The sequence below is a fragment of the Podarcis liolepis genome (genome assembly GCF_965112155.1).
Source record: "Podarcis liolepis genome assembly, chromosome: 13".
NCBI lineage: Eukaryota > Metazoa > Chordata > Lepidosauria > Squamata > Lacertidae > Podarcis > Podarcis liolepis.
In genome coordinates this window covers 16,453,255-16,523,504 of record NC_139573.1, presented here as the reverse complement: position 1 = coordinate 16,523,504, position 70,250 = coordinate 16,453,255, and the positions used below count along the sequence as shown (strand labels likewise).

The 70,250-nt window shown below is 45.7% G+C and overlaps 3 protein-coding genes across 14 annotated transcripts in view; all 3 read left to right on the top strand.

Annotated features, from left to right (window-relative positions):
- LOC310691143 (caspase recruitment domain-containing protein 8-like) overlaps positions 1-6,189 on the top strand; it is an 11,048-nt gene extending 4,859 nt beyond the window's left edge. For 2 of the 5 annotated variants that reach the window (XM_083470754.1, XM_083470751.1), the window contains 6 exons: positions 817-1,040; positions 1,662-1,915; positions 2,424-2,552; positions 2,720-2,861; positions 2,955-2,984; positions 3,366-4,067. In XM_083470754.1, the coding sequence (XP_083326880.1) occupies positions 817-1,040; positions 1,662-1,915; positions 2,424-2,552; positions 2,720-2,861; positions 2,955-2,984; positions 3,366-3,658 (1,072 nt within the window). In that variant the 3' untranslated portion in view covers positions 3,659-4,067. Of the gene's footprint in view, positions 1-816; positions 1,041-1,661; positions 1,916-2,423; positions 2,553-2,719; positions 2,862-2,954; positions 2,985-3,365; positions 4,068-5,971 lie in introns of those variants that run through there. The other 3 variants (XM_083470755.1, XM_083470752.1, XM_083470753.1) reach the window with 3 other exon arrangements.
- Positions 6,190-11,758: 5,569 nt separating this feature from the next.
- LOC310691149 (caspase recruitment domain-containing protein 8-like) lies at positions 11,759-59,155 on the top strand. Of its 4 annotated transcripts, none has more exons than XM_083470772.1 (13): positions 11,759-12,265; positions 12,781-13,010; positions 13,116-13,262; positions 14,385-14,449; positions 14,823-15,046; positions 16,143-16,396; positions 16,794-16,922; positions 17,400-17,538; positions 17,649-17,684; positions 18,202-18,237; positions 18,350-20,248; positions 21,190-21,512; positions 22,065-23,064. In XM_083470772.1, exons 1-11 carry the CDS (start codon positions 11,971-11,973, stop codon positions 18,628-18,630), a joined length of 1,836 nt encoding a protein of 611 aa, XP_083326898.1. In that variant the 5' UTR covers positions 11,759-11,970; the 3' UTR covers positions 18,631-20,248; positions 21,190-21,512; positions 22,065-23,064. The 4 variants fall into 4 exon arrangements, with proteins under 4 accessions (XP_083326898.1, XP_083326895.1, XP_083326896.1 ...); XM_083470769.1 differs by having other exon boundaries at positions 17,355-17,538; XM_083470770.1 differs by lacking the exons at positions 21,190-21,512; positions 22,065-23,064 and adding an exon at positions 59,078-59,155 and having other exon boundaries at positions 17,355-17,538.
- LOC310691138 (apoptosis-associated speck-like protein containing a CARD) lies at positions 49,217-66,997 on the top strand. 5 transcript variants are annotated; one of them, XM_083470742.1, is made up of 3 exons: positions 49,217-49,501; positions 50,067-51,320; positions 51,888-52,282. In XM_083470742.1, the coding sequence occupies exons 1-3, from the start codon at positions 49,225-49,227 to the stop codon at positions 52,169-52,171; spliced, it is 1,815 nt and encodes a 604-aa protein (XP_083326868.1). In that variant the 5' UTR covers positions 49,217-49,224; the 3' UTR covers positions 52,172-52,282. The 5 variants fall into 5 exon arrangements, 4 of the variants coding, with proteins under 4 accessions (XP_083326868.1, XP_083326867.1, XP_083326869.1 ...); XM_083470741.1 differs by having other exon boundaries at positions 50,067-51,848; XR_014518354.1 differs by lacking the exons at positions 49,217-49,501; positions 50,067-51,320; positions 51,888-52,282 and adding exons at positions 59,888-60,210; positions 60,463-60,529; positions 62,797-62,931.
- Positions 66,998-70,250: the final 3,253 nt, after the last annotated feature.

Below are 70,250 nucleotides of genomic sequence, written 5' to 3'. Positions count from 1 at the left end.
TTAGCTTAGAAAAGTAACATGCACCTGGAAACTATCCCATAAACAGACAGTCCCTTTGTCCTCTCTTGGCTGGAGGCCAAAAGAGCATCTTTGGCTAAGCAGATGTTGCTTCTTCGACAAAAGTAGACACACAGAGAGAGATGACTGCCCTGCCCTGTGCTTTTGTCGTTACCTGCACAGGTGAGGCCACACCCACCTCTAGTCACATGCAGAGGAAGTCTGTCCCAGCCCAGGAGGAAACAGGAAGTTTACCTGCTGGCTGGACAATCATTCCTCTCCATGTGTAAACATGTTCACTCTAGGAATGTTGTACTTGACTGCTCTTGTGTTTCACATCCCACAACAGCTGCATCAGATGCAGATGAGCCAAGAGCAAAGAAGCAGAACATGCAGGCGGTATTGAACTTTTACTACATTGTCATTAGTATGAGAAGAACATGCAGGCCGTACATATTAATAGTTGTGAGACGAGCTACAGATACATCTAATACAAGCATGTATCAGGATCTACCAGTAGATCACTGGATGTCTATGGTAGATCACCAGCTCCCCCAAAAAACCCTTAACAACTTTGGCTCCTCTAAGAAAAAGCTCAACATTTTCCCCTGCACCCCCCCAAAATGGGGCTTTCCTCCTCCCTGAAAAAAGCTCAGCTACTTTGGCCTGAACCCCCAAAAAGTGGGTAGATCACTGCCAGTTTTTAACTCTGTGAGTAGATCACAGTCTCTTGGGAGCTGGCCACCCCTGATCTAATAGAACAGCAGGGGAAACTGCACTGATCACTGTTCCTTTCATCTTTCTCTTTGTTGCATTCAGGTTGTGCTCCCTTGAGGCTGGCTCCTTTCAGTGCTACTACACTGATCTCATATTTGAGGTGGGAGCGGGTGTCACCATAACATACCACTTTGATTCATGGCACAAGCACCTGAATGGAAGGGATGCACAGAGGTTGTCTGTCGCTGGTCCTTTGCTCAACATCCAAGCGGATCCACTCGAGGCTGTGGCAGCCGTTCACTTCCCTCACTTCCTGTGCCTTGCAGGTACGGTAGGGGGTGGGGAACCTTCCAATGGTATAACTGTAACTGGAGGAATGAATACTTAAAAAGAATACGATATAACATGTGTGGGATGTAATCCACTGGGAGCAGTCAAGTACAGCATTACCTGTTTTGACTCAGAGATTTGAAGCTTCAGAGTTCTCTGCACCAGGAGGGCTGGTGCAGAAAAGAGAAGGGCTAGTGTGCAGGAGGAGATATCTGGCTTTAAAGAAGAATGGGAACATTTTACAAATTAGTTAAAACAACAACAAAATGAACTGGACTCCTTGGCAGGTTTTGAATAAACATACACAAATTTATTATTGCTAACATAATAGACAGATAAATTAAGGATCTTTACAAGTTTATATTATGCAGAGAATAATATGTGTTGAAAAATCAGAGAGAGGAGCTGAGGGAAGTCTTGGGGGAGGGAGGGAGGGTTTTTCTTGGGGAGGGGGAAAATGGGGGAAATGAAGATGATATGTTTTTGATAATTTGTTATGATGAAATTCTTAATAAAAATTATTTCTTGAAAAATGTTTAGATAACCTCCAGAGCCACTGCCCTAAGCAAGCTACTTATTATTGACCCATATTCCATTTGTGTTCCTTTTTTTTACAGATGGGGACAGCTCCCAAGTCTACATTGGACATTTTGTGGAAGAGGGGATGAGTCTAGAAAAGCCAAGCAGAGTGGGGTCACGTCATGCTGTGTTGAGAAACCCCAAGTTCTCTTCCCGTGGAGTAGTTTTCAAAAAGCCTTGGTTTAAACGGAAGATGAAGGTCCACTGCATCACACTGCTCTATCATGTGCTTGAAGTTCCAGCTCAAAAATTCCACCTATACCTCCTCCCAAACGACTCTTCTCTAAGAAAGGTAATTGGGAATCTTTCACTCTGCTAAGTGGCATGAGACTTGCAATATAATTAGATGCAAGAACTGTGGGCAAACTCATTCATCAAGGTGTGCTTGGATTGATTGATTGATATTGATATTGATATTGATATTGATATTGATATTGATATTGATATTGATATTGATATTGATATTGATATTGATATTGATATTGATATTGATATTGATATTGATTGATTGATTGATTGATTGATTGATTGACTGAAGTTCTACAAAACATGAACCCACATTAGCAGTTGCCCCCCACCAGCATAAAAATAAACCCCTTTCCTTTGCTGGGCAGAAGCCAAATGACTGTCTTCTTCTCTAGACACAGTGTTGTCATCGAATTGTGTAAAGAAAATACCTTTATGCCAGGTTATGCAGCATGTTGACTTGGAAGTCTTCCCTGAGGTGAGGCTTGGAATTGGCTTAGCAGCTTGGCATCTCCCTTGCATGTCTCAAAAATCACTCTGTTTGTGCTTCCCAGACAGTCCATGAGAAAGAAGAGAAATGCCCTTCGTGGAGATTGGATAAACCCTCTGTCATCCTCAAGCCTCTGAGGATTGGCTCTCGCTTCTTTGTGCAGAAGTTAGATGATGTCGAAATCTGCCCCAAGGTAAGATGCAAAAATGATGGAAAGTGTTACCTGGAGGGAGTCTGTGTGGTATGAGAAGGGGACAGCTAAACCAGGATCCCTTCAACCTCTTATTTACTCCCCTTAAAATTGGCAGGCCATGGGCTAAGCCATAGTCACACTCACACAGCTTTCCCTCTTTCCCACAGGAACTGGAGCTTCAATATTTGCATGCAGACATGGAGCAGCAGTACCTTGAACTCTATGCTGAACACAGGCAAGATAAGTTCCACTTCAGCCTGATAGAGAAGAAAAGGGATGAACTCATCTGGGAGGCCTTTGTGAGACAAGGTGAGCTTTGCTCAAGGGAAGACCGCAAGATTAGACCATAGCTTGAAAAGGCCACATGCACTCTCTGACTGCATCTTCCCTGTTCTCTTTCAGAAGAGCTGAAATCTTCTAACCCAACAGAAGGTCAGTAGGAATGCAGTAATAGCCTACCCAGGGTTGCACATCTGGAATGGTGCATATTCACTATGGGAAATTTTAGAGTGAGATTTGGAAGTCATCCTTGTAGTCTCTGCTTGCTTCATGCATCTACTCATTCCCTCTCTCTCTCTCTTTTCCAGCTGCTAGTGGCTACATAGAGACTACTGCACTGTTCCTCAGCAGTGCCTCTGGAACATGCCATGGGTTATTTCTCATATTCTCAGCCATAAATGTCTGGGAGGCAGGACAGCTTGAAGACAAACTAGGCCTTCTACTTTGATCACCTCTCTCTAGAGCTCACTGTCTTGAAACATCCTCTGAAGCCATATTTTAAAAAGAGCATTTTCTTTTATTTTTGTCTGACAGAGGCAAGCCCACCTTATCCAATGTCAGTCTCATCAAAACAACATTTCATTGAGCAACACCGGGAAGAGCTGATCCAGCGGACCAGCAACGTTGAAGCGGTGCTGGATATGCTCCTTGGCACCATTCTGAATAATGAGCAGTATGAAATGATCTCTTCAAAGGGAACCAACCAAGAGAAAATGAGGGCGCTCTACATGCTGGTGCCAAGTTGGAACCGCTATTGCAAGGATCTGCTTTACAAAGTACTGAAGAACAGAAATCCATATCTTTTTGATGAACTGGAAGGGAAATGAGACCACAATGAAGTCAAAGAGAGACAACAGGAACTCCAACTGCATGTACTATGTGACTTCAGTTCTTCCTTTTGGGTTCAAATATTGTTGGCAGAAAGCAAGTGATATGTGCATCTACTCAAAGCTGTGGGATTTCCAGGCAAAATCACAAATGCATGAGTGCCAGACAGGCACATGAGGGGCTGACACTCATATAGTTCCTTAATCAATAAAGAAGGGACCGTATGAGGTCACTTCCTTAATGCTTTGGGGGGGGATTTCCAACAAAGGAAATAATATTATGTACTTGCCCTTGCATGAGCTCTCTTTTGTTTATCTTACTAAAACATGTGGTTCATTCTTAGCAATGAGGACAAAGAAGGGCAGGTCAGCTGACCACAAATAAACAGGTGCAATTGCCTAATTCCTAGCTTGCAGTGAGCTGCATTACGGGGTTTTTTATTCGGCTAAAAGGGCTTCACAGCCTGTTTCTCAAACACGTGTGGGACAGGAGGTTTAAATTTTAATTTACAAAATTAATCCTCAATCCATTGCCATCAAAATCAGCAATTGCTGCTGGCTGAGCCTTGTCCTTTTCCACTTTGTCCATCACCAGAGAAGAGTGGGAGAAAGAAACTTGCTTATTGCAAGCACCAGCAGCATGAGGGAGATGTCTCTCCCTAAGCAGGTGTCTTAAAAATAAGGGGACTGCTTGCTTTGGCTGCACCAGCAGGGAACAGGCACGCCCACTGCCAAATCGAGCAGCATTTAAACACACACACCCCAGTCATCAGCAGTGAGCTATCAGAAAACGTACAAGGATTTTAGGCTGACAAGTTTTTCAACCTAAATCAGATAAGTTTTGGTTTTAGATTAATAGAAAAAGTGTCATAGTTATTTCTGAAACCCAGAGTTATGGGAGCACAACAGAATGGCAGGAAATTGCCCAAATCTCACAGTTGTTTCCCATATATATATATATCACAAGCCTGATCCTCTGTCACTTAACTGTGTCCCCTCAGCTTTTCTTTCAGCTTCTTCCCACCCTAACTTTTCTCTCAACAGTCCAGCAAAAACGAAGCACTGCAAAACCAGCAAGCACTAAGCATAGGTTTGTGCAAGGCAGAAAAGAAGTCCTCAAAGAGCTTCACAGGCTGAAGAGATCTCCAGAAGAGTTCCTTCTGCAGTGTAGCGAAGAAGTGGGGAGAAACAATTGCAACAGGGGCTGCTCCAGGCTGGACTCTGGACCTCAGGCTGAGCTCCCTGCCTCCCTCGCACTAACTAGAGGGACTGGAAATGGCAACAGAATGAGACACTCCTTCCGGCTTACCTCTGCAGTGTGGGATGTAATCTATTGGAGCAGTCAAATACAACATTTCTTGTTTCCCTAGAGTGGACACAGGAAGTGTTACTCCAGCCAAGGTAGAATTTCCTGTTACACCTGGTCTGGAGCTTTCTCCCCCTGCATGTGACCAAGTAGATGAGCATGACCCTTGCAGACCTAACAAAAGGCCCAGTCATGCAACCATCTCTCTCTCCTATTTTGGCCACTGCTCCTGGTGCATTTGATGCTGTCTGCTGGCTCTTTGCCAGCAGCACATAGGCCCATCCTTACAAGGATGTAAGCCACACTAGTCCTGAGAGGCATGTATTGGCTTCCAGTATGTTTCCGAGCACAATTCAAAGTGTTGATGCTGACCTTTAAAGCCCCAAATGGCCTCAGTTCTGTATAACTGAAGGAATGTCTCCACCTCCATTGTTCAGCCTAGACACTGAGTAAAACAGCTACTTTGAGATTCCTACTACAAAGGAATTTCAGAGATAGACTGGAAAGAGAAGCTGCTGAATTGCAACTCATTACCAAACTTAAAACCATGGAGAGACCTGGTCTGAACAGAGACATTGGATTCTTATCTCATTATACATGACTAAGCCATTTTTTACCTTCTCACCCCTTGCCTTTTCCTGTAAGACCTATTGCAGTCATTAAGAGTCGTCAACAGGCTCATCTCAGCTATCTGCCAATCTCCCATTCCCACCACCCTTCTGAGTAATACCCCTCCCCACCTTCTCACTATATAGAAGGGTCTGGCAACTTCTGTTTCAGTGTATCTGAAGAAGTGTGCATGCACACGAAAGCTCATACCAAGAACTAACTTAGTTGGTCTTTAAGGTGCTACTGGAAGGAATTTTTTTATTTTGACTATGGCAGACCAACACGGCTACCTATCTGTCACTAGCTTGAGTTAGGAAGGATAATATTTAATCAATATATCCTCTCCTACTATCCACAATTCCCACATGCAGCCTCTCCTGTTTTGTGCTTTTTTACAGGGCTCAGCTGGTGCTGACTTTGAATGGGTGTGATGGTGAAGATCATCCACAGCCATCTTTTGGACATCTTGAAGGACTTGGGGAGGAGGAATTCAAGAAGTCCAAGGGCAAATTCATTCAGTTCCTTTAGTGAACAGGTTTAGGTATTTGTGCTCCTTTCGTTTCTATACTTCAGGGTCTACAGAACTCCCTGCCACAATAAATTTAATCAAACCTTATTTTGCCTTTTTCTGCTGCTATCCATTCCCCTAGAAGGCCTTCAAAGTATGAATGGCACAGGCCTGAGTTTGACGCTGGAGACGGAATGATATAGTAACTAGGATGGCTAATTAAAGGTATATTTTGTACATTAATGGAATACTGATATTAACTTGGGGTCTTACATGAGTTTGTTGACAGTTTTGAAGGACTCTGTTGTCTTGATGAGAGATGTGAAGGAGAAGACCTGTGGTCTTGCAAACAATTTCCCAGAGAAGAAGTTACTCTGCAGTTTGCCATTAATCCTGGCGCTTACCCACTGCACACCTGAGGCTGCCTGGTTTCCTAACTGTGGTTAGATCAGGAGAAACCTGTGGGCTTGTCTTCTCCTTCCTGCTGTCTCCTCTCCTGGCGGGTTGGTCATGTTGCATGTCTTACTTACCTAAAAGTTAATGGAAGGAAATGAAGGTCAGCAGAAGGCCATACATCCCTCATAATATATACACCAGTTGAGAAATACTTTCCAATTATTGGCCTTTAAAATGAGGAACAGAAGTTTAAAATGAGGAACAGGAAGAAACTTTGAAAATAAGGGCACGCTTAGGGATCTGAAACTTCAAGCCCGCACGCCTTGCCAAGCCTAGTCCCTATCTATGCAGGCCAGGTTGGATTGCTGGACTTATCTGAGAGCACAGGAATACAGGAAGCTGCCTCAGGTCAGTTGGTCCACCTGGCTCAGTATTAATGACACTGACAGTGACTCTTCGGGGTCCGGGACAGGGGTCTTCCCAGCGCTACCTGGAGACCACAAGGGATTGAACCTTGGGTCTTTTTGCATAACAGCAAGCACACTGCCATTGAGTCATGGACCTTCCCCAATCAGCCTAGTCTGAAGTTTTACGCACTGAATGTGCTCCAACTGCCGGCGTTAGGAAGGGAAGGGCAATTGTCACACCATATACAGCTAAATGCAGGCATGCTGGAATATTCTGTTACTGATTTGCTACTAATGCAAATAATGGTGTATCACTCCACCTTTCAGCCTGTGGAGTTGTAACTGAGTTAACCAGATGATTCTGATGTCATTTTAACATATCACCCGGCTCAGCTGCCTTTAATTTGTTTTTTCCTCCAGCTTCATCCCACCAGAACGTCTCTCTCTCTCCAGTCCTGCAGAAACCACATGCTGCAAAAATCAGCATTTTTCTTTTTCTTTTTTTTAAAGAATTTTTTTATTTTCAATGCAGAATCATAACAAAAATTACAAACATTGAATCCAAAATAATGCTATACAAACAAAAATCCCCGGAACATATAAAAAAAAAACAGAAAAAGAAAAGGGGGGAAACAAAGGAGACAAAACTAAACTAAACAAAAACGAAAAAGCACACATCTACAGAAAAAAACCATATCATTACGTACATAAACACAAATTGACTTCCTTCCTTTGTTCTGAGACCTCAAAAAATTTACTCTTACTGTATTGTTGTGTCTAATTAGATTACTTCCACCTTGGTACTTTTTATTTTTTTTACACCATTTTTCTTTTTCTTTAACCCTGTAAAGCATCATTCATTACATACCAATATACTAACTCCAGAACAATGTTTTTTCATATACATAAATCTGGCAAGACTCACAGCTTACATAAGGGGACAATCGGACCAGAAATTATTAAAAGAATGGGGTTGTGCTAAAAATCAGCATTTTTAAGTGCACGGTTGTGCCAAGAGAAGGGATATTCCCAAAGAGCATCATAGGACACTCCAAGACGGCCGCTATTTTTGAATGGGGATTCCAACCACACGCAAGCAAATTCAATTTGCGCAATTAAAGCAGATTTGAAGCTGTTGTGCAACATTCTTGCTTTCCCAAAAGGAAAGTGACAGAAAAATGTGGTGGGAAATGTCAGACAGCACTTGCTTTGAAGCAACATCTAGCCTTCCTGCAAATGAATCAGAGCAAATGCTGCCATTGTTCCCTTCAAACAAATTGGGATAAATGCCCACACACACAAAAAATGATCATGTGGAAGTGACCATAGACAGCACCAATCACCCAGTGGTAGAGCTAGCTGCTCCGGCACCCAGAGTGGCGTGCACCTGGGGGGTGGGGCTAGCTGCCCACAGGGGTGGGGCTAGCATCCCAGGGGAGCGGGGTGAGTGTCCTGGGGTGCACCCCCCATACCGAGCATCTGGGGGGGCGGTGATGTCACCCCCCTCAGGGATGACATCCGGGGCGAACCGCACCCACCTTGCTCCACCTCTGCAATCACCCAATAAATGATGAGGGGGAGAAGTGCAGGCAGGATGGATTCAGGCTGAACCTCCTCATTCAGGCCAAAGTTCTGCTCTCCATTAGCACTGACTGGGGTTGCTGGAAACTGGCAGCAAAAGCAGACCCTCCCACTAGCCTTTGCAGCCTCTTCTTTGTGCCTTTTTCTGGGATTGGCTCAACTAGTGCTGAAGGGGCATGATGGCAAATCCTGCCCTTGAACCACCTCTCCAGGACTTGTGGGGTGGGGAGGGAGAGATGAACTCAAGAAGTTCAAGGGCAAACCCAACAGGTCAACCCATCAAGAAGGCCTATGACAACATGCGCAAACTGAATTCATGAATCCTGACATGAAGAAGCAGCATTTTGAAGTGCACGTTGCACACAGGTAAGAAAGCTGACAACCTGGGAGAGAAGAATGGGGGGGGGCTCCATCTGGCAGACCCACATGACATAAGGTGGTCTTTGACTAAGGGGAACCTCTGGGTGGGATGCAGCTGGGAGTACCACAAGGTGGAAGAGGTAACAGCATCTTGGTCATATTCCCTGCCTTTTTTTTTTTTTTTTTTTTTGCCTTTTTAACTTTCACACAATACAGCATCTGTACTGAGATGAAGACTGCAATACAGTGGTACCTCTGGTTACGTGCTTAATTCGTTCCAGAGGTCCGTTCTTAACCTGAAACTGTTCTTAACCTGAAGCACCACTTTAGCTAATGGGGCCTCCTGCTGCTGCCACACCGCCGGAGCACGATTTCTGTTCTTATCCTGAAGCAAAGTTCTTAACCCGAGGTACTATTTCTGGGTTAGCGGAGTCTGTAACCTGAAGCGTATGTAACCTGAAGCGTATGCAACCTGAGGTACCACTGTATATAGCTCCCAAGGGATTATATTCAGGTCTTAGAAACTAACATTTTGTTGCTTTCCTTCTGAATCTGTGGCTTTTGAGACTTCCGAGAATCATTTGAGGAAGTGAAAAATTAGGCAGGAGAAAAAACCTTTTGTAACAAATCTGGTTTTTCTGAGGCAGTGAGAGACATGAGAAAGAGGTATTGTGGTCTTACAGAAAGTGCATCAAAGAAGTTACTCTGCAGATTCTCTATTAATGAATACAGGCGTGCTTTCACTAATGGGGCCTCTTGCTGATGCTGCGCCGCCGGCACACAATTTCTGTTCTCATCCTGGGGGCAAAGTTCTTAACTCGAGGTAATTCTTCCAGGTTAGCGGAGTTTGTAACCTGAAGCATTTGTAACCTGAGGCATTTGTAACTCAAAGTACCATTGTACTGATAATTTACCTGGTGCAGAGAATAGGTTGCCCCAACTCCTAACCATCCTTCCTCCTCTCTCCTCCATGGAGGATGACTTCCCATCACATGTCTTGTTTAACTAAATGTTAATGGGAGGAAATGAGGATCAGCAACCTCCCAAAATAGCCAGGAAGTCAAATGCAAAGAGAGCACATAGGGCATCCTGACTACTTCAATACAGTTCTGGAATTAGGGAGAGGGGTGAGGAGCTCCTGGTTCTTTTTTGTGCACAACTCAGCTCTTATTGGTGGGACTTTGTTGTTGTTTAGTCGTTTAGTCGTGTCCAACTCTTCGTGACCCCATGGACCAGAGCACGCCAGGCACTTCTGTCTTCCACTGCCTCCCACAGTTTGGTCAAACTCAGGTTGGTAGCTTCAAGAACACTGTCCAACCATCTCGTCCTCTGCCGTCCCCTTCTCCTTGTGCCCTCCATCTTTCCCAACATCAGGGTCTTTTCCAGGGAGTCTTCTCTTCTCATGAGGTGGCCAAAGTATTGGAGCCTCAGCTTCAGGATCTGTCCTTCCAGTGAGCACTCAGGGCTGATTTCCTTAAGAATGGATAGGTTTGATCTTCTTGCAGTCCATGGGACTCTCAAGAGTCTCCTCCAGCACCATAATTCAAAGGCATCAATTCTTTGGTGGGACTTATGCATATCCTAAAAGGCAACACCAAATCACACACACCTGATTCACCCACAAGAGAGCAAAGCAGATTCATGCATTTATTGATAAAAGTATTTGTATACTGCCATGCCATTAATACCATGGGTAGGCAAACTAAGGCCCGGGGGCTGGATCCAGCCCAATCGCCTTCTAAATCTGGCCCGCAGACGGTCCGGGAATCAGTGTGTTGTTACATGAGTAAAATGTGTCCTTTTATTTAAAATGCATCTCTGGGTTATTTGTGGAGCATAAGAATTCGTTCATTCCCCCACAAAAAAAGTCCGGCCCCCCACAAGGTCTGAGGGACAGTGGACCGGCCCCCTGCTGAAAGTTTGCTGACCCCTGATTAGTACACAATATAGCAAAGTGGTTTACAGCAACAAAACTATGCAAAAAAAACAAAAAAAATAGTTAAAACCAGACATCACTTAACCATTATGGAAGGAACATTAATTTCCTGCATAGGCCAGGCAGAATAGAACAGTTTTCAGCAGGGCTTTAAAAGCTGGCACAGAAGGTGCCTGAATCTCTGGGCGGATGACACTAAAGGTTCTACAGTACAGTGGTACCTCGGGTTAAGTACTTAACTCGTTCCGGAGGTCCGTTCTTAACCTGAAACTGTTCTTAACCTGAAGCACCACTTTAGCTAATGGGGCCTCCTGCTGCCGCCGTGCCGCCGGAGCACGATTTCTGTTCTCATCCTGAAGCAAAGTTCTTAACCCGAATCACTATTTCTGGGTTAGCGGAGTCTGTAAACTGAAGCGTCTTTAACCTGAAGCGTCTGTAACCCGAAGTACCACTGTATGTCTTATTTTCAAATGAACCTCTATGAGGCTGAAAATTCATTTATCAGTTGCTCAACCACCTGCTGCGTCCTGTTCCTTCCTCCCGTTTTTCCCCGGCCTCCTCCCAGGTTTGGATCCCGGGGACAAGAAACCCCTTCCCTTCTACCACAATGTAGGAAAAACCTCTCTCAGAAAAGCTTGAGCAGACTTCAGAGTCCTTCCCCTCGGAGCCCTTCCGAAGCCGCGCAACTTGCGCGCCTGCCGAAGCGCACGGCTGGGCGGGGCGGAAAAGAGAGAGCAGCGGGAAGAAAAAGCCCTTCAGGCCATCTCGTCCCCGCCGTCGAGTCTGCTGGTGTCTGAAGCGGAAATGCTCCTCTGGTTCCCCAGGCGATTGGGGGCGGTAGGCGGAGAAGGCGAGAGTCTCAAGATCCCAGGGATGAGGAAGTCGCGTGCGAAGGAGAGAAACCGAAACGTCGCAGAAAGCCTCCAGCAGGCTTCGGCGTCCTGGCAGAGACTGCGCACCTGCTTAAGAGCGGGGGTCGGGCAGGAGCAGCCGCGGCAATCGCGGTCTCCGTCACCGCCGTCGAGTTCCCTGGTGTCTGAAGCGGGGCTCTGCCTCTCGGGACTTCGACGGGGCGAGCGACTGAAGCGGGCAGGGAAGGCGGCTGGGAGAGGCCAGAAACCCGCGCAGAGCTTCTCCGCCCTAGGGATGTGGAAGTAGCCCGTTAAGGAGAAGGAAGCCGCTCTTGCAGGGCCTTTGGGTGGGGGGGAAATGCTGTCGGTGAAATGTTTTCTGAGCTGCGCTGGGGACGGGTGCTTCTCTGAAGAGGATTCTTTCCGCTGCGGCAGAGCATCCCGGCTGCCAAGTCTCCGCTTGTTCCGTGGCGCCAGCCGTGGCCCCCTGAGTCTCACCCCGGCGCGCTCCGAGGAGGGCGAGCTGGAGAAGTTCCCGGTCGAGCTGCTCCGCCACAACCGCGAGAGCAGCGCCGTGGAGGTGGCGGCCGAGGCGCGGAGGACCATCGACGGCCGGCGCCAGGCGGAGAAGCGCCTCCTCCGCAGCAGGCAAGGTAAGGACCTCGGGAAGGGGAGCCGTTGCTTCGCCCAGATCTCCTATGGAAACGTTGGCCGGGAGAGGGGAGGTTTGCTTCCCGGGGTCCAGCTGTACAAGCGCGTGGCGACAAAATTGGAGGGACGCCTTGGGAATCCCCTGCCTCCCTTCCCATATCCCCGCTTTGCTCTCCTTCTCCCTCTCATTATTCCATTGCATCACCTCAACATGGACATTAAACGGCAGGGACGAAATTTCGAATATATTGTATCTCTTTTCTGTGCGTTATTCTGAAGAACACTTTCTTACTCAACCTTCTTTTGCAACAGTTATTTTTGAAAAATGGCAAGCCGGGCTAGGAAAGACTTGCCTCTATCTGCGGCCTTGGAGAATCACTTGACCTTGAAAGTTGGCCCTGGGAAATTAGGCAGGCAAGCGGTAGGATCCCGTATAGGGAAGCTTTTCATACCCTGTTGAGGTTCTCGTTCTTTTTCTGCTGATGTCAAAACAAGCAAACAAACGTTTCTACAACAGGTAATTTGCAACAAGTCACAATGTCTAGTGATGAGATGATCCACACGGGAAGGAAACACCTATGGAAAATTCCTGAAAAGGACCCAGAACACATTTTCGAAGAATGTGAGAAAGGTCACAAATTGCCGATTAGAACTCGGGAAAGGGGGATGAAAACTTGTCACCAATTTGTGGAATGCGTAGAAATGGACAATTGGAAACAGAGGCGGTCGTACAAAACGCAGCACAAGGTGAGTTTGGTTTCGGGTTCTTCCTAATCCTCAAGGACAATGAAATTTCTCCTTCGATCACAGCACAGCTATGTGGGATTATAAATAACTGTCCTTATTTTACAGAGTGGAATCAAATTTCAATCCAGATTCCTGCCCACTCAGTGCTGCGGTGAGAAAAAAACCCAGTTTGTAGAAGAAGAAAGCAGCAGTCAGACAGATGAGACTGCAGATTTTGGGGGAAGTGTCCCGTGTAGCAGGTGTCCCAGTAAGGTAAGGGACTGGACTCAATCTGATTTGCATTACCATCCACAGGAATGAGGAATACATGGATACTTTCAAGGTGAATCTACCAAACTTGAAATTCAAGTTTACTGTGGAAAGTAATCTGTTTGTGGGAATGTTAAGGAAGGTAGGAAAGGATATATAGTTTTGATATTATCCCTCCTCACGCTAGTGAGAAATCGGGGGGGGGGGGAATCCCTTTGCACCTTATTGGAAGCAAGTTGATGATTCGTTATAATCATTTAATTAAGCAATCCAGTATGCCTTGTCCAGTCTGGATTGTTGTTGGTAAGTTTCCACTTTATTTCCCACTTAAAATAATAACACAACATAGTCTTCTTTAAAAGTAAGAATAAAGTTTTGCTCACATTCAGTTCACAGCAGTAATCTGAAGGCAGGCTTTATCTTGTGGTTACAGTGGGCTTTTGGGCTCCATCCTATGTGAAGGTTGAGCCATGTGCTGGCTGAGAGCCAGGAGAGCAGGAGTCCAAGAGAGAGATGGTTGCGTGGCCAGCCCTTTTATCTGGTCAGCTAGGGTCATGCCCATCTACCTGGTCACACACAAGGGCAGGAAGCTCCAGAGCAGGTATGACAGGAAGTCCTCTCTGTCTGGGAGCCACATTCCTCTGTGTGTCCACTCTAGGCAACAGGAAAATGTTGTACTTGGCTGCTCTAGTAATAATACATCCCACACCTTTTAGAACCGTTGGTGTTGGTTTGTGTGTGTGTCAATAGATAGTGGTAAAGCAGTTTCCATACAGTTGGCAATGGAAGTAAATAGAATTGCAATTGACTTTCTGGACTATCACACTGTGATTCTAGTTTAGGGGGTAGAATCATCAGTCCTATTCACATTTTACAGACGGTCCACTGAATGTTATCAATTTGAAATCCACACTTTTTTCTGGTGCTTTAACATGTTTTAATCAATGTACATTCAGCTTGTAGTGGAATTTTTCAAATTCAGCCCACCTTCATGGAATGTCTCCTACACTAAACTGCCTGTTGAGGATTTTGGGGAAGAAGGACATTCTTATTTTCAGATGAGATTGGGTGTGGGTGTGTGGGTGTGCATTGGCATCAATATTAATCATTACTGCTTTGTTAAAGGCTCTTCCAGGAAAAATCAACCCGGAGGTTGTTCTGGATTTACAAGGGAATCATGCATCCTACAAGTGAGTAATTTATCTCATTTTCAGCCTACCTTCTGGGGAATGTTCTGTAGACTCGCCTCATGTGGGTCTCGCAATCATTATAAATGTTGGTGTTCTCTAAAGCACACCCAGGTTACATATGTAGCTGCACATTTATGTGGCAGATCAGTAGCAGTGACCAAGATCTACTGTATTTCAAGGAAGCTGTGGGTCAGCTACTATATCAGATGCAGGAAAACCAAGGATGAATAACCACAAATTTCAGGCAGTGTTAAACTTTTACTACATATGTTTTACCAAGCAAGCACATAGGACAAGAGTTATGATTTCTCTTAACAGCAAAGGAATGTGTTCCACCCCCTTCCCCATCTGACTTTTTCTTGCTTGCTTTCAGGGTATGCTTTACTGAGGCTGGCTCTTTCCGTTGCTGTTATACTGATCTCATATTTGAGGTGAGGGGAGCTGTGACCATCACATACCAATTTGACTCATGGCCTAAACACCTGAACAGGAGGGATGCATGGAAGTTGATGGTTGCCGGCCCTTTGCTCAACATCCAAGCAGATCCAGTCGAGTCTGTGTCAGCTATTCAACTCCCTCACTTCTTGTGTCTTGCAGGTACGGTAAGAGAAAGCTTCCATAACCATTGTAACAAGAATCCTAAATGGGATTGACTATCATGGGTTGGGAGGGAGAAGTAGGGAGACTTGGCTTCCTAACCTAAGCTCTTGTTTTTCCCCACTTGTAACATGCTTGTCCCTCTTAAACCATTTTGATTGTGAGAACAGTAGGGCAATAAATCAGCATCAAGCGTTGGGTTTGACTAACGTTTACTCAGAGTAAACCCACTGAAAGGAATGACTAAATGGGTCAATTCATTTCAATGGGTAAAGATTAGTCATTTGGGAGGTAGGACAGGATATACATCTAATAAATAATAAATGTTAGTTGAATAGTTCATGTGAACTTGAGTATACACCTCTTCAGTGTTTACACACTCTTCCAAGGACAAAATACCTCTGCTGTCTATAGCCCATGTTTTCTGGTTTCCACCTTGGTAAATCACTGCTCTTGATTTGCATTATGGGAAGACGTGCAGATGCTCCTTGAACTTTAGCTTCCATTCCTTACTACCAATTCAGATAATAAATGCTGCTGTGTGATTTGAATTGCAGCTATTTTATTCCAAGGACCACCAGATCCATTGTGGGTGCAGAAAGTGAATCTCAATCCAGACAAAACTATTCATTAGTGGAAGGAGAGTTCTAAGGGGTTGGCAGAGAAGTCTAGAGGACCATCTCTGGCCCCCAAGACTGAGGATACCCACTTTTGCTGCAGTACCTCAGCTAAGGAACTCCTTGTTGCAGTAGAGCCAGTTCATGTCTTACAGTATTGGAATCTGGGCAACAGAGAGCAGATGCTCATTTGAGACAATCTGTGCTAGACATAAAGCAGCATCTATTATCACAGGCTATCAAAAAAAGCAAGCCAGTTATGCAAAAAAAAAAAAAAAAAAAAAGGCTAGATAAATTGATGGTCAGCCATCACTTGAAACAGCATAACAGCATTCCAGTGTTGAGTATTTTGAACCTTCTGGAGTCTTCGGGAATGGGTGAACAAAAGGTCGTAAGAACTAGGTGCCTACCTTAGGGCAGTGGGTCTACAGGCTAACTACTATTAAACTGTGTTTCATTTGCATTCCTTCCTCTGATAGGTAAAAAGGGTTCCCAAGTCCTCATAGCACATTTTGTCGGTAGGATGATGAGTCTGCAGAAGCCAGCCAGAGTGGGACCACTTCATGCTGTGTTGGAAAACCCCAAGTTATCTCCCTGTGGAGCAGTTTTCAAAAAGTTTTGGTTTAAGCAAAAGATAAAGGTACACGCTGTGGCCCTGCTCTATGAAAAGCTGGAAAACTCTGCTCCAAAATTCCACCTGTACCTCCTCCCCAATGACTCTTCCTTTAAAAAGGTAACCAGGAATCTCCAGTTCTACTAGGTTCCAAAAATTTACAAGATGATTCGCTTGATCCTGTTGATCAGAGCAAGGATCTCGTCTGAAGGCATATGAAGCCATCATCTTGCTGAGGCCAAGCAGGTCAGGGTTTGGTCAGTGCCTGGGTGGGGGGTTAATTAGGAACTGCATGTGTGGTTCCTTAGATTCCATGGTGGAAAAAAGACAGGGAACCATTGGCCAAGATTCAGTATTGAGTGTCAAAGTGACCTAGTTTTCCTTATATGTTGTTAGTCTCGGAAGTGTTTACCCAGAGAATATCTGAACCTCTGCCAGTTCAGTTTGTTGGAAAGTCCTCCAGCAGTTTGTCATCTTCTTTGAATGTCTGAAAAGTGACTTTGTTTGCTCGTTCCAGGCTGTCCATGAGTATGAAGTGAAGTGCCATTCACGAAAAATGCAAAAAAATCCTGTGACCATGAAACCTCTTAAGATTGGCTCTCGCTTCTTTGTGCAGAAGTTAAATGATGTCACAATCTATCCGAAGGTACAGCGCGAAGAGGGTGAAAGGTTTTGCTGGGAGGGTACCTAGCCTGTGAGGTATGAGAATAGGAGAAACTCAGCTCAGAGCTCTTCAGCCTTTTGCTTACCCTCTTGAATGGAGGGCTGGGTGGAAAGCTGTGGGTTAAGCAACATTTGCACATAGAATCATAGAGTCAGAAGGAACTTTGGGGTCATCTTTTTCACCTGCCTCTACAGTCCACCTCCCTGCCCAGTGCAAGCTCTCCAAAGAAGGATGCAAATACCTCTTAAATCCCTTTGGAGATGACTGTGCAGCCTCTTCTTAAATAATGCCAGTGAAGTTGGGGCCACCACCTCCCAAGGCACTGTCCCAATGGTAACAACTGTTACCATTAGGAAGTTTTCCAAAAAGTTTTGCCAAAATCCACTTCCTTGCAATTTCCTCCCATTTTTTTAGTCCTGCTCAACAGAAAAGAAGTCCATCTTTCACTCATTCTCACAGGAACTGAAGTTAAACTACCTGAATGCAGACATGAAACAGCAGTACATTGAACTGTGTGCTCAGCACATGCAGGATGAACTGGAGCTCAACCTGATAAATAAGAAGGATGAACTTGTGTGGAGGGCCTGTGTGAGACACGGTGAGCTTTGAGAGAGGACCAAAGGTTGGACCATCCATTGGGAAGTAGGCTAACGGAGGACATTCCAGCCACATTCCCCCTCTGATTTCCCTTTTTCTGTTATCTTTCAGATGAGTTGACTTCTTCTGTTCTGCCCCCAGCACAAGGTAAGTTTTATTTATTTATTTATTTAAATTGTTTATTCACTTCCCCTGTGTTTGTGCTTGTATCCCATCCTTCTTCCCAATAGGTACAAAGAGTAAGCATTTAATAAAGTATTAGATACTAAGGCAATGCAACACCCCCCGCCCAACTGAAATACGATTCAGGATCAACTCCAGATCTGGTTCAGTTCACATTCATATGGATCTGGCCCAACCCAATCTGGAGTTCTGATCTGAATTGCAATCCAGAAAAAAACAAATCTTCAAAAATCTCATTTGCTACATTTGGAAACCAAAAGAGCTATAGCCTTTTGTTTGTTATTTCACATAGGTGGTGAAACTTGGGAGACATGAGGTGATGAACATTGCCAAATTTCAGACAGGGTAACTCTGGGTTAGCCACCTTTAAACATTTGAACAAGGAAGGACTCCATGATTTGACCAAAGCTTGAGATGAAGGATTGATAAGGACATCCCAATCATAGTTTGTCTAACTTCCCTCTTTTCTGTCCCCTTTCAGAAGACTTGACGCCTTCTGTTTTCCACTCAGTACAAGGTCAGTAGGAATCTATAATATGGTCTCATGTAACCAGAGGTCAGTCTCTTGCAGCATCTTCTAAACCTCCCCCACCCCTTTAAATGTGAATTGTTCTTCTTTTGTCTGACAGATGCTCCTCCATCCAGCTCCTCTGACTGCCATTTCATTGAACAGTATCGGGAACAGCTGATCCAGCGGACCACCAATGTTGCAGCAGTCCTGGATATGCTATACGGCCAAATCCTGGATGAAGAACAGTACCAAAAAATCTCTTCAAGGGAAACTAACCAAGAAAAAATGAGGGAACTTTACACGCTGGTGCCTGGCTGGAACCACTATTGCAAGGATCAGCTCTACAAGGCATTGAAGGCCAAAAACAGGTTCCTTATTGCTGACCTTGAATGGAGCTGAGGCTGCAGAAATGGAGAGATCTATCCCAGGTGATCCAGTTGCATGCACTGAATGATCTCATGCCTTCCCTTTGTACTGAATTAAGGAAATCAGCCCTGAGTGCTCACTGGAAAGACAGTTCCTGAAGCTGAGGCTCCAATACCTTGGCCACCTCATGAGAAGAGAAGACTCCCTGGAAAAGACCCTGATGTTGGGAAAGATTGAGGGCACAAGGAGAAGGGGACGACAGAAGACGAGATGGTTGGACAATGTTCTTGAAATTACCAACATGAATTTGACGAAACTGCAGGAGGCAGTGGAAGACAGGAGTGCCTGGCGTGCTCTGGTCCATGGAGTCACAAAGAGTGGGTCCCGACTAAACGACTAAACAGCAACAACTACTGAATCCATTAAGTTGTTCAAAGCAGAATTTCCTACTGCCTGAGCCTCCATCCTCTTCCTATCTTACTCTTGGTCCACACACACCCGCAGCTAGGGCTCTGCTTTGAATCTGTTCTTCTGTGCAAAGACCGTGGGAAGGACAATTTGAATACTGCCTCCAGAGCCTACCCGCTCTATGAAGAATTCAGCGATATCCTTCCCACCCGACCCTTCCCTCAAGGCCCTCAACCGGGCTGTCCTAAACGCCATCGGGCGCCTTCGGCGGGCTCTGGAGTCCCAGTTCCCCGGGCAGCACTTCGGCAGAGGCCGGGAAGAAGAGCCCCGAGGAGCCCTTCCGCGCGCCGAAGGCAGAGGCGGGAGAGGAGAAGGAAATTCTCGAGAGGAAGGAGCCCCAGTCGCAGCAAGGCTGGCGCGCCCGACGCAAGGAGCCTCCACCAAGCCCCGCCTCCTCCCTTCCGGAGGACAGAAAGCGAAAGCGGAAGCTGTTAGAGCAGAGGAGCTTCCTCAGACGGGAGGAAAGCGAAAGCAAGATGAGAATTGGAGCCCGGAGCTCCGCACCCGCCCCCTTCCGCCCGCGCGGCCAATCGGAGCCGACGCGAACGGCCAGGGAAGCCTTGGAATCAGAGCGTGTTCCTTTCGCGCCACCTGCTGGGCTCCGCCGCGCTGTCGGGGAAGGACGAGACCCGAGGGCCTCCTTCTCCCCTGCTGCTTGGAGCATCTGGGGAAGTTCAAAGGCGGATTCCATGCGCTCGTTTGGGTTCCCAGAATGGGCGCAGCCAAGGGGGGCAGGTGTCCCCCCAGTCAACCCAGCCAGATGGGCGGGGTATAAATAATAAATAAATGTGTTTGTGTATATGTGCATAAAGCTTTCATCTGTTGAATGTCTGCCTGTCGTGCGTCAAAAGCCTCTAACGTGGGAGAAAAAGAGATTAAGCGGCGGGCCCGAGGTTCGCTCTGTCAGTCTATCAGAAAACTCGAGCGGAATATATGAAAGTCTCGCGCCTCAGGTTTATAGAAAAGGGACGAGGGGTTGCCTGCGTGTGTGATTTCTGTGATGTTTACGAGAACAGACCGGCGCCTGGCTGTTCGCATGGCTTTCCTCTTTATTTCTTACAAACCTGCTCCGTCCCCCCAAGTCCCCCCACCCCTATCTCTCCAGAATTTCGCTCCTGCAAGAGCCGTGTGCTGCAAACCCGCCAAGTATCCCTATTTTCAAAGGACAGTCCCGGATTTACAGGTTACTGATTTGATCCTGGAATGTCCCGCTTTTCTATTTTCATCGGAGAAATATTGGCGGGTATGGAGTTTTGCTACACCCAAGCCAAGGAGATATAAGTAACTAGGGAACCTTTAGAAGAAACCTAAAGGCAGCCCTCCATAGGGAAGTCTTTCTTAAAGTTTAATGTTTTATTATGTTTTTATATACGTTGGAAGCCACTCAGAGTGGCTGGGGCAACCTGGTCTGATGGCCGGGGTATAAATAATAACGTTGTTGTTATTGTTGTTGTTCCCCTATTTTCATCAGAGAAATGTTGGAGGGTTTGCCTGCACAACTTGGCACCAGGAAGAAACAGGAGCAGCAAGGTCAGGTGGTATCTGGTGCGGAAAATTTCTTGCACCCCCCCATTGATTTATTTATTTATTATTATTATTTTTGCCTGCAAAAATGGTTTGACTTTATTTCATATTTTCTTACAAAGGAATGTGGATTCTGGGGCTCTGATAACAAGCAGGCGACTGTGGACAGATACTGTGGACTTAAATCTACAGGATGGATTGTGTTTTGGCTTGTGTTATTTTATTTATAGCAGGCACGTCCAACTCTCAAGAGACAGTGGCAACTGGCAGTGACAAAAGTTGCTGAACTCTTTTTTTCGGGGGGGGGGAGATCGCGGGGCCTCCGAGGAGGCTACCTGCTGCCCTACAGCTACACCTGCCTTGCTCCGCCCCTGCCAGAGCGCCTTTTGTAAGCAAATGTTTATAATGGGAGAAACCGTCTCTGCCCAGCGTGCTAAGAAAACAGACAGAGAAAAGCGCGAGAGCCTCGGGGGAGCGTTTCCGCCACCTTTTGGAGCTTTCACTCAGGCCACGCCTCTCTCCTCCCGCTGCACCAATCCGAGTCCTACATCCCCATCTCCCACCCCACCCCAGGCACCATGCTTGCTTTCAATTTTGCAGCTTCCGCGAAGCAAGTTTCGTTTCTTGCTGGCACTGAAGGAGCGCCATGGCGAGGAGCGCGGAGGACCGCCTGCTGGACTGCCTGGAGAACTTGAACGAGGACGAGCTGAGGAGGTTCAAGGCCAAGCTGAACAGGTTCCCCATCTCCAAGGGCTACGCCAACATCCCACGAGGGCGGCTGCAGAAGGCGGATGCGCTGGACCTCAAAGATCTGCTCATCAGCTTCTACGCCGAGGAGTACGCCGTGAAGCTGACCGCCAAGGTGCTGAAAGCCATCAACTGCAAGGACCGCGCCGAGGAGCTCCTGCCCGCCACTGGGAAAAGTAAGGAGCGGCTGGGGAGGGAGCGCAGCGGCCAGGCTGATCTTGCGCCCCTGGCAGAAGCGTTCAGATTGCGCCCCCTAGCCACGGAGAAATTAGCGCTCTCCTCCAACCCTCCCCCTTCCACCCATTCAATTCCTCACGCATTTCACCTTGCAAGGAATTCTTTCACAGACAATCCATTATTTAATTTATTATTTCTTAGTAAAATGTTTCCGGGGGCTGCGAAGGACCCTCCAGCGCAGCCAGCAGGTAGAGCCCCTTCTTGCCTGGGGTCCACCCCTTTTCGACTTCCCTGAGCCCAGGAGAGCCCCCCTCCGCGCCCCAACCCCCCGGGTGTTTCCTTTCCTGATTTAGCAGAGGAAGATTTTCCTGCGCTTTTGAAAGGGAGTTGCCGGCAGCTTCCCGGCCCCGCTTGATTCCTCTGAGTGGCCAATGCCCCCCCCCCGTTCGGGGCAGCCGTCGGCGGATCTTCCTCCACTCCCCTGAGGGCCCTGTGTCAGTCGGTTCCGCGGGACAGCTGCTCCAGCTCCCTTCTTGTCCTTCATCCTCCAGGGCTCAGGATGCCTTGCAAGGGCCAGGGGAAGAAGGTGCCGCCGGCGCAGGCAGCCGGGACAGGACGCGCACCCCAGAGAGGACGCACAGCCCAGAGAGGAGGCGCAGCCCACCGAGGATCGGGCGCAGCCCAGAAAGGAGGCGCAGCCCCCCGAAGATCGGGCGCAGCCCAGAGAGGAGGCGCAGCCCCCCGAGGATCGGGCGCAGCCCAGAGAGGAAGCACAGCTCCCCGAGGATCGGGGGCAGCCCAGAGAGGACGCGCAGCCCCCCAAGGATCGGGCGCAGCCCAGAGTGGAGGCGCAGCCCCCGTAGGATCGCTAGCAGCCCAGAGTGGAGGCGTAGCCCTGGTAGGACCGCTCACAGCCCAGAGTGCTTTCTGGCGACCCATTTAGCTTTGGCCCTGGCAGCGGTGGATACTAAGGATCGCGAGGGGGGGGTCTGGAGGGGAGCGAAACTTTTGCCTCGTCCCGAGTTCGGCGAGTTGCCGCCAAATGAGATACTCCGGTGGTTTAAAGCGGCAGTAGAGTAAAGGTGGTTGAGGTTCATTAGCGCTTTTGCTACATTTTGGGGAAGGGGGACGACTTACTTAGCAAAACTGGGGAGTGGGCTCTTCCACTGAAAGCCTCGTCTTGCCGCATAACTGCCCTTTTCGCTTCTCTCTCGATCTCATTTTGTAACTGAACCAGGAAAACCACAACACAATGGCAGGAAATTGCCTACGTCACACAGTTTCCTATGTAATTTTCTTAACCTGTCACCAAGCAATTACTGGCTAAACTGGCCTACTGCGCAATTGTTGTCGTCATTGTTTTTTTATTATTGCAATAACAACATAAGGGCTCAGGGTCCCTTCCAACTCTACAGTTCTAGGATTCTAGGATTTTTTTATTTTTTTTTAAATTCATCTTTATTGGTTTGTCATAAATTCTCAAAAATCTTTCTCATACATGTCAACATCCACAATAAGCAAATAAAATCTCAAAACATTCAACATTCAAAATGTGTACTTAAATAAAAAAAGGGAGGGGATCCTCTACATGCGGCTGTAGGGGCTACGGAGGGATCCCACCACCGTCCGAATTATGTATAGCGCATGTGCGGCGGCGCTATATACAGTGCATGCTGCACATGCGCGCTGTGTAGCAATGCCCCACCCAAGGTGTCATGACGCCATCGTTCACCCCTGACTTTAGCACCTCCTGCTGGGTGCACCGTTGGGCAAGGACAAGACCCAAGAGCCGCCTTCTCCCCTGCTGCTCAGCGCCCTGGGGGGCTTGCAGAAGTCGGATCTGGGGAAGTTCAAAGGTGGATTCCACGTGCTCCCGCTGCGGGGGGGGGTGGGCGGGTTTGTCTGGATTCCCAGCATGGGCGCAGCCAAGAGGGGCCAGGGGAGCAGTGTAGGATGTGAAACACAAGAGCAGTCAAGTACAACATTCCTAGAGTGAACATGTTTACACATGGGGAGGAATGTTTGTCCAGCCAGCAGGTAAACTTCCTGTATCCTTCTGGGCTGGGACAGACTTCCTCTGCATGTGACTAGAGGTGGGTGTGGCCTCACCTGTGCAGGTAATGACAAAAGCCCAGGGCAGGGCAGCCATCTCTCTCTCTTTCACCGCATCGAAGAAACAACATCTACTAAGCCAAAGATGCCCTCTTGGCTTCCAACCAAGAGAGGACAAAGGGACTGTCTTCTTATGAGATAGATTCCAAGTGTATGTTACTTCATTAAGCTAAGTCTGCCTTCTGGGATCCGATTGTGAACAGAATGTGAGTAAACTCTTTTTATACTTTTGTAGAAGACTGTGTCGTGTCTTATCTTTTATGAGGGAATAAAGGGGGAAATGCCAGAACAGTTATTATAGAGGCTTTAGCGAGCCTGAGCAAACACATCCCGCTGCAAAGTTTAAAAATAAGGGGAATGTTACTCTGCTGAATTGTGGAACTTGTTAACACAAGTTGGATAAGGATATAATCAGACAATATATCCTCTCCTGCATCCCTGAACATTCCCACAAGCAGGTGCCCCCCCAATCAATACAAATCAATACAAATCTGAAGTTCTCTCCCCCCCCCCCCGTGGGAATGTTCTGGGATGCAGGAGAGGATATATTGTCTGATTATAGCCTTTCAAACTTGTGTTAACAAGTTCCACAATTTTAGCAGAGTAACATTCCCCATTTTAAACTCACAGCAGATGTGTTTGTTCAGGCTCGCTAAAGCCTCTATAATAACTGTTCTGGTATTTTCCCCTTATTCCCTCATAAAAGATAAGACACAACACAGTCTTCTATAAAAGTGTAAAAAGAGTTTACTCACATTCTGATCCCAGAAGGCAGACTTAGCTTAGAAAAGTAACATACAGCCGGAAACTATCTCTCTCCTTATGAGATAGTCCTCCGTCCTCTCTTGGCTGGAGGCACAAGCACAAGACACACACTTTTCTAATAAACAAAAAGCCTGTCTCTTTGTATGCGATTTCTGTATGTAAAGTATAAAACTGATCAATGAACTCTGTATTTGCATGCTACCGGCAACCGACCAATCAGAAGCTCAGGATTTTGCCAGCTAGCCAATTGCAGTTACTGAACAGCGCCCCCTATCGGGCAGAATTCAGAGCCCGCAGAGCAGCTCTTGATACATTGTATCTAAGACTGTGCCAAAATGTTTCCTTTTAACCAAACAGCTCAGAAAAAGATACCTAGTTTAGAAATTAATATAAAATCAGTACTTTGACCGATTCTTTCAATTCCAACGTCATTTTAACCCTCAAGGAAAGGACTCTTTTTGCCTTTATCTCCCACCATGACCGCAGAAGCAGGAACTCATGAAAGCACCAGGAGTTGGGCGTCCCGTCATCAGGGCCCGCGTCTCCCAAGCCTTCCTGGGGCCCTCAGGGGAAAGGGGAGGCCGCCGGCAAAACAGCATGGCTCCCCCACCCCCAGAGAGCAGCCCGGGAGTACGGGGCAATGGCGCAAAGACTCACTCGGTCTGAAACTTCTCTGGACACGGTCCACCCCAAGGCAACCACTTTCAAATCTCAACCATTTCATGGTGGCAGAAGCGGTGGCTGGCAATATAGGTTTCCTTGTGAATAAGCCTTCGGTTGAACCCGGTTGTTGTTGTTTCCTCCCCCCTCCCCCCTTGAAGGCTCTCCTCCTGCCGCCTCCTCCTCCTGCACCTGCACCTACCCCTGAACCCACCTACACTTTAGCTACAATTCCCAGATATCAATCCCTCTTGCAAGGGTGAGCTGCACTGGGGGGGGGCGCAATCTGCTGCACACTGTGGTGTTCGCTGCGGGGACAGCTGCGAAGGGAGCCCAATCCGCCTCATGCTGCGGTGTTGGCGGCAGGGTGGGTGATCCCCACGCACTGCATTGGTGACAGCTGGGCAATCCCCCGTGCCCTGTATCATCATCAGGGTGGGCGGGCGATCCGCCATGCATTGCAGCAGTGGGCCGAGCCCCCTGCAGTGTGCCTTTTTGTCACCCCTCTCAGGGATGGCACCCGGGGCTGCCTGCACCCCCACCCCTTCATACGCCCCTGCCCTGAGGGCAAGGAAATGTAAAGACTGTTATTGTTCTTTTGGTGGTGGGTACTTAGGAGTTGTTGGGAAAGGTGTCTGGAAAAGTCAGCAAATGTTGAACTTGTGGGTCATGTGGCCAGCATGACTAAGCCGCTTTTGGCGAACCAGAGCAGCGCACGGAAACGCCGTTTACCTTCCTGACAGAGCGGTACCTATTTATTTACTTACACTTTGACGTGCTTTCGAGCCACTAGGTTGGCAGGAGCAGGGACCAAGCAGCGGGAGCTCACCCCGTTGTGGGGATTCAAACTGCCAGCCTTCTGATCGGCAAGCCCTAGGCTCTGTGGTTTAACCCACAGTAGTAATGATGTATAAGTGATGCTGGGTGAAATGTATTCTGGGGATTTGGGAAAAGTTTTAAAAGTCAATGTTGCCCCATGCTCGGGGTTCTTACTCTCGTGGGGACCTGTTGTGCAACAATAAATATCTTGGTCTACTAACAGCTGTTTTGCTCTGGTTTTTGGCTGGAACTTCCTTACTTTCTGACCACACATACCCACGGCCTCAGTCCCGATGAGCTGGGCAGTTGAATAGCCTCTCAACCCAGAATTTTCCTTATCAGAAGGAAATCAGTGTGATTATTGGATAGATTTCTACCCAAAACTTTGCCTTCTCTCTCTTTTTTTATGGGGATAAAGCTGGCTTTACCTTAAAGCGCCTAATTGTTTTCCTCCCCTTGGTTGCTAGTTTGCTTATCATTGATAGTTGGAAAGAGGCCATGACTATAACATTGGAAAGTCCACCCAAGGGCAGGGCAGGGGAGCTAACTTGAATAAAATATTGGCAGGGGCAGGGAAAAGGTAAGCCCCGCCCTGCATAATTGATCACATGATGTGGTGCATGTCAGAATCTGTGTTCGACCGAGCTGATAAAGCTCATCTTCCTCCGGCCGAGTCCTTCGGAATCGCCCTCTGACATGATTAACGACCTGAGCCTTTGATGAGGCTCAGGCACATTCCCATTCAGCAGAGAATCAAAGCAGCACATGGAAGTGATGAAATTTATGGCTACATCGCTATGCTTTATTTCTTACTACGCAGACAGAAAACACATTCTCTCTCTGTGAGAGCAGAGAGCAACTGAAACAAAACAAAGGAACAGGAAACCAGTAACGTCACATCCGTCTCCCGTGAGACTTCCAACACCCTGGACTGTCTCTGGAATGTAAATAGAGTCTTGTGACTCTAAGCAGCTGCACAGTGGGACAAACAGAAACTAACAGCGCATGCACACCATTTGAATGACACAGCCCATCAACTGTGGGCGGTGGGGTGGGGTAAGGCTCATATATTTTATTGGGGGCTGCCGAAGGGACCTGGGCACCCAGAACTTCGCTTCTATAAGGCAGGGTGAAGTGTCTGCCTTAGGCAGCATGATCCACAGATACAGCAGATCCTGATGTAGATCTTTATTCTTGGTTCTTGATGTCAAAATTCACTCTTCCCTGATCAGGAGGGGTGGCATTTTGTAGTTCACCTCAGGCAGTGCCATAGCTGGGGGAGACTGGCTAGCTAGCCAGGTCTTTTGCCCCAGAGGAAACCTCCAAAGGGACACCATTGAAGCTCCCAACCTGTGTGTGTGTGTATGCAAATGCACATGGGAGTGTGCCAAACTGGGTCTTTGATCTGAGTGAAAGAAAGCCTAGTTTCTTCAACCTCAGGTGCCAAAATGTCTTGAGAAAGATGATACAGAAAGACTCTGTATATTGCAGGGTCTGAAAAGCTCACCATCGCTTGAGAGTACTCAATGTGAGGGCTAATTTGATGGACTTTGCTGCCACCTCGTGGACTTTTGATATGCATATAAGAAACAACACTTTGGATTTCCTGGATCCCATCTGCACTGTATGTTTACAATGGCATCTTACCACTTTAAACTGTCATTGGTCCCCACAAAGAATCATGGGAAGTGTCATTTGTTATGAGTGCTGAAAGTTGTTAGGAGACCTCACAGAACTATAATTCCCAAAGTTACCTGGGAAGTGGGATTTATTGGGTTTTTTTATAAAAAAAAATTATTAGTTTACATCCAAAAAAAAGAAAAAAAACAAGCAAATAACATATTAGTTTCACATCAAAATATTACAACATAATCACTTTCAAGACTTCCTCCAGCTTATCCGTAAATCATCCGTAGTTATAATTAAAGTTAGGCATTTCTTGATTTTATATTGAACTTATTTATATCTTTCTTTCTGTTCCCTTTAGACAATATTTCTTAGCCTTTCACAGTGCTTCTTTAAATCCCATTAGCGTTACCTGTCCCTCACTTATATATTCCAGATATTCCACAAATTTCCCCCAGTCCTCGATGAACTTTTGGTCTCTTAAGTATCTAATCTTTCCTGTCAATTTATCCAGCTCCGCATAATCTAACAACTTCATTCTCCACTCATCCACAGTCGGTATTTCCTGCTGTTTCCATTTCTGGGCTAGTAACACTCTTGCCGCTGTTACTGCATATTGAAAAAAATTGCAATCTTTTCTTTTTATCTCGTTCCCTAATATCCCTAACAGAAAGACTTCTGGTTTCTTTGTAAACGTATATTTTGAATCTTCTTTAATTCATTATATATTTTTTCCCAGAAGTCTTTCACTTTCTTGCATTCCCACCACATATGGTAGAAGGAACCCTCTTTATCTTTGCACTTCCAGCACTTGTTACATATCTTATACATTTTTGCTAGTTTTACAGGTGTCATATACCACCTATAAAACATCTTCATGACATTTTCCTTTAACGTCATACATGCAGTAAATTTAAGACCCTCCTTCCATAGTTTTTCCCAATCCTCAAATTGTATGTTGTGGCCCACATCTCTAGCCCAGTGAATCATTACTGACTTGACTTCTTCATCCTTTAAATTCCATTCTAGCAACAACTTGTACATTTTGGATAGTGTTTTCCCATCATTATCTATGATTTCCATCTGAAATTTAGAGTCTTTGTCCGCATATCCATGTTCCTTACTGTCTTTCCTAAACATTTCATTTATTTGAAAATAATGTAACCAATCATATACATAGTCTTTAACCTGCTCATATGGTTTCATTTTCCATTTTCCTCCTTCTTTAACTAACAGTTGACTATATGTTATCCATTTACTTCTCATATTAGTTTTCTTTACACTCAAAACTTCTAGAGGAGATAACCAGTGTGGCACTCTAAATTCTAATAAGTTTTTATACCTATCCCATATTTCAATTAGAGGACCTCGGAAGATGTGGTTTTCGAAACCTTTATGGACTTTCCTTTTCTCGTACCATAGGTACGCATGCCAACCAAATCTGTTGTCGAACCCCTCTAAATCAAGCAGTTCGTTGTTTTCTAGTTTAACCCAATCTTTCAACCAGCAAAGGCATGATGCCTCATAATACAATTTCAAATCAGGCAGGGCAAAGCCTCCCCTTTCCCTTATATCTGTTAACAGTTTAAATTGAATTCTTGACTTTTTGCCCTGCCAAATATATCTTGAAATCGCTCTTTGCCACTCTTTGAAGACTCTATTCCCCTTAATTATGGGGATAGTCTGAAATAAGAACAACAATTTTGGTAGCACATTCATCTTAATTGTAGAGATCCTTCCCCAAAATGACAATTTCATTCTTCCCCACACCTCCAGGTCCTTTCTTATTTCATTCCACACTGGTTCATAATTATTCTTGTATAAATCTATATTTTTAGGAGTTACCCATATTCCAAGATATTTAACCTTTTTAACCACCTCTATCTGTGATTGTTGTTGCATTATTTCTATTGCACTTTGGTCCATATTCTTCACAATCATTTTCGTTTTCCTCTTATTTAATTTAAAACCTGCCACTTCTCCAAACTGTTCCATTTCCTCCAATACTTCTTTTACTGTAGTTGTTGGCTCTTCGATCATTATTACCAAGTCATCTGCAAACGCTTTAATCTTATATTCATTTTGTCCAATTGTCACTCCTTTTATTTTATTATTTTGTCTAATTGAATTCAAGAGGACTTCTAACACCGTTGTAAATAATGGTGGTGAGAGTCTTGTTCCTTTCTGTATCTTTATTTCTTCTGTAACTACATTATTTATGATCAATTTAGCTTTTTGTTCTGTATAAATTGCCTTTATCCCATTAAAAAAATCTTTACCAACTTCCATATGTTCCAGATTTTTCAACATAAAGTCCCATACTACATTGTCGAATGCCTTCTCTGCATCCACAAACATCATTATGGCTTGTTTATCGTTCCTGGCAGACAGATATTCCATCATGTTAATTATATTTCTTATATTGTCTTTCATCTGCCTGCCTGGAAGAAAACCTGCCTGGTCCTTATGAATAATTTCTAATAGTATGTTCTTCATCCTCTTTGCAAGAATTCCTGCAAATATTTTATAGTCTGTGTTCAGCAGTGAAATCGGTCTATAATTTTTGACTTGGGTTAGATCTGAATCCTGTTTTGGAATAATTGTAATGTATGCCTCTTTCCATGTTTCCGGGATTTCTCCTTCTCTTAGAATGTTATTCATCACTTCCTTCAATGGCATCATCAAAATAGATTTCATCTCTTTGTAATAGCACGCGGTGAATCCATCTGGCCCTGGAGCCTTCCCCCTTTTTAAATTTTTTATTACTTCTTTTATCTCTTCTATTTCAATTGGGGTATTCAGTTGATCTTTTTTATCTGTCGGGATCTTCTGCACCTTTTTATCTTTCAAAAATCTCTCTATTTTCCTCAGATTATTCCTTTCCTTATTTTTGTATAGCCTTCTATAATAGTCCAAGAACCCATTTCTGATTTCTTTCGGGTTGGTTAGCTCTTCTCCCTCTAATGTAATTTTATTTATTGTACTCTGTTCCTTTCTTTTTTTAATTTGCCATGCAAGCCATTTTCCTGATTTGTTTGAGAATTCAAAATTTCTTTGTCTCAGTTTTTTGATATTCCATTCCACTTCTCTATTTATTATAGTAGCGAACTGAGCTTGTAGGACTTTAATATTTTCTTTTATTTTCGAGCTGTTTGGTTTCTTAATTAGTTTTTGTTCGTTGTCCATTATCTGCTTCAAGATTTCTTCTTTTCCCTTTTCTCTATTCTTATTTTTAATTGTGTTCTGCTGTATGAAGAATCCTCTCATTACTGCCTTGCTTGCATCCCAAACCACTTTGGTCTTTGTACCTTTATTACAATTGTCAACAAAGTATTCTGTTAGCTTCTTTTGTGCTTTTTCCACAATTTCCTGGTCGTTCAGAAGATAGTCTTTCAATCTCCATCTGAAAGTTCTTTCCTCAAAACTTTTCAATTCAAATTCTATTGGACTATGATCGGAAATTACTTTCGGTTTAATTTCTATTTGTTGGGTTCTTGGACTCAGTTCGCTCGAAATCCAAATCTGATCTATCCTTGACATCGACTGATTCGGTTCGGAGTAGTAAGTAAATTGTTTATCCAACGGATGTCTAAGACGCCAAATATCTATCAAATTACAATTTTTTATCAATGAAAAAAAAGATTTTGGTAACTTCCCTTCTTTGCTTGTTCCTTCTCTAAGTCTATCCATTTCCAGCAAAACCACTCCGTTCATATCACCCATTGATATAATTTTCTGATCCATATATTCAAATAATTTTTCTTCTAGGGTTTTGTAGAATTCAGTCTTATTACCATTTAGTGTGTAAATCCCGACTACAATCAAGTTTTCTCCTTGCCACTTGATTCGAACCGCGATTATCCTTCCCTCTTCATCTTTGAAAATTTGTTGAGCTTCAATTTTGTTTTTAATATACAAAACCACTCCTCTTTTCTTCTCCTTATCTGAAGATGCAAATTCATTTCCCAATCTTTTATTGATTAATATTTTTTGTGTCTTCTTGCCACGTGCATTTCTTGTAAACAAATAATATCCAAATTTTTCTTTTTAAAAAATTGTTCAATTTTATTCCTCTTCTTTTTTTCATTCATCCCATTAATGTTCCAATTCCAGATTTTTAACGTCATGATGTCCAGATTTTAAATAATTTTTATTTTTATTTTTATAATTTAGCTGATTCTTCTTCTTCCTCCTCTTCTTCTTCATCTGTATGCTTTCCGTTCTCTCCCTCTTCTTCCTCTGGTTTTGATTCTCCTGGTGATCTTCCCTCTGCTCCTTTGGTTCCGTCCACATCTGATCTTAATTCCTTATATTTTCTCAAAAATTTACCAGTTTCTTCTGGGTTTGTCAGTCTGTGTCTCTTGCTTCTATACATAAATGATATTCCTTCCGGGAACTCCCATCTAAATTCGATGTTATTTTTCTTCAATGTCTGTACCAATGATTTATAGGGATCTCTTCGTTTAAGTAGTCTAATTGGTATGTCTTTAAAAATGATTATGAAATTCCCATCCATATTCAGCCTCTTTTCTCTGTTCTTCTGTAAAATCATGTTTCTCATTTCTCTATCTTTAAATATAATCAGACAATCCCCTGTAAATCTTTTTGCTTTTGTTGTTTTCACTCGCATTCTAAATGCATTCTGAACATTTTTAGCCATTTCTTCCGCTGGCAGTTCCATCCATTTCGCTAGTTCCACTATCAGTTTCTCTTTGATATTTTCTCCTTGTGTCTCCGGCACGGCTCTGAGTCTCAAATTCACTTCCCTTTGCCGCAATTCATTCATGGCTATTACATCCTTCATTTCCTCTTGTGCTTTATTTAATTCCAACATCTCTACTTTAATCCTTTCTTCTTCCCGTTTAACATCCTTCATTTCCAATCTTGTCTTCTTTAATCCCTCCTCTACAGATTGCGTTCTCCTGAACGCTTCTTTTATTTGCCCTTTCAGTTCATTGACTGTTTCATCAATTTTTTTTATCCATTTTTCCAATCTTGTTATCCACCTGCTCTAATTTAGACTCTAAATTCTTTTCACTCTGTTTAATTTCCGCAAACATTCTTAAAATATCTGCCTTAAAGTCTGTTTCTTGTTTTGACCCTTTCCTTTCAGCAGGTGTCCCCCCATCAGTCGCTTTCTTCGATGGGTTTGACATTTTACTCTATTATATCCCACCAATACAATAGCAACCTTTTGCCACTCCCTCAAGATTTATCAATTTAACACTTTTCCAATTATTCAATTTCAATTTTACAATTCTACAATTTTACAATTTTAATTATTCAGTCATCCAGTTTTACCCTCTTAATATTGCTATTAATGGTCCTTCAATTATATATATATCACCATGAGTCAATACGGGATTCTCGCAGTGCCTTCTTCTTGCCTCCACTCAGGCTAATCCACTGGAAAGAGAGAAGCTTCTTCCAGTTCTGAAGCGTTATATATGATAAGCATCCAAGTAAAGAAGAAAAGAGGAAATAGTTCAAGGTCCAATTTCACAAGTAACAAAAAGTGACACAGTTATAAATCCAAGATACTCAAAGTTCAAATTTGTGTCCAATATCCAGTATTATATCCAACTTCCAACAAGTTTCTCCAAAAAAAAAAAAAAATAGAGGAAAACAAATTATACTGTCTTATTCCAACCACTAGAGGTCTCAAAACCTCATTGGTGTAGCGTTGTTTCAAAAAAGATAGAAATATTCTATTTCTCCAACAATTCAGTCTCTTATATATATCAAGGATTCCAAAAAGAAATAAAAACACCAAGGAGTTAAAAATAGAAATAGTTTGCCACAACCAATACAAGTGTAATTGTTCTTTAATATTTCGTCTGCTCGCTGTACTTAAAAGTTCTTAATTGCGTCGAAGCCTTCTCTTTCGTTTCACTGTCCTTTGTTCTTTGAAAACGAAAGTGGAGAAGCGCTTCCTCCTTATATTTATGCCCTCCGTTACACCAAGGACTTTAAATTGCAAAAGTTACTCTTCTGTTCTCCCTTATCTTCGATAGTATCTTTGATATATTGTATCCTCCTAAAAAGTTACTTTTCAGAAGAGTTCATAGAGGAGAAAAAACAGTAGCCGCTAAGGCAACTCACTTTCACTTTCCCAGCTCTGCAAGTAGCGCTGCGTCAAAGTTGATTTCGGTTTTCGGCTGAACTCCGCAAACTTCTTCTTATTTCTCCGTGACTTCCTTGTTGTTAAATCTTCAAGTTTTCAAATAATTTAAAGCCGGAGTCCTTTAATTTGAGAGCATAGCGCTTTCTCAGCAAGCTCAGGGCTTCGCTATTCGGAGGTGGATAATGGCTTCCCTCGACCCGTGGATCCGCTCCGCCATTCTCTTCACTTCTTGTGAAGCTACCTGATGGCCGGGCTGACCACTTCTAGTCCCACTGGGAACCTGACCTTCTGGACACCCATCAGAGGTATTTTTGGGGGCTACCGCGCCCTGTAGCACCCCTAATCCTTCAAAATAGCCCGGGATTTCCCTCACGGTAAAACCCCCGCTTGCGGCGAGATCGCGCTGCACCGGAAGTCCCCGGGAAGTGGGATTTATTGTTAAAGGACACTGGGAATTGCCATGAGAGAATCCCATGCCAACAGGAATTTAACAAGGTTTGAACAAGCTATGCTAAATGCTGGTTTGAGGGAGAAAGTGAGATAGTATCACAAACTTCCTTGACAAACAAAGCAGGCTGTTAGTAGGTTTAAAGAAAGTATGGAAAACTGGCTTGCAAGCAGTGATTGATGAAGAAAGATGCTATAAATGACGGTCCAAAAAAGGAGTTAAAACAGTATTGGGAAATATTATGGAAACGTCTCCTAAGGCATTTAACTGCTGCGATAGAACACTGGCTCAATTTTCTCATTTGTCATCTAAAGTTAGTGCAAACTCTTGTTGGGGCTGCAATAGTAAATGTACACACTACCAGCTTTAGTGGGAATGCACATTTTTTAAGCCATTCTGAGCTAATGTTCATAACAAACTGGTTAAAACTGCATTGCTCTTGCATCTAAGCTATTTTTATTGTCGTTATTTGTAAGACCAAATTCTAATATTAAATTTAAAGAACTGCTAACTTTCTTATTCATTGTTACAAGACAGACAGTAGTTTGTAAGTGGAGAAGTCTGGGAAATCTAGATCTGCCTGCTAGGTTCAGGAATATTTGGACCATTACAATTTCAGAGAAAATTTGCCTCGAGAGACAATGGAGTGAACTTCCAGGACACTTTTGCAGGGTAAAGAAAACCACAGACCTTTTTTGCCACCTTGTGGAACTTTATTTTATGTGCATCAGGCAGCAATTTGCAGATACGTTTATTAATAAAGGTACCCCTGCCCGTATGGGCCAGTCTTGACAGACTCTAGGGTTGTGCGCCCATCTCACTCAAGAGGCCGGGGGCCAGCGCTGTCCAGAGACACTTCCGGGTCATGTGGCTAGCTTGACAAAGCTGCATCTGGCGAGCCAGCGCAGCACACGGAATGCCGTTTACCTTCCCGCCAGTAAGCGGTCCCTATTTATCTACTTGCACTCGGAGGTGCTTTGGAACTGCTAGGTTGGCAGGCGCTAGGACCGAGCAGCGGGAGCGCACCCCACCACGGGGATTCGAACCACCGACCTTTCGATCTGCAAGCCCTAGGCACAGAGGCTTTTACCCACAGTGCCACCCGCATCCCCTACGTTTATTAATAGCTGGTACAAAAATTTAGAATGTAAAACTGTAATGCTCTTGATTCAGGACTGACATTATGTGAATGTGTGTTTTGTTTGTATACAATCTGTGGCACTCCAGTGTTGGAAATAGTTATTTTTGTTTCTTTGCTGTATGCTTTCTTAATCCTTAATGATATGGGGGGGGAATGCTACGGGGTCAGCAGTGCAGGTTCAATGTACAGTACAGTACAGTTATACCTCCTGTTGCATTAGGTTCATGTTGCGTCTTTTCGGCTTGCAAAGGTGGCAAACCCAGAAGTGTATACTTCCGAGTTTCGTCGCGCATGCGTTTTGGGGGAGCCAGATTTTGGGGGAGCTAGAGTTATTGAGCTTTTTTTGGCGGGGGGAGATCGCGGGGCCTCCGAGGAGGCTGCCTGCCGCCCTACAGCTACACTTGCCTTGCTCCACTACTATCTAAGCGCCTTTTGTAAGCAAATGTTTATAATGGGATAAACCGTCTCTGCCCAGCTTGCTAAGTAAACAGACAGAGAAAAGCGCGGGAGCCTCGGGGGAGCGTTTCCGGCACCTTTTGGAGCTTTCACTCAGGCCACGCATCTCTCCTCCCGCTGCACCAATCCGAGTCCTACATCCCCATCCCCCACCCCACCCCAGGCACCATGCCTGCTTTCAATTTTGCAGTTTCCGCGAAGCAAGGTTCATTTCTTGCAGACACTTGAAGGTGCGCCATGGCGAGGAGCGCGCGGGACTGCCTGCTGACGTGCCTGGAGAACTTGAGTGAGGGCGAGTTGAGGAGGTTCAAGGCCAAGCTGAACGAGGTCCCCGTGCGCAGGGGTAACGCGAACATCCCCCGAGGGAAGTTGCAGAAGGCGGAGACGCTGGACCTGACGAACATGATGGTCAGCTTCTACACCGAGAAGTACGCCGTGCAGCTGACCGCCAAGGTGCTGAAAGCCATCAACTGCAAGGACCGCGCCGAGGAGCTCCTGATCGCCACCGGGAACAGTAAGGAGCGGCTGGGGAGGGAGCGCAGCGGCCAGGGCCGTAGCTAAGGGATCTTGCGCCCCTGGTAGATGCGTCCAAAACTGCGTCCCCTAGCCACGGAGAAATTAGCGCCTCTTTCCGCCTCTCCTCCAACCCCTCTACCCTCCACCCATTCAATTCCTCAGGCACTTCACCTTGTAATGAATTCCTTCCCAGACAATCCAATATTTAAAATATTATTTCTTAATAAAAGGTTTATGGGCGCTGCAAAGGACCCTCCAGCGCAGCCAGCAGGTAGAGGCCCTTCCTGCCTGGTGCCCGCTCCCTTTCGACTCCCCTGAGCCCGGCACAGCCCTCCTCCACCCCACCCCCAAAGCCCATTAAGAGCGCGGCCAACTTTCGTTTCATCTGCTTTTAAAAGGGCGTTGCTGGCAGCTTCCTCTGAGTGGCCAAGGCCACCCGGTTCGGGGCAGCCGTAGGCGGATCTTCCTCCGCTCCCCTGAGGGCCCAGGATCAGTCGGTTCCGCGGCACAGCTGCTCCGCTCTTGGCCAGCCTCCAGCGCCCTTCTTGTTCTTCCTCCTCCAGGGCTCAGGATGCCTTGCAAATGCCAGAGGAAGAACGTGCCGCGGGCGCAGCCAGCCGGTAGAGGACGCGCAGCCCAGAGAAGATGCGCAGCCCCCCGAGGAACACTCGCAGCCCAGAGAAGACGTGCAGCCCCCGGAGGATCACTCGCAGCCCAGAGAAGACGCGCAGCCCCCCGAGGATCACTCGCAGCCCAGAGAGGACGCGCAGCCCCCCGAGGATCACTCGCAGCCCAGAGAAGACGCGCAGCACCCCGAGGATCACTCGCAGCCCAGAGAGGAGGCGCAGCCCCCCGTGGGTCGCGCGCAACCCAAAGAGGAGGCGCAGGCCCCCGTGGGTCGCGCGCAACCCAAAGAGGAGGCGCAGCCCCCCGTGGGTCGCGCGCAACCCAAAGAGGAGGGGCGGCCCCCCGAGGGTCGCGCGCAGCACGAGCTCCTAGAACAGGAGGCGCAAGCGCTGTGAGCAGAGTGCCTGGAGTTCCTGGTCTATATGTCCGTGCGGGTGCAGCAGCGGGACAAGGCAGTCATGTCCCTGGGCGACGAAAGCCGGCAGCTGCTGGCGCAGAACCAGCCCAAGCACCGGGAGCTGCTGGCCGCAGATCAGGAAGCAGCGCTGCGCGCGGAGCTGCTCCACCGGGAGACCGATTGTGCGCCCCTGGCGGTGGCCTTACTGGCCACCCTCTAGCTTTGGCCCTGGCACCACAAGCCCTTTGGCACCACAAGCAGGTGCCCCCCAATCAATACCAATCAATACAAATCTGAAGCTCCCCCCCCCCCTGAGAATGTTCAGGGATGCAGGAGAGGATGTATTGTTTGATTATAGCCTTTCCAACTTGTGTTAACAAGTTCCACAATTTTAGCAGAGTAACATTCCCCTTTTTAAACTCACAGCGGATGTGTTTGCTCAGGCTCGCTAAAGCCTCTATAATAACTGTTCTGGTATTTTCCCCTTATTTCCTCATAAAAGATAAGACATGACACCGTTTTCTATAAAAGTATAAAAAGAATTTACTCACATTCTGATCCCAGAAGGCAGACTTAGTTTCCAGGTGTATGTTACTTTTCTAAGCTATCTCATAAGGAGACAGTCCCTCTGTCCTCTCTTGGCTGGAGGCACAAGCACAAGACACACACTTTTCTAATAAACAAAAACCCTGTCTCTTTGTATGTGATTTCTGTATGTAAAGTATAAAACTGATCAATGAACTTTGCATACTACCGGCAACCGACCAATCAGAAGCTCAGGATTTTGACAGCTAGCCAATTATAGTTACCGAACAGCACCCCCTATCGGGCAGAATTCAGAGCCCGCAGAGCAACTCTTGATACAATGAATCTAAGACTGTTCCAAAATGTTTCCTTTTAACCAAACAGCTCAGAAAAAGATACCTAGCTTTAGAAATTAATATAAAATCAGTACTTTGACCGATTATTTCAATTCCAACATCATTTTAACCCTCAAGGAAAGGACTCTTTTTGCCTTTATCTCCCACCATGAACACAGAAGCAGGAACTCAAGAAGGCAACAGGAGTTGGGCGTCCCGTCATCAGGGCCTGCGGCTCGCAAGCCTTCCTGGGGAGGCCACCCGCAAAACAGCGCAGCTCCCCCACCCCCAGAGAGCAGCCCGGGAGCACAGGGCAACGACGCAAAGACTCACTTGGTCCAAAACTTCTGTGGACACGATCCACCCCAACCAAACCACTTTCAAATCTCAACCATTTCATGGTGGTTGAAGCAGTGGCTGGCAATATAGGTTTCCTTGTGAATAAGCCTCCGGTTGAACCCGGTTGTTGTTGTTGTTTCCTCCCCCCCTCCCCTTGAAGGCTCTCCTTCTGCCTCCCCCTGCCCCAGCCCCTGAACCCACCTACACTTTAGCCATAATTCCCAGAGATCAATCCCTCTTGCAAGGGTGAGCTGCACATGGGGGGGGGCACAATCCGCTGCATGCTGTGGCCTTGGCTGCAGGACGAGCTGTGAGGGGAGCCCAATCTGCCTCATGCTGCAGTGTTGGCGGCGTTGGTGGTGGATGGGCAATCCCCCATGCGCCGCATCATCGTCAGGGCGGGCGATCCACCATGCAGCAGTGGGCCGATTTTTTGTCACCCCTCTCAGGGATGGCACCTGGGGCAGCCTGCACCCCCACCCCTTTGTACGCCCCTGCCCTGAGGGCAAGGAAATGTAAAGACTGTTATTGTTCTTTTGGTGGTGGGTACTTAAGAGGCATTGGGAAAGATGTCTGGAAAAGTCAGCAAATGTTGAAGTTCTGTAAGCCTTGAAGTTCTGTAAGCCCTCCACTTTTATAACATGTTAAAGGTAAAAGGACCCCCTGACCATTAGGTCCAGTCACGGACAACTCTGGGGTTGCAGCGCTCATCTCGCTTTATCGGCCAAGGGTCATGTGGCCAGCATGACTAAGCTGCTTTTGGCGAACTAGAGCAGCACATGGAAACACCATTTACCTTCCCGCTGGAGCGGTACATATTTATCTACTTGCACTTTGACGTGCTTTCGAACTGCTAGGTTGGCAGGAGCAGGGGCCGAGCAACAGGAGCTCACCCCGTCGCGGGGATTCGAACTGCCAGCCTTCTGATAGGCAAGCCCTAGGCTCTGTGGTTTAACCCACAGTAGTCTACTAACAGCTGTTTTGCTCTGGTTTTTGGCTGGAACTTCCTTCCTTTCTGACCACACATACCCACGTCCTCAGTCCCGATGACCTGGGCCGTTGAATAGCCTTAACCCAGAATTTTCCTTATCAGAAGGAAATCAGTGTGATTATTGGATAGATTTCTACCCGAAACTTTGCTTTCTCTCTCTTTTTTTACGGGGATAAAGCTGGCTTTACCTTAAAGCACCTAATTGTTTTCCTCCCCTTTGTTGCTAGATTGCTTATCACTCATAGTTGGAAAGAGGCCATGACTATAACATTTGAAAGTCCACCCAAGGGCAGGGCAGGGCAGCCAACTTGAATAAAATATTGGTGGGGGCGGGGAAAAGGTAAGCCCCACCCTGCATAATTGGTCACATGATGTGGTGGATGTCGGAATCTGCGTTCGACCGAGCTGATAAAGCTCATCTTCCTCCAGCCGAGTCCTTCGGAATCGCCCTCTGACATGATTAACGACCTGAGCCTTTGATGAGGCTCAGGCACATTCCCATTCAGCAGAGAATCAAAGCAGCATGCGGAAGTGATGAGATTTATGGCTACATCGCTATGCTTTATTTCTTACTACGCAGACAGAAAACACATCCTCTCTCTGTGAGAGCAGAGACCAACTGAAACAAAACAAAGGAACAGGAAACCAGTAACGTCACATCCGTCTCCCGTGAGACTTCCAACACCCTGGACTGTCTCTGGAATGTAAACAGAGTCTTGTGACTCTAAGCAGCTGCACAGTGGAACAAACAGAAACTAACAGTGCATGCACAGCATTTGAATGACACAGCCCATCAACTGTGGGCGGTGGTGTGGGGTAAGGCTCATATATTTTATTGGGGGCTGCTGAAGGGACCTGGGCACCCAGAACTTCGCTTCTATAAGGCAGGGTGAAGTGTCTGCCTTAGGCAGCATGATCCACAGATACAGCAGATCCTGATGTAGATCTTTATTCTTGGTTCTTGATGTCAAAATTCACTCTTCCCTGATCAGGAGGGGTGGCATTTTGTAGTTCACCTCAGGCAGTGCCATAGCTGGGGGAGACTGACTAGCTAGCCAGGTCTTTTGCCCCAGAGGAAACCTCCAAAGGGACGCCATTGAAGCTCCCAACCTGTGTGTGTGTGTGTGTGTGTGTGTGTGTGTGTGTATGCAAATGCACATGGGAGTGTGCCAAACTGGGTCTTTGATCTGAGTGAAAGAAAGCCTAGTTTCTTCAACCTCAGGTGCCAAAATGTCTTGAGAAAGATGATACAGAAAGACTCTGTATATTGCAGGGTCTGAAAAGCTCACCATCGCTTGAGAGTACTCAATGTGAGGGCTAATTTGATGGACTTTGCTGCCACCTCGTGGACTTTTGATATGCATATAAGAAACAACACTTTGGATTTCCTGGATCCCATCTGCACTGTATGTTTACAATGGCATCTTACCACTTTAAACTGTCATTGGTCCCCACAAAGAATCATGGGAAGTGTCATTTGTTATGAGTGCTGAAAGTTGTTAGGAGACCTCACAGAACTATAATTCCCAAAGTTACCTGGGAAGTGGGATTTATTGGGGTTTTTTATAAAAAAAAATTATTAGTTTACATCCAAAAAAAAGAAAAAAAACAAGCAAATAACATATTAGTTTCACATCAAAATATTACAACATAATCACTTTCAAGACTTCCTCCAGCTTATCCGTAAATCATCCGTAGTTATAATTAAAGTTAGGCATTTCTTGATTTTATATTGAACTTATTTATATCTTTCTTTCTGTTCCCTTTAGACAATATTTCTTAGCCTTTCACAGTGCTTCTTTAAATCCCATTAGCGTTACCTGTCCCTCACTTATATATTCCAGATATTCCACAAATTTCCCCCAGTCCTCGATGAACTTTTGGTCTCTTAAGTATCTAATCTTTCCTGTCAATTTATCCAGCTCCGCATAATCTAACAACTTCATTCTCCACTCATCCACAGTCGGTATTTCCTGCTGTTTCCATTTCTGGGCTAGTAACACTCTTGCCGCTGTTACTGCATATTGAAAAAAATTGCAATCTTTTCTTTTTATCTCGTTCCCTAATATCCCTAACAGAAAGACTTCTGGTTTCTTTGTAAACGTATATTTTGAATCTTCTTTAATTCATTATATATTTTTTCCCAGAAGTCTTTCACTTTCTTGCATTCCCACCACATATGGTAGAAGGAACCCTCTTTATCTTTGCACTTCCAGCACTTGTTACATATCTTATACATTTTTGCTAGTTTTACAGGTGTCATATACCACCTATAAAACATCTTCATGACATTTTCCTTTAACGTCATACATGCAGTAAATTTAAGACCCTCCTTCCATAGTTTTTCCCAATCCTCAAATTGTATGTTGTGGCCCACATCTCTAGCCCAGTGAATCATTACTGACTTGACTTCTTCATCCTTTAAATTCCATTCTAGCAACAACTTGTACATTTTGGATAGTGTTTTCCCATCATTATCTATGATTTCCATCTGAAATTTAGAGTCTTTGTCCGCATATCCATGTTCCTTACTGTCTTTCCTAAACATTTCATTTATTTGAAAATAATGTAACCAATCATATACATAGTCTTTAACCTGCTCATATGGTTTCATTTTCCATTTTCCTCCTTCTTTAACTAACAGTTGACTATATGTTATCCATTTACTTCTCATATTAGTTTTCTTTACACTCAAAACTTCTAGAGGAGATAACCAGTGTGGCACTCTAAATTCTAATAAGTTTTTATACCTATCCCATATTTCAATTAGAGGACCTCGGAAGATGTGGTTTTCGAAACCTTTATGGACTTTCCTTTTCTCGTACCATAGGTACGCATGCCAACCAAATCTGTTGTCGAACCCCTCTAAATCAAGCAGTTCGTTGTTTTCTAGTTTAACCCAATCTTTCAACCAGCAAAGGCATGATGCCTCATAATACAATTTCAAATCAGGCAGGGCAAAGCCTCCCCTTTCCCTTATATCTGTTAACAGTTTAAATTGAATTCTTGACTTTTTGCCCTGCCAAATATATCTTGAAATCGCTCTTTGCCACTCTTTGAAGACTCTATTCCCCTTAATTATGGGGATAGTCTGAAATAAGAACAACAATTTTGGTAGCACATTCATCTTAATTGTAGAGATCCTTCCCCAAAATGACAATTTCATTCTTCCCCACACCTCCAGGTCCTTTCTTATTTCATTCCACACTGGTTCATAATTATTCTTGTATAAATCTATATTTTTAGGAGTTACCCATATTCCAAGATATTTAACCTTTTTAACCACCTCTATCTGTGATTGTTGTTGCATTATTTCTATTGCACTTTGGTCCATATTCTTCACAATCATTTTCGTTTTCCTCTTATTTAATTTAAAACCTGCCACTTCTCCAAACTGTTCCATTTCCTCCAATACTTCTTTTACTGTAGTTGTTGGCTCTTCGATCATTATTACCAAGTCATCTGCGAACGCTTTAATCTTATATTCATTTTGTCCAATTGTCACTCCTTTTATTTTATTATTTTGTCTAATTGAATTCAAGAGGACTTCTAACACCGTTGTAAATAATGGTGGTGAGAGTGGGCATCCCTGTCTTGTTCCTTTCTGTATCTTTATTTCTTCTGTAACTACATTATTTATGATCAATTTAGCTTTTTGTTCTGTATAAATTGCCTTTATCCCATTAAAAAAATCTTTACCAACTTCCATATGTTCCAGATTTTTCAACATAAAGTCCCATACTACATTGTCGAATGCCTTCTCTGCATCCACAAACATCATTATGGCTTGTTTATCGTTCCTGGCAGACAGATATTCCATCATGTTAATTATATTTCTTATATTGTCTTTCATCTGCCTGCCTGGAAGAAAACCTGCCTGGTCCTTATGAATAATTTCTAATAGTATGTTCTTCATCCTCTTTGCAAGAATTCCTGCAAATATTTTATAGTCTGTGTTCAGCAGTGAAATCGGTCTATAATTTTTGACTTGGGTTAGATCTGAATCCTGTTTTGGAATAATTGTAATGTATGCCTCTTTCCATGTTTCCGGGATTTCTCCTTCTCTTAGAATGTTATTCATCACTTCCTTCAATGGCATCATCAAAATAGATTTCATCTCTTTGTAATAGCACGCGGTGAATCCATCTGGCCCTGGAGCCTTCCCCCTTTTTAAATTTTTTATTACTTCTTTTATCTCTTCTATTTCAATTGGGGTATTCAGTTGATCTTTTTTATCTGTCGGGATCTTCTGCACCTTTTTATCTTTCAAAAATCTCTCTATTTTCCTCAGATTATTCCTTTCCTTATTTTTGTATAGCCTTCTATAATAGTCCAAGAACCCCTTTCTGATTTCTTTCGGGTTGGTTAGCTCTTCTCCCTCTAATGTAATTTTATTTATTGTACTCTGTTCCTTTCTTTTTTTAATTTGCCATGCAAGCCATTTTCCTGATTTGTTTGAGAATTCAAAATTTCTTTGTCTCAGTTTTTTGATATTCCATTCCACTTCTCTATTTATTATAGTAGCGAACTGAGCTTGTAGGACTTTAATATTTTCTTTTATTTTCGAGCTGTTTGGTTTCTTAATTAGTTTTTGTTCGTTGTCCATTATCTGCTTCAAGATTTCTTCTTTTCCCTTTTCTCTATTCTTATTTTTAATTGTGTTCTGCTGTATGAAGAATCCTCTCATTACTGCCTTGCTTGCATCCCAAACCACTTTGGTCTTTGTACCTTTATTACAATTGTCAACAAAGTATTCTGTTAGCTTCTTTTGTGCTTTTTCCACAATTTCCTGGTCGTTCAGAAGATAGTCTTTCAATCTCCATCTGAAAGTTCTTTCCTCAAAACTTTTCAATTCAAATTCTATTGGACTATGATCGGAAATTACTTTCGGTTTAATTTCTATTTGTTGGGTTCTTGGACTCAGTTCGCTCGAAATCCAAATCTGATCTATCCTTGACATCGACTGATTCGGTTCGGAGTAGTAAGTAAATTGTTTATCCAACGGATGTCTAAGACGCCAAATATCTATCAAATTACAATTTTTTATCAATGAAAAAAAAGATTTTGGTAACTTCCCTTCTTTGCTTGTTCCTTCTCTAAGTCTATCCATTTCCAGCAAAACCACTCCGTTCATATCACCCATTGATATAATTTTCTGATCCATATATTCAAATAATTTTTCTTCTAGGGTTTTGTAGAATTCAGTCTTATTACCATTTAGTGTGTAAATCCCGACTACAATCAAGTTTTCTCCTTGCCACTTGATTCGAACCGCGATTATCCTTCCCTCTTCATCTTTGAAAATTTGTTGAGCTTCAATTTTGTTTTTAATATACAAAACCACTCCTCTTTTCTTCTCCTTATCTGAAGATGCAAATTCATTTCCCAATCTTTTATTGATTAATATTTTTTGTGTCTTCTTGCCACGTGCATTTCTTGTAAACAAATAATATCCAAATTTTTCTTTTTAAAAAATTGTTCAATTTTATTCCTCTTCTTTTTTTCATTCATCCCATTAATGTTCCAATTCCAGATTTTTAACGTCATGATGTCCAGATTTTAAATAATTTTTATTTTTATTTTTATAATTTAGCTGATTCTTCTTCTTCCTCCTCTTCTTCTTCATCTGTATGCTTTCCGTTCTCTCCCTCTTCTTCCTCTGGTTTTGATTCTCCTGGTGATCTTCCCTCTGCTCCTTTGGTTCCGTCCACATCTGATCTTAATTCCTTATATTTTCTCAAAAATTTACCAGTTTCTTCTGGGTTTGTCAGTCTGTGTCTCTTGCTTCTATACATAAATGATATTCCTTCCGGGAACTCCCATCTAAATTCGATGTTATTTTTCTTCAATGTCTGTACCAATGATTTATAGGGATCTCTTCGTTTAAGTAGTCTAATTGGTATGTCTTTAAAAATGATTATGAAATTCCCATCCATATTCAGCCTCTTTTCTCTGTTCTTCTGTAAAATCATGTTTCTCATTTCTCTATCTTTAAATATAATCAGACAATCCCCTGTAAATCTTTTTGCTTTTGTTGTTTTCACTCGCATTCTAAATGCATTCTGAACATTTTTAGCCATTTCTTCCGCTGGCAGTTCCATCCATTTCGCTAGTTCCACTATCAGTTTCTCTTTGATATTTTCTCCTTGTGTCTCCGGCACGGCTCTGAGTCTCAAATTCACTTCCCTTTGCCGCAATTCATTCATGGCTATTACATCCTTCATTTCCTCTTGTGCTTTATTTAATTCCAACATCTCTACTTTAATCCTTTCTTCTTCCCGTTTAACATCCTTCATTTCCAATCTTGTCTTCTTTAATCCCTCCTCTACAGATTGCGTTCTCCTGAACGCTTCTTTTATTTGCCCTTTCAGTTCATTGACTGTTTCATCAATTTTTTTTATCCATTTTTCCAATCTTGTTATCCACCTGCTCTAATTTAGACTCTAAATTCTTTTCACTCTGTTTAATTTCCGCAAACATTCTTAAAATATCTGCCTTAAAGTCTGTTTCTTGTTTTGACCCTTTCCTTTCAGCAGGTGTCCCCCCATCAGTCGCTTTCTTCGATGGGTTTGACATTTTACTCTATTATATCCCACCAATACAATAGCAACCTTTTGCCACTCCCTCAAGATTTATCAATTTAACACTTTTCCAATTATTCAATTTCAATTTTACAATTCTACAATTTTACAATTTTAATTATTCAGTCATCCAGTTTTACCCTCTTAATATTGCTATTAATGGTCCTTCAATTATATATATATCACCATGAGTCAATACGGGATTCTCGCAGTGCCTTCTTCTTGCCTCCACTCAGGCTAATCCACTGGAAAGAGAGAAGCTTCTTCCAGTTCTGAAGCGTTATATATGATAAGCATCCAAGTAAAGAAGAAAAGAGGAAATAGTTCAAGGTCCAATTTCACAAGTAACAAAAAGTGACACAGTTATAAATCCAAGATACTCAAAGTTCAAATTTGTGTCCAATATCCAGTATTATATCCAACTTCCAACAAGTTTCTCCAAAAAAAAAAAAAAAATAGAGGAAAACAAATTATACTGTCTTATTCCAACCACTAGAGGTCTCAAAACCTCATTGGTGTAGCGTTGTTTCAAAAAAGATAGAAATATTCTATTTCTCCAACAATTCAGTCTCTTATATATATCAAGGATTCCAAAAAGAAATAAAAACACCAAGGAGTTAAAAATAGAAATAGTTTGCCACAACCAATACAAGTGTAATTGTTCTTTAATATTTCGTCTGCTCGCTGTACTTAAAAGTTCTTAATTGCGTCGAAGCCTTCTCTTTCGTTTCACTGTCCTTTGTTCTTTGAAAACGAAAGTGGAGAAGCGCTTCCTCCTTATATTTATGCCCTCCGTTACACCAAGGACTTTAAATTGCAAAAGTTACTCTTCTGTTCTCCCTTATCTTCGATAGTATCTTTGATATATTGTATCCTCCTAAAAAGTTACTTTTCAGAAGAGTTCATAGAGGAGAAAAAACAGTAGCCGCTAAGGCAACTCACTTTCACTTTCCCAGCTCTGCAAGTAGCGCTGCGTCAAAGTTGATTTCGGTTTTCGGCTGAACTCCGCAAACTTCTTCTTATTTCTCCGTGACTTCCTTGTTGTTAAATCTTCAAGTTTTCAAATAATTTAAAGCCGGAGTCCTTTAATTTGAGAGCATAGCGCTTTCTCAGCAAGCTCAGGGCTTCGCTATTCGGAGGTGGATAATGGCTTCCCTCGACCCGTGGATCCGCTCCGCCATTCTCTTCACTTCTTGTGAAGCTACCTGATGGCCGGGCTGACCACTTCTAGTCCCACTGGGAACCTGACCTTCTGGACACCCATCAGAGGTATTTTTGGGGGCTACCGCGCCCTGTAGCACCCCTAATCCTCCAAAATAGCCCGGGATTTCCCTCACGGTAAAACCCCCGCTTGCGGCGAGATCGCGCTGCACCGGAAGTCCCCGGGAAGTGGGATTTATTGTTAAAGGACACTGGGAATTGCCATGAGAGAATCCCATGCCAACAGGAATTTAACAAGGTTTGAACAAGCTATGCTAAATGCTGGTTTGAGGGAGAAAGTGAGATAGTATCACAAACTTCCTTGACAAACAAAGCAGGCTGTTAGTAGGTTTAAAGAAAGTATGGAAAACTGGCTTGCAAGCAGTGATTGATGAAGAAAGATGCTATAAATGACGGTCCAAAAAAGGAGTTAAAACAGTATTGGGAAATATTATGGAAACGTCTCCTAAGGCATTTAACTGCTGCGATAGAACACTGGCTCAATTTTCTCATTTGTCATCTAAAGTTAGTGCAAACTCTTGTTGGGGCTGCAATAGTAAATGTACACACTACCAGCTTTAGTGGGAATGCACATTTTTTAAGCCATTCTGAGCTAATGTTCATAACAAACTGGTTAAAACTGCATTGCTCTTGCATCTAAGCTATTTTTATTGTCGTTATTTGTAAGACCAAATTCTAATATTAAATTTAAAGAACTGCTAACTTTCTTATTCATTGTTACAAGACAGACAGTAGTTTGTAAGTGGAGAAGTCTGGGAAATCTAGATCTGCCTGCTAGGTTCAGGAATATTTGGACCATTACAATTTCAGAGAAAATTTGCCTCGAGAGACAATGGAGTGAACTTCCAGGACACTTTTGCAGGGTAAAGAAAACCACAGACCTTTTTTGCCACCTTGTGGAACTTTATTTTATGTGCATCAGGCAGCAATTTGCAGATACGTTTATTAATAAAGGTACCCCTGCCCGTATGGGCCAGTCTTGACAGACTCTAGGGTTGTGCGCCCATCTCACTCAAGAGGCCGGGGGCCAGCGCTGTCCAGAGACACTTCCGGGTCATGTGGCTAGCTTGACAAAGCTGCATCTGGCGAGCCAGCGCAGCACACGGAATGCCGTTTACCTTCCCGCCAGTAAGCGGTCCCTATTTATCTACTTGCACTCGGAGGTGCTTTGGAACTGCTAGGTTGGCAGGCGCTGGGACCGAGCAGCGGGAGCGCACCCCGCCACGGGGATTCGAACCACCGACCTTTCGATCTGCAAGCCCTAGGCACTGAGGCTTTTACCCACAGTGCCACCCGCATCCCCTACGTTTATTAATAGCTGGTACAAAAATTTAGAATGTAAAACTGTAATGCTCTTGATTCAGGACTGACATTATGTGAATGTGTGTTTTGTTTGTATACAATCTGTGGCACTCCAGTGTTGGAAATAGTTATTTTTGTTTCTTTGCTGTATGCTTTCTTAATCCTTAATGAAATGCAAAAAAAAAAAAAAAATGCTACGGGGTCAGCAGTGCAGGTTCAATGTACAGTACAGTTATACCTCCTGTTGCATTAGGTTCATGTTGCGTCTTTTCGGCTTGCAAAGGTGGCAAACCCAGAAGTGTATACTTCCGAGTTTCGTCGCGCATGCGTTTTGGGGGAGCCAGATTTTGGGGGAGCTAGAGTTATTGAGCTTTTTTTGGCGGGGGGAGATCGCGGGGCCTCCGAGGAGGCTGCCTGCCGCCCTACAGCTACACTTGCCTTGCTCCACTACTGTCTAAGCGCCTTTTGTAAGCAAATGTTTATAATGGGATAAGCCGTCTCTGCCCAGCTTGCTAAGTAAACAGACAGAGAAAAGCGCGGGAGCCACGGGGGAGCGTTTCCGGCACCTTTTGGAGCTTTCACTCAGGCCACGCATCTCTCCTCCCGCTGCACCAATCCGAGTCCTACATCCCCATCCCCCACCCCACCCCAGGCACGATGCCTGCTTTCAATTTTGCAGTTTCTGCGAAGCAAGTTTCATTTCTTGCAGACACTTGAAGGTGCGCCATGGCGAGGAGCGCGCGGGACTGCCTGCTGACGTGCCTGGAGAACTTGAGTGAGGGCGAGTTGAGGAGGTTCAAGGCCAAGCTGAACGAGGTCCCCGTGCGCAGGGGTAACGCGAACATCCCCCGAGGGAAGTTGCAGAAGGCGGAGACGCTGGACCTGACGAACATGATGGTCAGCTTCTACACCGAGAAGTACGCCGTGCAGCTGACCGCCAAGGTGCTGAAAGCCATCAACTGCAAGGACCGCGCCGAGGAGCTCCTGATCGCCACCGGGAACAGTAAGGAGCGGCTGGGGAGGGAGCGCAGCGGCCAGGGCCGTAGCTAAGGGATCTTGCGCCCCTGGTAGATGCGTCCAAAACTGCGTCCCCTAGCCACGGAGAAATTAGCGCCTCTTTCCGCCTCTCCTCCAACCCCTCTACCCTCCACCCATTCAATTCCTCAGGCACTTCACCTTGTAATGAATTCCTTCCCAGACAATCCAATATTTAAAATATTATTTCTTAATAAAAGGTTTATGGGCGCTGCAAAGGACCCTCCAGCGCAGCCAGCAGGTAGAGGCCCTTCCTGCCTGGTGCCCGCTCCCTTTCGACTCCCCTGAGCCCGGCAGAGCCCTCCTTCACCCCACCCCCAAAGCCCATTAAGAGCGCGGCCAACTTTCGTTTCATCTGCTTTTAAAAGGGCGTTGCCGGCAGCTTCCTCTGAGTGGCCAATGCCACCCGGTTCGGGGCAGCCGTAGGCGGATCTTCCTCCGCTCCCCTGAGGGCCCTGGGTCAGTCGGTTCCGCGGCACAGCTGCTCCGCTCATGGCCAGCCTCCAGCGCCCTTCTTGTTCTTCCTCCTCCAGGGCTCAGGATGCCTTGCAAAGGCCAGGGGAAGAAGGTGCCGCGGGCGCAGCCAGCCGGTAGAGGACGCGGAGCCCAGAGAAGACTCGCAGCCCCCCGAGGATCACTCGCAGCCCAGAGAGGAGGCGCAGCCACCCGAGGATCGCTCGCAGCCCAGAGAGGACGCGCAGCCACCCGAGGATCGCTCGCAGCCCAGAGAGGACGCGCAGCCCACCGAGGATCGCTCGCAGCCCAGAGAGGACGCGCAGCCACCCGAGGATCGCTCGCAGCCCAGAGAGGACGCGCAGCCTACCGAGGATCGCTCGTAGCCCAGAGAGGACGCGCAGCCACCCGAGGATCGCGCGCAACCCCCCCAGGATCGTTCGCAGCCCAGAGAGTATTATGGGAGCATCTGGGCGACGGGGCCGCGAATCAGCCCGAGTACCGGGAGGTGCTGGCCGCACCCGCAAAGCAGGAAGCGGGGCTGGGAGTGGAGCTGCTCCGCCAGGAGGCCGATTGCGCGCGCCCCTGGCCTGCGCCCTGGCCGTTGACTTCCTCGCAACCTTCAACCAGCGGCTTATCTCATCTGGCCCTGGCGGCGGCGGATGCTAAGAATCGCGAAGATGGGTCTGCAGGGCGCGAAGCCCAGAGAGGATGTGCAGCCCCCAGAGGTCCGCGCGTAGCCCACAGAGGACGCGCAGCCACCCGAGGATCGCTCGCAGCCCAGAGAGGACGCGCAGCCACCCGAGGATCGCTCGCAGCCCACAGAGGACGCGCAGCCACTCGAGGATCGCTCGCAGCCCACAGAGGACGCGCAGCCACCCGAGGATCGCTCGCAGCCCAGAGAGGACGCGCAGCCTACCGAGGATCGCTCGCAGCCCAGAGAGGACGCGCAGCCCAGGGAGGACGCGCAGCCACCCGAGGATCGCTCGCAGCCCAGAGAGGACGCGCAGCCACCCGAGGATCGCGCGCAGCCCCCCCAGGATCGTTCGCAGCCCAGAGAGGATTATGGGAGCATCTGGGCGACGGGGCCGCGAATCAGCTCGAGTACCGGGAGGAGCTGGCCGCATCCGCAGAGCAGGAAGCGGGGCTGGGAGTGGAGCTGCTCCGCCAGGAGGCCGATTGCGCGCCCCCCTGGCCTGCGCCCTGGCCGTTGACTTCCTCGCAACCCTCAACCAGCGGCTTATCTCATCTCGCCCTGGCGGCGGCGGATGCTAAGAATCGCGAAGATGGGTCTGGAGGGCGCGAAGCCCAGAGAGGATGTGCAGCCCCCAGAGGTCCGCGCGCAGCCCCCAGAGGACGCGCAGCCACCCGAGGATCGTTAGCAGCCCAGAGAGGACGCGCAGCCACCCGAGGATTGCTCGCAGCCCAGAGAGGACGCGCAGCCACCCGAGGATTGCTCGCAGCCCAGAGAGGACGCGCAGCCACCCGAGGATTGCTCGCAGCCCAGAGAGGACGCGCAGCCACCCGAGGATCGCTAGCAGCCCAGAGAGGACGCGCAGCCACCCGAGGATCGTTCGCAGCCCAGAGAGGATTATGGGAGCATCTGGGCGACGGGGCCGCGAATCAGCTCGAGTACCGGGAGGAGCTGGCCGCATCCGCAGAGCAGGAAGCGGGGCTGGGAGTGGAGCTGCTCCGCCAGGAGGCCGATTGCGCGCCCCCCTGGCCTGCGTCCTGGCCGTTGACTTCCTCGCAACCCTCAACCAGCGGCTTATCTCATCTCGCCCTGGCGGCGGCGGATGCTAAGAATCGCGAAGATGGGTCTGCAGGGCGCGAAGCCCAGAGAGGATGTGCAGCCCCCAGAGGTCCGCGCGCAGCCCCCAGAGGACGCGCAGCCACCCGAGGATCGTTAGCAGCCCAGAAAGGATGCTGGGAGTTTCTGGGCGACATGGCTGCGTGGAAACAGCGGCGGGACGAGGCGTCCGGGTCTCTGGTCCACAATAACCAGCAGCTGCAGGCGCAGAACCAGCCCGAGTACCGGGAGCTGCTGGCCGCACCCGCAAAGCAGGAAGCGGGGCTGGGAGTGGAGCTGCTCCGCCGGGAGGCCGATTGTGCGCCTCCCTCTTCTGTCGGTTGCCACCCTCAACCAGCGCTTGTCTCATCTCGCCCTGACGGTGGCGAATGCTAAGCATCGCGAAGGTGGGAAACTTTTGCCTTGCCCGGAGTTCGGCGGGTTTGCAGCCAGATGACATACGCCGCTGGTTGAAAGAGGCGGTAGAATAAAGCTGGTTGAGTTTCATCAGCGCTTTTGCTACATTTTGGGGTAGCGGGGGTCTTAGCAAAATTGGGGAGTGGGCTCTTCCACTGAAAGCCTCATCCTGCTGCATAACTGCTATTTACGCTTCTCTCTCCATCTCGCTTTGTAACTGAACCAGGAAACCACAAGAAAATGGCAGGAAATTGCCTGAGTCTCACAGTTTCCTATGTAAGTTTTTTAACATATCACCAAGCTGTTACTGCTAAACAGACCTGCTGCACAATTGTTGCTGTCGCTGTTTTATTGTTATTGCAGTAACAACATAAGGCCCCGGGGTCCCTTCCAACTACAGTTCTAGGATTCTAGGATATCTTTTTTTCTTCTTCTTTTAAAATTCATCTTTATTGGTTTTTCATAAATTCTCTTTCTCATACATGTCAACATCCACAACAAGCAAATGAAATCTCAAAACATTCAACATGTGTACTTAAATAAAGAGGAGGGGGGAGAGAAAATTGTGTTGTTTCTCTACTTATTCTGTTGTTACTCTATCAGCATTTAGCTTCCCTCCACCCCAGACTTGGATACTTAGTTTTCTACTTTATACGCATTCCCAATTATATCATCTGTTTACCATAGTTTCCACTGTTTCCACTAGTCTTTACAGAATTGGTCTAGTCCAGTCAAAAATTTTAAATCTCTGCAGTGATCTGTCAAATATTTTTTTGTATTTACTCCAATTGTTGTTAAATTTTTGGTACTCTTGGTCTCCTAACTGCCCTGTCAGCTTATCCATCTCTGCCTATTCCATCAACGTCACTTGCCAGTCCCTGGGGAAATTTGAACACTCGTTCCCCTAAGCATTGTGATATCACCCCCCCCCTTGTTTCTCGGCAGTGCTATTTTTACTCCACTTCTGTTGTTACTTGTTAATTTAAAAATAATTTCATTTAAAATCTGATTCAAATTTAGAGACACACAAACACACGCTTCGTTTATTTTTAAATTGTCCCATTTCTTTTAAATTGTCCCATTTCTTCACCCTGCTCATCGTTGCAGAGAAAGATGGTGAAATGTGTGTTGTCACCTGGTACTCAGCAAAAAGATATGCTCTCCTCCCAATCAGGAAAAATTGATGCTAAGTGATCTGCCCTAATTGTGGTCTGAGGTGAGCCTGTGCTAAGCCCCTCTAGTGCAGATCATAGAGTCATAGAATGACAAGGCAGGTGGGAGGGACTGTGTGACTTACCCATGTTTGCTAATATGATTTTTGCTGAGGAAGTTATGGTTTTGACAGAATCCACACACTTTTAGTGACTTTTGCTGAAAATCCAAGCGGTTAAAGTATATAGTGGCAAATTAATTAACTTATCGTTTATTGTCCTTTAACACACATCAGGTAGACTCACTAAGTGAGCCATCTTTGCTGCCCTGATATCTCCAATCTGTTAATCCCTGTTGTGAATACCATTCCCTGCTCACACCTCCCAGCTCCTTTCAAAGGAATATAGTTTTTTGTCATGACAGCAGATGATCTTGTAAATTGTTTTGAGGGTTTTTCAAAACTCCCATCAGCCCCAGCCAGCAAGGCCAGTGATCGGGGGTGATGGGAATTCTAGGGCAGAATAACAATACGTTTTATGAACTAAAATAAAGTTTTGAATACACAACTTTTGATGCAAATCGCTCTGCTACAAGGAACCACCTTTGCCTCTCCTTTTTGTCATTCCTATTTGTCATTCCATTTTATCAGACTGTTCTTGTCAATATTCCCTAAGATGTGCCAACGCAATGTGAATTTTTATGAAACTGGGGGGGAAACTATGCTTCATCAACTCAGGACTTTGTTACATATAAAAAGGATATGGAAAAGGAATGTTTGTGAAGTGATGTTATATGTGCCTTACGAATAGATTTTAGTAAATGTGACCTTCCCAATTCCAAGCTTGTGTCCTCATTTGTCCTCATTTGGTGAGAAGGTTGGGTGGAGTGGGGTTCAGCAACCCAGGAATTTCCTTGGATATCAGTTCTGAGAAATCCAGGACAGGCAGTTCTCATTGTGCAAGCAATTGCCAGCAAATGCATCCTTGGATTTCCTCAAGGCTATTATTGGGCTGGTCCCAGAGTATGTTCTGAAGGCACACGAGGCTACAAAAATGATACAATTATGCACTATATAAAATAACTAAAATACCTTGCTGAAGCTAAGCTGGTCTAAATCTGTTCAGTGCCTGGATGGAACTATAATACAATCTTGGGTTTTATGATGGAAGAAAGGTGGCATATGAATGTAAGAGAATAAACAAGAATAAAGCTAACAGTACAATTTCATGCATGTATACTCAAAAGTGAGTCTTGTTATGCCACTAACTTCAACCATTGTCCTAAACACATTTACTAGCAGTTTGAAAGCACGCCAGTGCAAGTAGATAAATAGTACTGCTGAGGCTGGAAGGCAAACACCATTTCCATGTGCTCTGGTTTCCATCACGGTGTTCCGCTGTGCCAGAAGCGGCTTAGTCATGCTGGCCACATGACCTGAAAAGCTGTCTGTGGACAAACACTGGCTCCCTCGGCCTGAAAGTGAGATGAGCGCTGCGACCTCATCGTCACCTTTGACTGGACTTAACAGTCCAGGGGTCCTTTACCTTTACCTTTTTTACTAGGAAGAAAGCCCTGCTTATTTTGGGGACTTATTTCTGAGTAAACCAGCATAGAGTTGGAAGGGGATCATCCACGCCAGGGGTCCTCAAACTTTTTAAACAGGACCTGCGTGAGCGCCAAGGCCGTGGGGCATCGAGTGGAGGCCAGCAGGAGCCGAACGTGTTCCCTCGGCCCGCAAGCGCAGGGCTCGCCCATTCCCAGCAAGGGGAGGCAACTAGGCCTCAAAGGCCTCATGAGTAGGGGCGGCGTTTGTAGTGGAGCCAGCCAAGGCCTGTGAGGCGAGAGTGAACATGTGGCAGCAAGAGAGAGCAGGCGGGCGGGCAGAGGGATTGCCAGTCCGGCCGCAAGGCAGCAGCAGCAGCAGCAGCGGGGGTTTGCCCCGGGCCTGGGGGGAGCCTGCCTCCCTGCCTCTTGCGTCCGAAGACACCGGGTGGTAGCGGCAATTGCCGGGCAGACCGGGTTCAGGGCCCTGGCAGGCCGGATATGGCCCGCAGACCGTAATTTGAGGACCCCTGATCTAGGCCAACCCCCTGCAATGGAGGAATATACAGCTCTCCCATACAGGGAGCAAACCTGCAATCTTGGTGTTATCAGCACCACGCTCTAACTAACTGAGCTATCCACATAGGAAGCTGCCTTACACTGAATAAGACCATTGGTCTAGCTCACACTCAGTATTATCTATACAGTGGTACCTCAGATTAAGTACTTAATTCATTCCAGAGGTCCGTACTTAATCTGAAACTGTTCTTAACATGAAGCACCACTTTAGCTAATAGGGCCTCCTGCTGCTGCCGCACCGCCGCTGCACGATTTCTGTTCTCATCCTGAAGCAAAGTTCTTAAGCCAAGGTACCCGAGCGATCCTCGGGTGCCTGCGCGTCCTCTCTGGGCTACAATATGTTGAACGGCCCAATCCTGGATGAAGAACAGTACCAAAAAATCTCTTCAAGGGAAACTAACCAAGAAAAAAATGAGGGAAGTCTACTTAAAATCACAGTATTATCTTGGAAAGTTAATTTAATGTTTTGGTGGTTCTTGTTTAATGGTGTTATCTTACCATTGCACCACATCAAGTGGGAAGATCCCCAGTCGCAACAAGGCTGCCTAGCCCGACACACCACCACCTGCCGAAACATCCTTTGTACAGAATTTGTATCCAGAAATGACCATGCCCTACCTGTTCTCTCCATTCCACCAGATTTTTAAATTTCCTTTTCATTCAAATTGGAAGAATAACAAAAGCAGTATGCGTGTCAGTTACATAAAAAGCAAACTGTAAACAAAGCACTGGGGCATAGCTGTCAAGTGTCCCTTATTTGAAGGGACAGTCCCTTATTCCAGCGCCATGTCCCGCTGCTGTCCCTTATTGATGGATGTCCCTTAAATGATGTCCCTTAAATTTCAAAGGAAGCAGCTCCTCTCCTTCCCTCCCTCCCTCCCTCCCTCCCTGCCTCCCTGCCGCCCAGGGAGGAGGGAGGCTCCAACTGTGTTGCTTGGCTGTGTTGCTCACCCAATAAGAAGTCTAAGAACGACTGGGAGGTGGAGCTTGTATGCCTTGTGTGTGGCTAGTTAATGCAAGCTGAGGAGGTTTTTGAATGCTGGATGCCATTTTGTTGCATGTGCTGCTGCAAACTTTGCAGTGCAAAGCCAGGCTGGGGAGCCATCTTAAGTTGAGGCTGCATAGGCCTTGTGGTGCATGTGATTGTGGTGCATGTGGTTACAAAGTTGGTTGGACAGTGTTCTCGAAGCTACCAGCATGAGTTTGACCAGACTGCAGGAAGACAGGAAGACTGGAGTGCCTGGAACAGGTGAGGCTGCAGGTCCCTTATTTTGGCTGCTGGTCCCTTATTTTCAAATCTGTAAGTTGACAGCTGTGCACTGGGGTGCAAAGAGAGGCAAGGTTTGACGTAAGTATAGGAGGCAAGACACAAAGAACATCAAAGCAAGGAAAGAGTATCCAAGAATGAAGCCCCAGAGAGGAAGGAACTGGAAGTAAACCAAAATTTCTTTGCATCTGTACTTGTTTTTATAAATATTGCCAAATAAAGTCATGCTTCATCATAGTTTCAAGTGTAGCTTGTTCATAGGTGTTATGAAAGGTCACCAGATGGCAGCAAAGTCCACTGGTTTAGCCTCACAAAACCTTCTGCAGATGTGTAAGCTTAGCCAAAACAGCAGTACAGTGGTACCTCGGTTTACGAACTTAATCCGTTCTGGAGGTCCGTTCTTAAACCAAAGCGTTCTTAAACCAAAGCATACTTTCCCATAGAAAAAACAAAACAAAAAATCCTTCCAGTAGCACCTTAAAGACCAACTAAGTTAGTTCTTGGTATGAGCTTTCGTGTGCATGCACACTTCTTCAGATACGGTTTACTTCTTCAGATACGGTTTAAGGTGCTACTGGAAGGATTTTTGTTTTGTTTTGACTATGGCAGACCAACACGGCTACCTATCTGTAACTTTCCCATAGAAAGTAATGGAAAATGGATTAATCCGTTCCAGATGATGAAAAACAACCCTTAAAACAGCAATTTAACATGAAATTTACTATCTAACAAGGCCATTAATCCGTAAAATGAAAGCAATAAACAATGTACTGTACTGTAAAATCTTGGTCTTGGTTAGGTAAGTGTTCCTTGCCAGAGTGCTGGGCCTCCTGCGGCCGGAGCCTGGCAGCGGAGGCCAAATGGAGGCCACGCAGGCGCCAGGGCCTAGCTCCGGGCAGTGGCACAGCCTACTGAGGCCTGGTTTGTATACCAAAAGAAGTTCACAAGCAGTTCCAGGTTTGAAGTGTTTATAATCCAAAAAGTTCGTTAACTGGGCTGTTCATAACTCGAGGTACCACTGTATATACAACCTTTCTATTCTAGGAGTGCAAATTGATAACTATGAGGATGCTTATGGCACTGCTAATGGTTCCTCTTGCACAGGGAGTCACTCCCTTGCTGGCTCACCTGCGGAAGAGCATTTGGTTGCATCTGGAAGTGAGAGCTGGACCATAAAGAAGGCTGATCGCCGAAGAATTGATGCTTTTGAATTATGGTGCTGGAGAAGACTCTTGAGAGTCCCATGGACTGCAAGAAGATCAAATGCATCCATTTTTAAGGAAATCAGCCCTGAGTGCTCACTGGAAGGACAGATCCTGAAGCTGAGGCTCCAATACTTTGGCCACCTCATGAGAAGAGAAGTCTCCCTGGAAAAGACCCTGATGTTGGGAAAGATGGAGGGCACAAGGAGAAGGGGACGACAGAGGACGAGATGGTTGGACAGTGTTCTTGAAGCTACCAGCATGAGTTTGACCAAACTGCGGGAGGCAGTGGAAGACAGGAGTGCCTGGCGTGCTCTGGTCCAGGGGGTCACGAAGAGTCGGACACGACTAAACGACTAAACAACAAGTGTGTGTGCGTAAAGCTTGCACTTGTTGAATGACTGCCTGTCGTGCGTCGAAAGCCTCTGACATGGGAGGGAAAAAACTAAGCGGCGGGCCAGAGGTTTGCCCCATCAGTCTATCAGAAAACTCAAGCGAAATATGTGACGTATCATGCCTTAGGTTTATAGAAAACGGACGACTTCTTTCGAGGTTTACAAGAACAAACCAGTGCATCTGACTTCCTGTACATCTGAGTTCCTGGGATGTTTACAAGAACAGACCGTGGCCTGGCTGTTCGCATGGCTTTCCTCTTTATTTCTTACAAACTTGCTCCGCCCCTCACTGGCAGAGGAAGGGGGGCGGGGGAGTGTACCGCTCCCGGCACCATCGGAGAGGTTGTTACCATCGCGGCCACCCCCAGACACATGCCGTGCACCCCCATGCTGCCTGCCAGGCCCCCACGGGCTGCGGTCCTCGCCCCTGCAGGCGACGCCCCATGCCCCCGGGATGCTCGCCATGCCCTCGCAGGTGGCGTGCCACAACCCCAGGACGTGCGCCGCACCCCTGCGGGCGGCATGCCACGCCACCGGGATGCGCGTCACCCCCTCCCCCGGACACGCACCAGCCGCACCCCCGCCTGCTCTCTGCCCCACCCACCCCGGTGTCGGAGCGTGCAGCTTCTCCACTGCCGTCCCCCCAAGTCCCCCCAGCCCCATCTCTTCAGAATTTCGCTCCTGCAAGAGCCGTGTGCTGCAGACCCGCAAAGTGTCCCTATTTTAAAGGACAGTCCCGGATTTACAGGTTACTGATTTGATTCTGGAATGTCCCACTTTTCCTTAGGATGTTCCTATTTTCATCGGAGAAATATTGGAAGGTATGGAGTTTTGCCACCCCCTTGCCAAGGAGATAGAAGCAACTAGGGAATCTAAAGGCAGCCTTGCATAGGGAAGGGGTTTTTTAAAGTTTGCTTTATTATGTTATTTTATATATGCTGGAAGCCGCTCAGAGTGGCTGGGGCAACCCAGTAAGATGGACGGGGTATAAATAATGTTGTTGTTGTTATTCCCCTATTTTCACCAGAGAAATGTTGGAGGTTATGCCTGCAACAACTTGGCGCCTGGGCGCCTTTTGCAAGCGCTCGTGCAAATGCTTATACAGTGGTACCTCGGGTTAAGTACTTAATTCGCTCCGGAGGCCCGTTCTTAACCTGAAACTGTTCTTAACCTGAAGCACCACTTTAGCTAATGGGGCCTCCCGCTGCCGCAGCGCGATTTCTGTTCTCATCCTAAAGCAAAATTCTTAACCCGAGATACTATTTCTGGGTTAGCGGAGTCTGTAACCTGAAGCGTCTGTAACCTGAAGCGTCTGTAACCAGAGGTATCACTGTAATAGGAAAGTAATGGGAAAGTCCGTCTCCGCCCAGCGCGCTGAGAAAAGAGACAGAAAAGCGCGGGAGGGCGCATGGGCACGTTTCCGTCCCCATCGTCGCTTTCACTCAGGCCAGCCTCTCTCCTCCCGCTGCACCAATGGGAGTCCAGCATCCCCCCCCCCCCCGCGGCCAACCCAGCCCGGGCTTTGTATCAGGCACGACGCCTGCTTTCAATCTTGCAGCTTCCGCGAAGCGAGGTTGATTTCTTGCTGGCTCTGAAGGCGCGCCATGGCGAGGAGCAAGCGGGACTGCCTGCTGGATTGCCTGGAGAACTTGGAGGAGGGCGAGCTGAGGAGGTTCAAGGCCAAGCTGAACGAGTTCCCCTTGCGCCCGGGCTACGCCAACATCCCCCGAGGGCGGCTGCAGAAGGCGGATGCGCTGGACCTCAAAGACCTGCTGGTCAGCTTCTACACCGAGGAGTACGCCGTGCAGCTGACCGCCGAGGTGCTGGAAGCCATCAACTGCAAGGACCGCGCCGAGGAGCTCCTGGCCGCCACCGGGAACAGTAAGGAGCGGCTGGGGAGGGAGAGCGGCGCCCGATCCTAAGGATCGCCAAGGTGGGTCTGGAGGGGAGCGAAACTTTCGGCTGGTCCCGAGTTCGGCGGCTTTGCAGCTGCTGCTGCTGCAGCCAGAGGAGATCCTCCGGAGGTGGGAAGAGGCGGTAGAGTAAAGCTTGTTGAGGTTCGTCGGCACTCACTTAGCAAAATAAAGCCTCGTCTCGCCGCATAACTTGCCCTTTTCGCTTCTCTCCATCTAGCTTTGTAACTACATGAAGTCAAACAAGGAGAATAAACTGCGATGAGGGAGTATTTCAAAATGAAATAGTAACTCTCTGATCGCTCATCTGCAGGACAATTTTATTTGCCTTGAAGTAGTTGAGAATCACATTACAGAGAACATAAGATAGAAAATAATAAACAAATAACGTCTTTTGTAAGCAAGGACGGTCATGCACAAAGCTTGACTTAAAATATATATATATGCATTCGGGGCTTTTTTTCCTGCTTTCCTGGAAATGCCTCCGTTCAGTTGCTTTCGCTTTCGTGTATTTCATAACGCCCTTTCCATCTATGGCCTTTAGAAACTGCCTTGTTCTTCTTTTAACTCATTCTTTACTTACATTCTGCCCCACGAGGGCTAACCTTTGTACTGCAACGAACTCCCGGACTTGCTCAGGTTTAAGTGAGCAATTTCGCACCGCGAGACATTTCAAGCTTAAAGCCATGATTTCATTTCCCCATTTGCTTTAGAAATGCAAGGCTGCTTCTCAGCTCATGCCAGAGAGGTTTCAGCAGCAATAAAACGAAGAACCAAACTGCTGATAGGCAGCTCTGAAAAATATGGATTGAACTTTGCCAGTTTATATTTGTTGGCACAGGGTGCCCCACAAGCACATCAGAGTCACAAAGAAATAAGGGAACAGTTCTATGGAATAATTCTGACAACATGAAAAAACATACATAGTTAGAGAAAGGATGGAGAAAATGTGCTCAGCTTCACTTCTTTAAAACATTTTTAAACGGAAAGCTATTTAGGATCTTTTTCTTTAAGTGGCTTGAATTTTCACCCAAGATTTTATGCCCCTTTGCACCCCTGCCCAAAAGATCCTCCTCGCCTCTGTGCTCTGCATTAGGAATTAAAAGTGCAAAAGACCCCAGAGGAAGTGGCATGTTTAAGTTTCACATCTAGTTATGCTGTGGTTGGGCCTTTGATGCAATCATGAATGAGGAAAAGGAGGGTTGTTTATGTCCTCTCTCAGAAAGGTGTACTCTTGAAGCAGACAGGGTCACCAGGTGGCAGCAGCAATAAAATAAATAACCAGACTGCTGATTTGCAGCTCTGAAAAATACAGGTTGAACTTTGTCCCTGTGTACTTGCTTGGATCATTATGGACAGGACTTATAGCTCTACACTTCCTCCCGACCCTACGTTACCAACAACAGAAACCAACACATCTTCCATCAGTTTTGGTGTTTGCCAGTCCTGGTTAAATGAGGCTCAAACAACTTTAAATCCGCTCTGAGAAATAGCTGGCCGTTGATAACAGTGGCCAACAATAAAAGACAATAAAAAATCCCTACAGAATATTATTTTGTTTTCTGTTTACTTGAACTTTAAAATAGGTTTACATCAACAGCTTGATTTAACTGTAATGTTTTAAGATCTAATAGGCCACAAGAAGGGATGTAGTTCGAATTCCCACGTCGGGGTGAGCTCCCATTGCTCGGTCCCAGGTCCTGCCAACCTAGCAGTTCAAAAGCACAAAGTGCAAGTAGATAAATAGTTACCGCTCCAGCGGGAAGGTAAACGGCGTTTCCATGTGCTGCTCTGGTTCGCCAGAAGCGGCTTAGTCATGCTGGCCACATGACCTGGAAGCTGTATGCCGGCTCCCTTGGCCAGTAAAGTGAGATGAGTGCCGCAATCCCAGAGTCGTCCGTGACTGGACCTAATGGTCAGGGGTCCCTTTTTAGGCCACAAGATGTTGTGAACCTGAAGTTACTGCATGTTGGCTCCGAAAGCCTCTCCCAGCCACCCAATTCCACAAATTTAAGGTCAAAAATAGGATGGTTGGAAGAACCTTTGCTATATACAAATTTCTCTCTTTTGCTGGCTTCTCTGGTTCCCACAGTTGGAATTATGCATGCCTTGGCTGCAATATGGAGCCTTTTAGAGAGCTTCTGATACCCCATGCTTTTCCTTCTGTGATCACATTTGCTTGTTTTGCACCTTTACAAATGCATTTTTTTCTTTTGTCTCTCTGATATTTGCAGTTTAGTCCCCTGTGCCTTGCACCAATGCCTCTCAAGTCATAGTGTAGTCAAGGCTGGTCAAGTTGCTGTTTATTGGTTGATATACTGCTTAAGGCCTAAACTGGCTTTTAAGCAGTTCTCAAAACAGTTACAACTTTACCCAAAAAATTCTGGGAACTGTAGGCAGATGAGCTAGTAGGAATGCTCTGTTAGCAATCCCTCCCCTCATGGAACTACAATTCCCAGGGCATGGGAGAGGAGGGAATGAGTTGGGTAACCAGTTTTAAGCCCGAAGTGTGAAAGTGTAGTAAGATTTCTGTTCTTTTTCTCTTTCCTGGCAGGGCCGCAGCTTCGAAACTCTTCCAACGTGCACTTCATCGAGCGGCACAGGGAGGCGCTAATCCAACGGACCACCCCAGTGGAACCAGTGCTGGATAAATTGTTTGGCTCCGTCCTCAGTGATGAGCAATACCAAAAAATCACTGCCAAGGAAACTAACCCAGACAAGATGCGAGAGCTCTACAGGCTTGTGCCAAGCTGGGACCTCCAGTGCAAGAATAAGCTGTATGAGGCACTGAAGGCCAAAAACCCACATCTCGTGAATGATCTGGAAGGGCGATAAGGCCACAAGGGAAGGCAGAAGGCAAGACCCCTTTCAAGGCACCAGAAATCCACCTCCCTATTGCCAAGGGACTCCTACAGACAAAGCCATACCATGTATTTTCCCAAGCACTCACTATGCTCCAATCAGGACACTGTGCAAAGGCAAGAATAGCCTGCAACCATAGCAGGGCTCTCATAGTCAGAGCTGCTGTGTAACCTGGGAAGGCAAGAGGGGCACCTAGTTCTGTTGTTCAGGCCTTTGGGGTGGGGCAGGGGACAGTTTTCAGCATATATCCTAACACCTCCCCATTTGGCTCGCCCTGCTCTTTTGGCCAAGCCACACCCACCTTCCATGCACCTGCTGTCAGGCTTGGGGCAGGTAAAGATGCAGCTGGGCCATGCAGGGGCTGCCTGTCACTTGACTGGAGGCAGCAGCTGTGCAGTGGCACCTTGGTTCTCAAACTTAATCCATTCCAGAAGTCCGTTCCAAAACCAAGGCGTTCCAAAACCAAGGTGCGCTCTTCCATAGAAAGTAATGCAAAATGGATTAATCTGTTCCAGACTTTTAAAAACAACCCCTAAAACAGCAATTTAACATGAATTTTACTATCTAACGCGACCATCGGTCCGTAAAAAGAAAGCAATAAGCAGTGTACTGCAGTCACACAATCAATCAATCAGTATCTGAACCGGGTTCCACAGTCACAAAAACAAAACAAAAGGAACAGCAAAAACAAAAACGCAAAATAAATAGGAAAAACAGACAGACCTCAGTGTAACACTCAAAACAGAAGCGTGGCACTGAAATCAGAAGTGTAACACTCAAAACGGAAGCGTAGCACTGAAATCGGAAGCGTGGCACTCAAAACAGAGCACTTTCAGCTTCTGAAAAAAGTTCGCAAACTGGAACACTTAACTTCCAGGTTTGCAGTGTTTGGGTTCCAAGTTGTTTGAGTACCAAGGCGTTTGAGAACCAAGGTATCACTGTATAACACTTTGCAAGCTGCAATGAATGTTGGGGCTTGCTCAGCACTGTGCTAGGGAACCCCGATGATCAGCTGATAATTGGAGATTCTGGGCCCATTGCTATACCGAATGGGATCACCTGACTTCATTGTGACAATGGGTGATTGACATGTGGGCGGACTGAATCACAGAGTAGATGGCTAGACCCATTCAGTCTGCCCAAATTCCCTTCAGAACCAGCTGGTAAGAGTGGAAGCTCAAGAGGTCCTTGTCAGGCCTTTTGGGGTTTTTAAAAGTCCACTTTTGAATCCCCAAATTTATGCACTTCACAGTTCAGGCAGGGAAGGAGGTGGCTGTTATAGGCACAGCCCAGTGTGAGTATCTTGAGTCATTTGGGTGTGAGATGAAACAAGAGTAGCAATCTGAATCCTTTAGGGCAGGAATAGCTGGCATGTTGCTCTCCAGATGTTGTGCTCCACAGCTCCCATCAGCCCAGCCAACAGGTAGAGGGGCCAGGTATGCGGTGCTGAGGACACCAGTTTGCATATAGTGATTTATATGTATGGGTGCAAATTTAGAAATAATTACTAGAGTTTAAATAAAAATACACATCATGGTGGGGATGACAGTCAGTCTGCCTGCTCACCTTCCTGCCAGGTGCTGCTGACACTGGACCGACAACTTCAAAGCTACCCATCTATCTTTTTATGGTTCTTTATCTTAAAGCAGACTTGGACCAGTCAGTCCTCAAAAAGAGGACAGCCCTCTGTAATGTAGGACACCTGGCTACCCTAGGCCAGTAGTCAGGTCTGCAGGGAGTTGTAGTCCACCACTTTGGCCACTTCCGCTCTAGGGGGTGCCATTTTGTTTTGTATTCTGGGTAGAAAGCGGCTCTGAAGGTGAGCCCCTTGGTGTGGTTGTCAGATTTCCTGGATTCCAGGCTTTCCTTCCAGTGCCCAGGTAGAACAATATTCTGTCTATACTCTACAGTTTCTACTTCCCCCACCCCATCCCTAAAAGGCCCACAACCCTCATCCCAATTTCAAAAGCTGTTTGGAATAACTTTAAAAAGCCCTCTGCAGGCAATCAGTTCAGAGAGAAGGGGTTTCTCATTTGTAGCTATAGCCACTCTGTCCACTTTCATGTGTCCCCTGACAGAGATTACTTCTTGGGGAATGTGTGTTCTGCCTTTTGCACTGCAGAACTGTAGCAGCTTAGAGCAAAGAGGCAAGGAAACCTCTGGAGGTCCTGATGTTAGATCCCAAATTCTATCCTCTCTGACTATGCTGGCAGCAGCTTCATTCAGTGGCTGTTGAACATATTCCATCTTCATTTAACTGTGGGTTTTTTTGGGGGGGGGGAGCAGTGTTGACATTTTTAAGATTTTCTCTTCTGAAAACCCGATGGTTCCCCTCAGTGTTAGAAACTCAGATATATATACTGGGTGCCATAAAATTAGGCGCCAAATGGCATCTCAAACCTAAGCTATGATCACCAAAACGGAATGCCTATTTGCCAGGGGGTTAGACTAGATGACCCTTGGTGTCCCCTCTAGTGCTCCAATTCTAGGATTCTATGATCTCAACTACACTGCTTGACAACAGTTCTCTTGACCCAGTATGCAAGAAGGAGAAACGCACACTGTGGAAATGGAAATGGTATTCCCTATGGACTAGGGCAGAGGTTTTTAAACTGTGGCTGCCAGCCTGGCATCCAGAAATCTCCATGTAGTCGTGTGCCAGTAGCAAAATACACCTGGGAAAATTCGAACACTGGTTCTCCTAAGCATGCTGATATCACCCCCTTGTTTCTCAGCAACACTATTTCGACTCCACTTCTGTTGTCACTTGTCACTTGAGTTCACTATTCGAGGGATTATTTTTAAGAGATTTTGTGGCACATTCATGTACTCAAATTTAGATTTCTTTTTAAGCCATATTATTTTTTTAAAGCCTCCTATATTTAGAATTTAAAAACAGTTCTGTTTAAAATCCTACTCAAATTTAGAGACACACAAGCAGACACTTTATTTATTTTTAAATTGTCCCATTTCTCCGCTCATCTTTGCAGAGCAGAGAAAGATGGTGAAATGTGTGTTGTCACCTGGTACTCAGCAAAAAGGAATACTCTCCTCCCAATCAGGAAAAAGTGAAGCTAAGTGATCTGCCCTAATTGGGGTCTGTGGTGAGCCTGTGCTAAGCCGCTCTAGTGGAGATCATAGAGTCAAAGAATGACAAGGCAGGTGGGAGATTACTTACCCATGTTTGCTAATATGATTTTGCCGAGGAAGTTAATGGTTTTGACAGAATCCACACACTTTTAGTCTTTTGCTGAAAATCCAAGCGGTTAAAGCATATGGTGGCAAATTAATTAACTGATCGTTTATTGTCCTTTAACACACATCGGGTAGACTCATTAAGTGAGCCATCTTTGCTGCCCTGATATCTCCAATCTAGCTATTAATCCCTATTGAGATTACCATTCCCTGCTCACACCTCCCAGCTCCTTTCAAAGGAATAAGGAAGGTGCACAAAGGGTGAAATTAGGTTTTTGTCATGACAGCAGATGATCTTGTAAATTGCTTTGAGGGTTTTTTAAAACTCTCATCAGCCCCAGCCAGCAAGGCCAGTGATCAGGGGTGATGGGAATTGTAGTCCAGAGTAACAATACATTTTATGAACTAAAATAAAGTTTTGAATACACAACTTTTGATGCAAAACACTCTGGTACAAGGAACCACCTTTGCCTCTCCTTCTTGTCATTCCCATATTTCATTCCATTTCATCAGACAGTTCTTGTCAATATTCCCTAAGATGTGCCAACACAATGTGAATTTTTATGAAGCTGGGAACAAAACCATGCTTCATCAACTCAGGACTTTGTTACATATAAAAAGGATATGGAAAAGGAATGTTTGTCAAGTGATGTTATATGTGCCTTACGAATGGATTTTAGTAAATGTGACCTTCCCAATTCCAAGCTTGCTGTGTCCTCATTTGGTGAGAAGGTTGGGTGGAGTGGGGTTCGGCAACCCAGGAATTTCCTTGGAGATCAGTTCTGAGAAATTCAGGACAGGCAGTTCTCATTGTGCAACAACTGCCAGCAAATGCATCCTTGAATTTCCTCAAGTCTATTATTGGCCTGGTCCCAGAGTATGTTCTGAAGGCACATGAGGCTACAAAAATGATACAATTATGCACTAGATAAAATAACTAAAATACCTTTCTGAAGCTAAGCAGGTCTAAATCTGGTCAGTGCCTGGATGGAACTATAATACAATCTTGGGTTTTATGATGGAAGAAAGGTGGCATATGAATGTAAGAGAATAAACAAGAATAAAACCAACAGTACAATTTCATGCATTTATACTCAAAAGTGAGTCTTGTTATGCTGCTAACTTTGGCCACTATCCTCAACACATTTACTAGAATCACAGAATCATAGAGTTAGAAGAGACCACAAGGGCCATCGAGTCCAACCCTCTGCCAAGCAGGAAACACCATCAGAGCACTCCTGACATATGGTTGTCAAGCCTCTGCTTAAAGACCTCCAAAGGAGGAGACTCCACCACACTCCTTGGCAGCAAATTCCACTGTCAAACAGCTCTTACTGTCAGGAAGTTCTTCCTAATGTTTAGGTGGAATCTTCTTTCTTGTAGTTTGGATCCATTGCTCCGTGTCCGCTTCTCTGGAGCAGCAGAAAACAACCTTTCTCCCTCCTCTATGTGACATCCTTTTATATATTTGAACATGGCTATCATATCACCCCTTAACCTCCTCTTCTCCAGGCTAAACATGCCCAGCTCCCTTAGCCGTTCCTCATAAGGCATCGTTTCCAGGCCTTTGACCATTTTGGTTGCCCTCCTCTGGACACGTTCCAGTTTGTCAGTGTCCTTCTTGAATTGTGGTGCCCAGAACTGGACACAGTACTCCAGGTGAGGTCTGACCAGAGCAGAATACAGTGGCACTATTACTTCCCTTGATTGAGATGCTATACTCCTACTAGAAGTTTGAAAGCATACCAGTGCAAGTAGATAAATAGGTACTGCTGCAGCAGGAAGGTAAATGGCATTTCCGTGTGCTTCTGACTTCTGTTATAGTGTTATGTTGCGCCAGAAGTGGTTTAGTCGTACTGGCCACATGACCCAGAAAGCTGTCTGCAGACAAACGCCGGCTCCCTTGGCCTGAAAGCAAGATGAGTACCGCACCCCAGTCGCCTTTGATGGGACTTAACCGTCCAGGGGTCCTTTACCTTTTTTACTAGGAAGAAAGCACTGCATATTTCTGGGACTTATTTCTGAGTAAACCATCACAGAATTGTAGAGTTGGAAGGGACCCTGAGCCTGAGGAGCATTTAGGCCAACTCCCTGCTATGGAGGAATATGCATCTCTCCCATACAGTTACCGAACCTGCAACCTTTGTGTCATCAGCACCGCGTTCTAACTAACTAAGCTATCCACATAGGAAGCTGCCTTACACTGAATAAGACCATTGGTCTAGCTCACACTCAGTATTATCTACAATGATTCTCAGGAGTTCTCCAGGGCTTCAGACAGTCTCTCCTAACCCTGCCTAGAGAAGCAAGGGATTGATTCTGGAACCTTCTGCATTCAAGGCAGATATACTACTACTGAGTTATAGCCCTTGCTCTGTCGGTGTGGCTCCTCCTCAGCCCTCTTACCACACCAAGTAGCCCTAAGGATTAGGGCATGGGTAGGCAAACTAAGGCCCAGGTTCTGGATCTGGCCCAATCGCTTTCTAAATCTGGACGGTCTGGGAATCAGTGTGCTTTTACATGAGTAGAATGTGTGCTTTTATTTAAAATGCATCTCTGGGTTATTTGTGGGACATAGGAATTCGTTCATTTTTTTTTTCAAAATATAGTCCGGCCCCCCACAAGGTCTGAGGGACGGTGGACCAGCCCCCTGCTGAAAAGGTTTGCTGACCCCTGGATTAGTAGTACGACTCATGCAACACGTTGGCGACTAATATACACACAATAATTACCAAAATAATTATACATTCTTTATCAATCTTCTGAGAAAAATACTAAACCTTGTCCAAAGCTAGAGACTTACGAACTACCCAAACTAAGATGAACCTACGATGTCTGGTTTCAATGGATTTTTCAAATACTTAACTCAGTCTTTTGTTTTCTTTATCTTTTTTAAGTAAGTTTGTGAAGATACCATCAAAGGGTGAGTTCAGTGTTGTTCACAATACCGAGAGATGCTAGTGAAGTTGTAGGTGGATGTTAGTGAAGTTGTAGACAGGGTGCCGGCATTTTGCACCTGTTTCGCCCTGGCACTCCAAGTAACCAAGAGGCCGCTGTTTGCCCCCGATGGGGCCCTTTTACTGGGACTTGCAGGTAGAACACTCCCAAGGTAGTTTTCCGGGCTTCTTCAGTGGTTTAATCTCAAAGCCTTGATACGTATATTGATATTCAGTTTCATAAAGAGTACTATTTCTTGGCTTGAGCTTAAGAGACTGATTTGCTTAGCAAGGTTACCCTGTATGGATCTGAGTATAAATACACTGTTATTTCCCACACCTGTGAATAACCTTATAAATTCTTTACATCTGTTTTATCAGTATCAGTTAGCTACACTGGTTAGTGAGCTCTGATCCACAAGTATTACATTTACCTATATGCATAGTCTATCTAAAACTATTTGGTATGTATGCCTCATTTATTATTTATTCGTTATTTAATATGCGGGTTGCTCAGTATTATTTTTGTTGTCATTCATTATATGTAATGTATTCAATTTCATCATCAGCTGACGAAGATTCATCTTGGAAACAGTTAATTCAATCCGGATATACTGTCTGGGATATCATCTATTGAAAGGCGTCGTGGTGTTCCCCGCCAGCAATTCATTTTGTTGACTACTTCTTGGTTATTGACTGATATTTTGAAGTTGATGAATTGTAAATTTTGAATGACATTCTGCTACTAATAATAACACATTTACTATATTCATTAGCCACATGTAGCAGCTGTATTTGAGCAGACATTTGTCGACAGACAGCTTTGCGGGTCATGTGGCCAGCATGACTAACCCACTTCTAGCACAACGAAACACCATGACGGAAGCCAGAGTGCACAGAAACACCGTTTGCCTTCCCGCTGCAGCAGTACCTATTTATCTATTTGCACTGGTGTGCTTTCGAACTGCTAGGTTGGCTTAAACTGGGACAGAGCATCCATCGCAGGGATTCGAAC

Excerpts from the sequence above, each read along its gene's own strand:
- LOC310691149 (XM_083470770.1), top strand. The coding sequence starts at position 11,971 with ATGCTGTCGGTGAAATGTTTTCTGAGCTGCGCTGGGGACGGGTGCTTC. Across the intron at positions 16,923-17,354 it reads ATGTCACAATCTATCCGAAG|TCCTGCTCAACAGAAAAGAA; the intron begins GTACAGCGCGAA and ends CCATTTTTTTAG. Across the intron at positions 17,685-18,201 it reads TGTTCTGCCCCCAGCACAAG|AAGACTTGACGCCTTCTGTT; the intron begins GTAAGTTTTATT and ends GTCCCCTTTCAG.
- LOC310691138 (XM_083470740.1), top strand. The coding sequence starts at position 49,225 with ATGGCGAGGAGCGCGCGGGACTGCCTGCTGACGTGCCTGGAGAACTTG. Across the intron at positions 49,502-50,066 it reads CCTGATCGCCACCGGGAACA|GGCTCAGGATGCCTTGCAAA; the intron begins GTAAGGAGCGGC and ends TTCCTCCTCCAG.